Genomic DNA, 72,089 nt, shown 5'->3' with positions numbered 1-72,089 from the left:
TGGGTAGTAAAGCAGGAAGACTGCATTTTGGACTTCTTGTTAACTAGTGTGGTGAGACAGAAGTTTACTTTTGTTGCTGGTTTGGTATATTTTATGGAAGAATAATCACCAGTTTGGGGTGAATCTTCCCTATTTCTCAGCAGGCTGTCCTGAATCTGGTATTCTCAGCTGTGACCCACTGAGGCGCAGTGACACCAGCACCTAAAACTCAAGGGCTATCAGGGACCTGAATCTTGAGAGCAGGAACTAGTGTGTATATCTCTATACTGTATTATCTGTATATATCTACTGTATTATCTATGTTTCTTTAAGAAAGCAAAACGAGACCAGCCCTTCACTCTGTTTACACGTGGTAAACTAGCTGGAGAATGCCAGTGGCCCACCTACTGCCATGCTACCCATTCTGCTCCTTTATAATGCATCAGCTCAATAAAATCCCAGAGAATCAGAGAGGGAAAAGACCTAGTCAATACCTACCCATGGCCAATGTCAGACTGTTCCCCATTGTGCCTTTGCCAGGACTTTGTTCAGTCCACTTTTAAATGATGCAAAAGATGGGGACTCCACTGGAGAGACTGGGGCTAATAGCCTTCACTGCTAGGACTGTCTGAGCCAAATTTGTCTTTAATGGGGTTACATTAGAGACAAATTTGGCCCTCTCCCCTGCTGTCTAGCCTATATTTTCCTTTGCTTGGCTTCATCCCAATACTCTTAGTTATATCCCACCCATTCAAGACCACTACAAGCAATGCCCTTTCCTCACCAGTGTTTACACCCTTTGTACCCTTGTGTTCACTGCTCATACACAGCTTTCATTGTCACTTGACCACGCTCTCTCTGTCAGGCAACATATGCTCACCTCTGCTGGGTGGCAGAGACAGGAGCAAATTGCAGCAATTCAGTACCAAATGCAGTGAGGAGGCCACATGAAGAGTTAAGAGAGCTTTGGAGTACTTTGCCTAGGCCATATAGCTACCCGCATGCCTTCTGAACACCCCTAGGCTGCTCCCCCATCTTCCTACTCCTGGTCCTCACCATTATGGCATCTGAGTCACCTTGGTACTCTCTCCCTTTCCCCTTCCACTCATATCCCATACCTCTGCCAGTCCCCATACTCCAAGGGACAATGTGGTACAACAATGATTCTGCCAAAGTCACAGATCTTGCCCAAATCAGATTTCTGTGGATATTTAATGAGATAATGGGTGTCTATATCACTCAGCTCCCTCCTTAGAAGTCATTCCCTCCAGCCCCTTAAATATCTGTGCTGACCTTCCCTCTCAAACCAGTATTGTTCTGGCACAAGAGACAGCTTCAGAAGATGTTCTCATCCGAGTCCCCCGCAGATCACTGGGGGGATCCTGCGATGGAAAGTGAGGCACTTATACTTGCGCCAAAGTGCAAAAGCATCATAGAAATACAACTGATGAAACTGACCATCTTTTTTTTTTTTTTCAGTTGTAGTCTCATCCGTAGTGGGAGCAGTTCATGTGACAGGCAAAAAGTGCCAACGTTCTCATCTCAAACACACGCACCAAGACAATGACCATTCTGCACACACTCCGACATCCTCAGCAGCAGCTAGTGCTGCTGTCTAAAGCACCCTGGTTTTTCCAGTGCCGTCATTGTTTCCTACATATTCAAAAGGGAAATAATGTAAAGTGTACTTCTCCTGCCTCCCCCTCAAAACTGTTCTCTCTGCCTCCCTGGAGAATGGCAATGGACCAGTCTGTAGAACGTTTCATGGCACAATGGAGGCTGTGATATTTACCAGCTGAATGATCTGGTTAGATGGATAAAAATTCCAGGTGGACATGATTATCGTTGAGTTAGCACCCACGATATGTTTGATACTATATAGTATACAAAAATAAAAGCAGTCTTTGACTATAAGAGCGCACAGGAAATCTCCATGATACTGCAAAATGCTGCCCAGCGGTGAACCTAAAGACACCGAGGAGAAATGGGTTTAGCACTTTTCAGCAGAGTTGATGGGCTTAAATTCAACTCAAAGAGCTGAACACCACAGCAATGTGGGAACAGATCCAAACTCTCTCAGGTGGGCTGGACCCAAAGCTCTAGCTCTTTTGGAAAGTTCAGATTTGACTTTCAACTGAAACTCAAAACATCTTTGCGGCCTCCAAATAGACATGGATTTTTCAAAATGGAGTGTCGTGGCTTTGTTTTGATTTTGTGACAAAAATGGCAATGGCTGGTCATATGTTTGCATCTTCTGGGCTGAATGAGTCCTTGCATCCCTGTATGCAATCCACTGTGATTAGTCCAAATTGTTGGCTTCATTTTGAGTTTTGCCTTTGTGATCATGGGATCAAATGAACCTGAAACTCAAAACAATCCTCAAGGACTGGAATGTAAGGTGTTCTGAAATTGACAAAAGTCTGACAAGTTTTATATGGCTGTGTTTCCGACCTTGAAAATGACAGCTCTAGTGTCCTGGTTACTGGGAACAGCAGAAATCATGGCACCAAGACTCAGTAGTAAGGGACATAACTATGATCATGGCTGCTTTTCACGATATCCACAAAGGCCTTTCTAAACTCCCACAGTCCTGTCCCAGACCACCCTGGCCTTAGTGTAAATCCCTAGGACATTGCAATCACATTACTGTATCTTTGTTATAATAGTGGCTACAATAGATACTCCTGAGGATATTCTGTGCCAAAAAATTAAAAATTCTGCACACAATATTTTAAAATTCTGCAAATTTTATTTGTCAAATAAATGTGGTGGATCCAGCATGGCATTGGGGAGCATAGGCCACTGGCTGCACAGAGGTGGGAAATCACAGTGCAGCTTCCCCCAGGGACATGGACTCAGTGGTGAAGCTACACCTAACCCAGAAACACCCCAGGGCCCTGCCCCTCTATGCTAAGTGTATGAGGTGTAAGCAGGCAGGCAGGCTCAGCAAGGCAGGATGCAAGTGTGGAGAGGCTTGGTGTGGGTTGAGAAGGTTCTTTGTGGGATAATCTGGGTGTAGGTGGCTCAGTTGGGGGTTCTGGTTGCAACACTACTGGGACTCTGCAGGGGGGTACAGGAGAAAGTGGTTGGGATTCAGTGGGGGGAGGGTGTCTGGATGTGGGGGGTATAGAGCTCAGCAGGGGGGTCTGGGTGTGGGGGGCACAGTGATGGGGTCCAGATGCTGGGGGAGTGGGGCTCAGTGGGGTGGGGATCCAGGTGCAGCTGGTTGGCGCTCAGTATGGTGCAGATCTGGGTGCAGGTGGCTTGTCGGGGTGGTCCAGGGGGAGTGGGGCTCGTCAGGGGGGTTCTGGGTATGGGGGGGGAGGAGCTCGGTGGGAGGATCTGGGTATGAGGGGGTCTGGATGCATGGGGGTTGGACGGATGGGGGAGCAGCTCCCTGTACAGTGATCCCTCCCTCTGCAGCTGAGGAGCGATGGGTACAGGAAGTGTGGGGGGGCAGGGCGAAATCTGCAGAACGTCCTACAGCCGATGGAGAAATCTGGGTGTGGGTCTGACACAGCCCCAGATGCCAGGCAGGGGAAGAGGAAGTCCTGTCTTCCCCAGCCCAGACAGGATTAGCAGCTGAGCCCAGTGCAGGGTAGGAGCCACCAGCTGGGTCTTCCCCAGTCCCGCCCCCTGCCCCACAGTGATTTATCTCTCTGCTGACTGCCCTGGGCATCTGAAAAATACTGCTGGGGAGGGTCGCATGACCGCTCTTGTGGCTTCCCTTTGCTTCCCCATCAGAAAGTCATTTTTCTGCGGGGAAGCAAAGAAATCTGTGGGGAACATAAATTCTGTGCATGTGCAGTGGTGCAGAATTCCCACAGGAGTAAATAGAGCCTACCATTGGTGAAATCCTGACCTTACTGAAGTCAATGGAGCCAAGATTTCACCCTTTCACCCCAAGGCTTCTTAACACAGAATTTATTTATTTTTTGTCACTACTTGCTATAACTAGGAAGTAAATACTCTGAGCAGGAATAGAGAATATCTGTGATTGCATGCAAGGCCTGGCTCCTTTGACTGATCAATACCTTCCGTATGTTAATTTGTATCTAAACTAAATCCCTAAGCTAGTACGGTGAGAAAACATCAAAATTGCATTTTAAAAAATGCCAAGCTTATACTATAAATACAGGAGATTCAGAGCTGAAGCATCACTTAGATCTTGACTCATGTCCCTAGGGGCGAAGCAATTATTTAAAACTACATACATATAATCTCCATGTATCTACAAGGAACAGGATCCTCAGGCAATTGCTAATGGACAGAAAGACTGTTACCTCTAGGTTATCAGTACAAGGAGGTAGGTCCAGCTCCTCAAACAGACTCAGGCATCTAATTACCATTGAGGATCTGGGCCATAGTGACCAAGAGCCTCCGCCATCCGATGTCTTTTAAGTGTCTTATGTCCAATGGATTTTGGTGACTTCGCTCTGTCATTCAGTAGACAAACATCCACATCGTCATAATCGGCACTCCTGGGCCTACTTGATGCCTGGCTGAGCAGATGCCAAGTATGGCATGCATCGTTGGGGATTGAATATGCTCCTTTCCCCCACCCCTCCCAGAGGTGGGCTCTCTTCTCATTGGGGTGGAATACAGTGATGCCTGGACTGTACCTGCTCTGTAGACAAACTGAGGACATTAGGCCGGAGTCTGATCTCAGCTACACTGGTACAAACTGCAGAGTAGCTTGTTTCACCTCAGCAGGGTTACTTTGGATTTTGGCCGATGTCTCTCAGACTAGAATCAGCCCCTTCAACTACAATCCTGTCAGTCTTGCCCTGTTTACCAGCACTGATTTTATGCACACACATGAGAAAAATGTGCATTATATCCGTTCACTGATCAATTCTTTAATGTATTTATTAAACTGAAGTCAATTCAAAAGGTACTTCTGAAACCATTGAAACATCTCACTTTTGCTGCTTCTCACTCATACAAGACTGATGCCTTCCTGGAAGATCAGCTTTAGTCAAACTCAAGTGAGTGGACTCAAAACAAGAGGAACTGAATGAACCTCTATGGCCTGTGACATAGAATCATAGGACTGGAAGGGACCTCGAGAGATCATCTAGTCCCATTCCCTGCACTCATAGCGGGACTAACTATTATCTAGACCAGTGGTTCCCAAACTAGGGTCGCCACTTGTTCAGGGAAAGCCCCTGGCGGGCCGGGCCAGTTTGTTTACCTGCCGCGTCTGCAGGTTCAGCCAATCGCAGCTCCCACTGGCTGCGGTTCGCTGTGCCCGGCCAATGGGGGCTGCAGGAAGCGGCGGCCAGTACGTCCCACCCACCTTATAGTAGCTCTGTCTAGGTTGCATTTCCCTAGTTTGTTTATGAGAAGGGCATCAGAAGCTTTACTAAAGTCAAGATATACCACATCTACTGCTTCCCCCCTATCCACAAGGCTTGTTACCCTGTCAAAGAAAGTTATCAGGTTGGTTTGACATAATTTGTTCTTGACAAATCCATGCTGACTGTTACTTATCACCTTATTATCTTCTAGATGTTTGCAAATTGATTGTTTGATTATTTGCTCCATTATCTTTCCGGGTACAGAAGTTAAGCTGACATACAGTTCAGCCTAGGTGACCTAATAGTCTCTCAAGCTTGGTGAAAACAAATAAACTAGAATCCATGTCCCCCCGCACCCCCAATTACTTTTATACCAAACTTTAGCTTATATTTGTTAGTATGTATTTCTAGAAAGCTTTGACTCACAGGAGTTTATCATGAAAACAGTCATGAATATCTTATTACAGACAGTAAAGTAATGCTCCTCATTCGTGATTGCAGAAGGTCTGTAATTAACATCCAGGCCTTTGAGAAAGAGGAAAGGATGTTACGCTTGTGATAATGCAATGCTTTTTCTTTTTATGGCTCTTCATTACCAGCCTCTGTCCCCTAATATAAAAAACTGGATTCTGATTCAGCTCTAATCAGTGAATGGCATCCTCGCTGACTGCAGGGCAGGGGGAAATAGAAACAGTGCCGGTTGCCAGGTGTGTTTGTTACGGAGGAGGAAACAGCAAAGATGCTCTGTTTAAAGAAAACGTAGAGCCTGATTCCATTTTCAGTTATGCAATTTAAATCTGAGGGGACTCCACTGATTGCAATACATTTATTCCAGACTTATACCACTGACACAGAAAGCAACATCTGGTTCAGGAGCTGTATTTTTCCTTTGTTTTGCTTGCTTTGACAATGCATCCTTTAAACCTTTCAATGAGTGGATGCTGATGGCTCCCTATCGGCATCCTTGGTATGACATAGACCACTCAGAAAGCCCTCCCAACCCTGAAGATCCACAGTAGAAAATCTTTTGGGATTGGCCTCTTCTTATTATTGTGTCCTGCTTGGTGAGTGTGCTCACTAGGGCTTAGCATGAAGCAAAAACCTGTCCTTGTGGAAGAGGAATGATGTTTCATTAAGAAACACGAAGTGTCAGCTAATGAACAGTCTAGGACACTGGGATGTCACTTCCTGGGCTCCCAGACACACTTGCATGAGAACTGTATTGTAAAATAAATGAAGTGGAACACAGAAGCCAAATAAGAAACCTTAGGGAAGCATATAAGCATGGGGACAGGTTTATGAGCCTAGTCACATCCACCACTAATTAAGCCTGAAAAAAAGAGATCTCTCAGAACCAGCCCTCCATTAATTTTCATTGGTCCCTCGCTTCCTTTTTACTGCCAGACAACGTCAGCCCAGCTTTATTCGTGAGCTGCCAGCACTGTCGAGGAGCTGCTTGCTGCTGTACTTCCCCTCAGACAGCACCGTTAGCAGTGTGGGCACATGGGGCATATCCTACCCAATTCAGATTCACAAAGGAGCCAAAAAGGGATTGGCTGATATAGGTGACAATTATAACTCTGGCTATCATAACAACAAACATTTTGGAAGGGATGCTAAACCTCCTGCCCCCGTGCTTAAGTCAATGTTTCAGTGCAATCAGGATGAGACCTGATGTGAGGGGCAGATTATTCTACATCTGGCTACTGGAGGGTTATCTGGTACTAGCCCTCATTGGAGACTGGGTACTGAACTAGATGGCCTCTGATCCAGTGCAGCAGTGCTTATGTTTTCTATGTTCCTATCCACAGCATGATCTCATTTAGACCAGTATAAAATCCCAGATAATCTCACCAAATTCAGTAGTCATCTCTAGTAGAAGCGCTCTTAGAATCAGGCCCTATCATTTCTGCATGCTGCAGTCAACAGACTCAGAGTGGCCCTTTTAATATGCCAATTTCAGGTCCCTTCTTAGAGTTCATCAGCCCCACTGATCTTTTTCCAACAACTGGGAGTTTACCAGCATCAGTTCCCTTGTTCTCACGTTCAGCGACCCGTCAGTTATGCTGAGACTGGTGCCTTGAATGCCAAGAAAGACAAAGATTTTGGGAAAGTAGAGTGCAGTTAGAGCCAGGTTAAGGCAATACAAGGCCCATGGCACACTACGATCTTGAGTCCCCTGTAGTTCTGCACAAGGAATAATACTTTGCATGTATTTGATTAAATTCTGCCCTCATCTACATCAGTGCAGCTGCACGAAAGTCAACTAGCTTGAACTAACGTAACAGAGAGGCAGCATTTGGCCCAGAGAGTCCCTTTCGTCTGAAACTCCCAAAGCACTTTACAAAAAGGAAATATTATTAATACCATTTTACAGATGGTGAAAACTAAGGTGCAGAGAAGTTAAGTAACTTATCAAAGAACAGGGGGAAAATTAATAGCAAATCTGGAGTAGCCTCCAGGTTCACCTGACTCCTGTTTGCCTAATATAGCGTAGTATCCGTAATACAGCAGAGTTCACTGATGTGGTAATGTTTCTATCTCTCCTAGCCTTATGGGCATGAGCCCAGACTCAAACTGGAATTTATATGACAGATAAATCCATCTAAATATGAGCCTTTCTTATATTTTCAGCTCGTCAACAACTCAACATGTGAACCATTGATTGCACTCATAGGCATCAAGAAGATACTTACAAATTGGTGAAAACTATGCCATTGGCTAGGTAACAGGTAGTTATTAGATAGTCAAAGGTGTCTGGATTTCCTATGGGGCAGAATGTACCTACTTCATGCACGCAACAGCAGTTTCTGACACATTGTCAGTTACACATTTGCAACATCTTTGCCAACGGACCTCACTTTTCCAAGCCACTCACTGGGGGAATCTGCCATCTCTGGATACGTAAGAGCCTGGTGTTTGTGAAGTGAAAACTATATATGAGAGAACAATTTGCTTTATGCAGAACAGAGTGCAAGGAGAAGAACCGACTCCCAAAGTCAGGAGGGCAAGGAGATTAAAACAGCAAGAGGTCACTGGAGGATCAGTCATGCTCTTCAGACTGCCTGAGCAGAACTTGTCTGTCCCTGCAGACCCTCTACACCAGGCACTGTCTTGCCCTTGCTACTCTCTCACGTCTCTCCTTTTCCCCATAAATGTATTCTTAGGAGAAATGTTTATTCTTATTAGCAAGGCAGAAGCTAGTTAACGACACCCTAGCATTAGTGTGATGGGAGTTGTCATACAGAATTGTTACAATTGCCAACAGATGACACCATTTTGTTGATGTTACCATTATTTGAAGAGAATGTTGAGAATTAGAAAAAGGAAGCTGCTAAGGGCAGGATTAGCTTCTGTGTAGCTTGGCTTTATGAAACATGGGAAAAGAATCAGGACTAGCTTCAAACCCTCTGATCCAATCCCCAGCTCACCATCCTATTTCAGGTCTTCCTTGAAGCATTTCATACTGACGACTGCTGGAGGCTGAATACCAGATCAATGGATCATTAGTTGGGTCCGATATGGCAAGCCCTCCATATGACAACTCAGTTCTCCAGGAGTAGAGTTACCACACCAGTGGAATGATGCACCATGCTTCTATGAGTCTTGGAGCACCTTGCAAGTTATTTCCTTCCACAGGAAGCTTGCCTTACAAAGACACATGGAGAAGTCCGCTGGTAAAGAGATGGACAGCCTGCCACTTTACCTGTTGTGCCTGGGCACCAAGGGGTGGTGAGGGGGAAACTATATTAGAGGTGGGATTAGAAAATTAGGAGAACTGCTTACTGCTCAGCTCAAGAGTCTGGTAGTGGTTTCACATTGGACACTGCAGCCAGAGTGCAAATGAATCTGACTACACTAGCGATTGATCCATTAGCTGAACCCCCTTTAAATACAATTCCCACATGCAGGATCTAAACCTGGCTATTCTGAGTAACGTAGCTCAGGCCTGACCATTTACTGAACAGCTTTCCAACCTAGGATCCAAATCCGTAAAGTAATTAGGTGCCTAAATTGAAATCAATAGTAGTTAGACATCTAAATACTTCTGAAGATCTGGGGCTAGGTCTCTACCCATGGGAACCAGAGTCATCAGCCTTTAGGCCACATTAGCATGAGCTGTGTTTAAATAATGGTTTACAGTGTTTTAGCAAGCAGTTTTACCCTTGTATAGACAAGGCATTTGTGACCAGACTTCACTAGAAGGACATATCTACCAACAGGGCACCTATCACCTTGATAACTTACTTAATTTGTCCATCCCGTGCTTTGCTGCACATTGGGCTACCCACATTTGCCATCCTTGCCTGTCAACTTCCCTTCTCTCCAAAGCTTCCCATTTAATGTTGACATGCTTGATGTCATTCAGTTGGCTATCACCCTGATAGCCAAACAGGATTTCATACATACACAGGCCTGGTCTACACTGGCAATTTTGCAGAAGTTTCCTGACATCACTCTAGTGCAGTTCTATTACAGGTACCCAAAATGGGATGTTACTGGAAGATGCATGAGCTGGAAAGAACCCAGCTGCAGTTCCAAAGCTCAGTATGAGTTTGTGGCAGTGAAAGTTAGAAAAACAACAACACATCTCTTTACTTGTAAACTAAGCAAATTCAATACGGGAGTTACCAAGAAACCAGAGCACCTCACAATGCCACCTCATTAAAGGGTGGCAGCATTGTTGAAGGCATGCAACTCAGCTGGAGCCCCTGTGGAAAATCTGGGGTGGAGTTTTGTATGGATTGTTTGAACTTCAGCTGTTCTTAAACCCTGATCAGAGACACGGATGGGATGCGGGGGAAAGAGAATCCGTATGACTGGAAGGGGGTGAGATTCCACCACTGATAGGAGACTCTCAGAAGCTGCTGCAGCAATTTTATGACACCAGAAATCCCAGAACCTGAAGACAGTCGCTCAAAGAAGAAGCACTGGGCTTCCTTCCAGAAAGCTTCTCAAGCCCTTCATGTTATTTTTCACTGTGCTGAGATATAATTAGTTACAGTTCTTTAGTAACTGTCATTCACCAGCATGCTGGTTTTTCTTTCCTTAGGAATATGACTAACTCAGGAGGCTTTGGTGGGAGGAGGAGGGGGAGGGGCATTCAGATGAAAACTTCAGGACCCACCTTTTATTTCACAGAAGAGTAAAACTTTGACAGTGTTTAAGAACCAGTTTGTGATTGGTGACGCATGCCTGGCAACCTCTGGCCACAGGAACAATTGCTGCACAATCTACAACAGGGGTTCTCGACCTTTTTCCTGCTGAGCCTCCCCTCAACATGCTATAAAAACTCCAAGGCCCAGCGGGGGGAGGGACACCTCAGGGCTCCTGGCCTGGCGGGGGTGTGACATTGCACTCCATATGCTTTATGAATATATGCTTATGAATGTAAATATGATGTAACTGGAATATGCTTTATGCAAAAGGTCTCTTGTAAGGTATCATTACAAAGCTTATAATCTACCAAGTGTGTTCATCCTATTTGTTTGCATGTATTATTTCTATGTCTGGAGTTAGGCGAATAAGATATAAACTTGTATTACTGATGTAAACATATTAAGTGGAAGCCATTAAGGGTGCTCCAGAAACAATCAGTTGTAAATGGCCCTAGTTACTTGAAAGCCTTCCAGTGTACGTGGGGGCCAGCCCATGGAGAATGGAGTCTAGAGGTCTTACAGTGACATGTGACCATGCCATCTGATAATGAAATCCATCTTAAATCTGGTACTTTTCCATTTAGAAGGAGCAGTGGGGACCCAGAGAGACAAAGATTTGTGCCTTGTGCCAAATCTATAAAAGGGGGTGGAGCAGGACAAAAGGGGCCAGTCATGAGAAAACCCCTGCTGACCACCTGAGATGTCTGCTGGAACTAACAAGGACTGTACCAGGGGAAAGGATGGGGCCCAGACTAGGAAGGAGTCTAGTCTATGAAGGAAGTTTATTGGAATATCTCTGAGAGTGAGATATTACCTGTAATCAGTTTCTTAATGTATTAGGCTTAGACTTGCGTATTTTGCTTTGTGACTTACTTTGTTCTGTCTGTTATTACTTGAAATCACTTAAATCCTACTTTTTACACTTAATAAAATCACTTTTGTTTATTGATAAACCTAGAGTAAGTGATTAATACTTGGGGAGCAAACAGCTGTGCATCTCTATCATTGTTATAGAGGGCAGACAATTTATGAGTTTACCCGGTATAAGCTTTATACAGATTTATTTGGGGTTTGGATCCCATTGGGAACTGGGTGTCTGGGTGCTGGAGAGGTAACCTGCTGAGCTGTTTTTGGTTAAAGTCTGCAGCTTTGGGGCCATGGCCCAGACCGGAGTCTGTGTTGCAGCAGGCTAGCGTGTCTGGCTCCACAAGGCAGGGTTCTGAAGTCCAAAGCTGGCAGGGAAAACAGGTTCAGAGGTAATTTCAGCACATCAGGTGACAGTCCCAAGGGGATCCCTCTGACCGAGCCCGTCATAGGGGGCCCTGGGGAATAGGCATAGTTTTACTTCTATTTGGTGTGGGGGCAAGGGCTGGTGGGGCTCGAGCCAGCTTCGCACAGTGGGGTCCAGAGAGGGAGTGCCACCTCCACCCCCGACTCACTCAGGAGCCACCCAGCCTGTCTGGGCTGTGGCGGGGGAGGGGTGCAACTAAAAAATATAACTCAAATGGGGGACTCAGTTCAAAAAGTTTTAAAAACTGCTCAGGGTGCAGGGAGGGGGTAGCCAGAGGTTGTGTGAAGTAAGGAGATAGCTAGGAGCTCTCTGCAGGCAGGGGAGTAGCTCAGGGTGCAGGCAGGGGATAGCTAGGGGCTGTGTGAGAAGGAGGTAGCTCAGGGTACAGGCGGGGGGTAGCTAGGGACTATGTATGGGCTGGGGAAGCTCCCAGTGTGGCTCCCAGCTTCAACAGGTGGGAGGGGGCGCTAGGGCTCCCGGCTTCAGCCCCACACTGCTCCTGGCTTGGGGGCGAGGGGGGGATGTTTGTCGGCTTCAGCCCCATGCTGCTTCCAGCTTCGGGGGGTGGGAGGACAGCTTTAGCCCTGCGCTGCTTCTGACTTTCGGGGGGCAGCTTCAGCCCCACGCCGCTCCCAGCTTTGGGGGGAGGAAAGGCACCGGCTTCAGGCCCGTGCCACTCCAAGCTTTAGGGCTGGGGCTCGGAGCACTGGCTTTCAGCCACAGGGCCCTGCAGCCTCCCTGAAAGGGCTCACAGACCCCCCCAGGGAGCTGTGGATCCCCGGTTGAGAACCGCTGATCTACAACACTGTCCAAATGTAGTTGCTTTGCTCTGGATACACAGATCCAAGGCAATGTAACTGGTCCTCCAAAAGAGCGGGGAGACTCTCATTCATGCATGAGCGCTCTTACCATCCAATCCCAACTCACTGTGTCAGTATCAAAAAAAGGTTCTGGCTCTCCTTCTGGCAAGCGACAAGGATAGGAAGGGCTCTATCCCCAGGAGCCTGCTTTAAGGCACCCCTGAAGTTCGGTGGCACTTTCCCTATATCAGCCAAAGAGCCAGATACTATGGTAATGAGCACAGTGCAAATGTTAGGAAGACAGAGAGATGAATGGTGTTTTGAGCCATAAAAGGATTAAACAACAAATGAATGTACTTGGTACCAAGTTCTGCTCTCTGTTACTTGGGAAGGCATATTTGGAGGGGTGGGGGGGAAGAGTCCTATGGTTCTAGCTCACACTTAAATTACTTTCCAGCTCTACACAGCTGATCTCTAAATGTTCAACCTGAGAGGAGTTACAGCTGCTTGGCCCCTTTCAGGATCAGGTCCTTAAGCCAAGAAGATACTGATCTCCTAGGAGATCAGAGCCAGAGGAATCTCAAGAAGGAAGCAGGACTATGACTGCCTGTAAAAGCAGCACATTGTCCCCAGGGTCTGAGGTACAACCTCTCTGAGTTTGTGTAATGAATCTCTCCAATTTTCTTCACAAGCCAGTCTCCTCTGGGGAACAGGACCTAGCTAGGGAATCACTTCAAAAAACCTGGTGTAATGGCAAGGAAAGGGGGCAGAAATAAGACACAGAGCCCCTTGAAAAGGGATGTGTTCAGAGCTTATAGATAAAGTTCAGGAGCGTGGATGGAAGAGGATGGAAAGGAGAGGAGGAAAATCTTCCGAAGATCTAGGGATCTTGGGGGGACAAGCCCGCACAGGGAGGAGCTTGGGGATACAGGCCCGTACAGTCCTAAGTGACTAAGCACAGTGCCTTGCATGGTACCCAAAACATGTTACCCATGGGTACCAGATTGGGAGCACGGGGTTTTTGCAAATTCTCCCAGTCTCATTTCAATGCATTTAGACATGCAGATAGTTTGTTACCTAACACAACTGCTTTTTAAACAGTTCCACAGACCTCTTAAGGGCCAGTCAGTTCAGTTTGAAGCTAAACCAGCCAGTTCTCTCTGCATGTTATTTCATGAACTCAAGGTCAAACATTGCATAATTAGTCCCAAAGCATTCCTCCCCCATTGTTCCAAAAGCCACCAAACTCCTAATAGCTGTTGACATCAGAAGACTGCAGCACTGAAAATTCACAGGCAAGCTGCAGACAACAAAAGAAAACCAAATAGAAAATACCCATTAAAGAGGATGCAGCAAAGCGGTCACCAAAATATTCAGAATGTTTGATGTCAGTTCGCTGCTTTTAAAAAATATGTGGAAAATAAACAGCTGGACACCCCTGCATGATCACTAGAGTGACAGCAAACCACTCATTCTAGATTCCAGCTGTTGCAAAGAAGCTCCTCTAGACGGACCCACTTGGGAAAGCTCAGAAAGGAGCAGACGTGGAAATCAACTGCTCTGGCACAGACCTTATTTGCTGAGCATTGCAAACAGCTGACAAGGGGTGCTCTCATCCCCTCAAATTGTAAGGGCTGTGTCCATAGTGCTATCCTCCTACTAGCAGTGCTTTCATTCCCATTCACATGGATTCTTTTAATTACATAAAAGCACTGACATTTCAAACCTTGCTCCACTCTTGGTGAGGTTTCAATGGGAAGTTTCCATAGACACCTTCTTGTCAATCTGTTTGAAGCACTCCCCGTCCCCCTCTTCTATTTGGCACTTTCACTCCTTCATACAAATGCTCAGAGCAGTGCCCCTAAGGGAGCCTGAAATGCTTCTTCCAGCAGAGTCCTTTTAATGCAGCAGGTTTCTTTTGGCTTGTCTCATTGCCAGCACTTCCTGTGAGTAGGGACACATCTCACGAGACACAGGAACAGCAGCTTTCTAATTACTGCCCTTTTAACTGCAACTCTCAATCCACAGAACAGCAGCCAAGAATTGAACTGTGGACTCCAGAGAACACTGAACTAGATCCCTAGATTTCAGAGTGATTTTTGAAGGGTTTTTGTTTTGCTTTAAAATCTCTTACTTTTTTTAAAAAAAACTAAAATACCATGGTCTTCAAATCACAGGCTGCAGCTCCTGCTGATCTTATTGGCTTTTTGTTTTCTAAGACTGTGGAGGATTGGAGATGTAGTAGGTGGCACTAGAGATACCATATAAGGGAAACCTGATTGACTGAGAAGGAAAGTGATGTTTATTCAGCCTGCTTGAAACACCTACTCAACTTGAACAGGAGAAACGCTTGGGAGAAAAGTTGTCTTTGTTAAAGATCCAACAACCGAAGTCTCTTCGGCTGAGGACTGAGACAGCTCCCAATCTCTGCAGTTTTCAGCAAAAACAAAATGTGACACTCCAGATATTTCTAAGGCAACCCCCCCCCCCAAAAGAAAAACAAAAGCACACAAGCAGGAAGATAAACCCTTTCAAATATATTTTTATATCAGACTTCTCCCCACCCCTCTCATGATACAGCAGAGAAATAAGGGCAAAAGCTCAGTTTATCCCCTTGCTTAAACCCACTTTAGGGTCACCTTAGTGTATCTAAATTTTGTTTTCTCTGGATATTTCACACTTTGTGAATCCTCTGCTACCTCCCCATTCTGTCTCTAAAGCCCTCTTCCTTGTGACTCTCTGAAGTCCTTTTCCCTTCCTGCTTTTCTCTAACTTTCCTTGCCCTTGGCTAAGGATGTATTATCAATCTAGCTGAAGCTGGCCATCCATCATCCACTCTGTATTTTCACTCTCACTTAATATCTCATTGTCTTATCTGAATCTCATAAGAAGAGAGATAGCACTTAAATCCTTCCACCCACTTCTCTGTGGTAAAACAGTCATGTCTGATCACAGGACAATAAGAGACCACACAAGAAATACAGAAGTTGGGCCAATAAAAGATATTACCTCATCCACCTTGTCTCTATAATGTAACTTCCTGTCATTTCCCCTCCAACCTATTGTCTTAGATTGTTCACACAGGACCAGATCCCAAGAGGTGCTGAGCATCTGCCATTGTACATTGCTATAACTAAGAACATTACATGGCAGGTGGTTTCCCACTTATTAGTACTTGATTCTCAGTTTTAGGTCTTATACATGAGTTATAACATACGGGGTCCCGCAGGGATCAGTTCTGGATTCGGTTCCGTTCAATATCTTCATCAATTATTTAGATAATGGCATAGAGAGTACACTTATAAAGTTTGTGGACAAAATCAAGCTGGGAGGGGTTGCAAGTGCTTTGGAGGATAGGATTATAATTCAAAATGATCTGGACAAACTGGAGAAATGGTCTGAAGTAAATAGGATGAAATTCAATATGAACAAATGCAAAGTACTCCATTTAGGAAGGAGCAATCAGTTGCACACATACAAAATGGGAAACGACTGCCTAGGAAGGAGTGCTCTGGAAAGGGATCTGGGGGTCATAGTGGACCATAAGCTATATATGAGTCAACAGTGTAACACTGTTGCTAAAAAAAAAAAAAAAAAAAGCGAACATAATTCTGGGATGTATTAGCAGGAGTGTTGTAAGCAAGACACAAGAAGTAATTCTTATGCTCTACTCCACTCTGACTAGGCCTCAACTGGAGTATTGTGTCCAGTTCTGGGCACCACATTTCAGAAAGGATGTGGACAAATTGGAGAGAGTCCAGAGAGGAGTGACAAAAATTATTAAAGGTCTAGAAAACATGACCTATGAGGGAAGATGGAAAAAATTGGGTTTGTTTAGTCTGGAAAAGAGAAGACAGAGGTGACATGGTAACAGTTTTCAAGTATGTAAAAGGTTGTTACAAAGAGGAGGGAGAACATTTGTTTTTCTTAACCTCTGAGGATAGGACAAGAGGCAATGGGCTTAAATCGCAGCAAGGGAGGACTAGGTTGGACATTAAGAAAAACTTCCTAACTGTCCGGGTGCTTAAACACTGGAATAAATTGCCTAGGGAGGTTGTGGAATCTCCATCACTGGAGATTTTTAAGAGCAGGTAGGACAAACACCTATCAGGGATGGTCTAGATAATACTTAGTCCTGCCATGAGTGCAGGGGATTGGATTAGATGACCTCTTGAGGTCCCTTCCAGTCCTATGATTCTATACCAGCTCTTCACTTCCTCCAATCATGACAAAAATTAACCCTCTAGCACCCATTACTACTTTTGGCAGCTTATTCCATTGCCTGTTTTTGTTGTCACCAACTTCGTATATATCTAATCCAAATTGCCCCTGTAGCAATTTACTTCAGTGGACTTCATGCTTCAAGAATAAATTGGTCCCCATACTTTGAATAACCTTTTCAATACATAGGCAGTTCCTTAGAAACCTCATCTTTTCTTGCATAGAAAAGACAGAAAGGGCATTCAACAACATAGCAGTCAAACGCCCATGGCAGAGGCGCAAATGTTTCATTCTCTTATCACGTATCGTTAAGATGATGAGCAACATTCAGTAAAGACTGCCAGAATTTTTAAATCTATATGTCGAATCGCAGCTGAAGTGGCTCAGCTTTTTCATTTTTGCTCTGGACTGAAGTGATTCCAAACAAATTTTAAGAAATGATCTGGATTTTTTTCAAGCTGATGCCCTTTTGCTTTGAAAAATATTGTGACTCAAACTCAAAATGAACAGTTTAAAAAAAAATCATGTATTTGGAAACTGTTGCCAAGAATACTACTCAGTTCTCCCTCTCCCACCCCGTCCTATCTCCTGCAATTTGTTAAACCACTATTGTACGGAAAATGAGGGGCTCTTGGGTGAGAATGGAGGGAAAAATACTGAAAAAGCTTCATGCTTAAGCAATGTTTGAGCACTGTTGTATTTTAACTAAACTTGAATGGATATGGACAAAATTGTAATGCGCCTTTCAATTCTAAGCAGACAATTTAACCTTATCCCAGGTTCTCTCTACAAACAAACATTCAAGCACAGAAATTTTGCTAGCATGAATACATGACAGAAACCATTTTAGCCAACAAACCAGGGATTGACCTGCACACATCCCAAGCTAAAAGCAAAAGCTGAGTTAAAGAGCCAAGACACTAACTGGGGCTGTAACAGACCCTCATCCTCTGCAGATTGGGCAGAGGAGGACCTATGGGGGGAAGCCCAAAAGACACACACATCCCACAGGATTACAAATAATCATGAAAAACAAAATTATAAGCTTGACTGGTCAAAGATGTACCCAAAGTGAAGTTCAAATTATATGTGACTCAGGTGGGCCCACAGATCATCAGGGACCCTTACCAACACTCGTGTGGTGTTTACTGCTTAAACCCAAAGTTATGCATGACAATATTTTCCAGCATGGTTTTGCTACGACAGCTGTAGCAGTTTCTGGACAAGGATTTGGTAGCTAACTCTTTCCCTAACTTCATTAACAAAGAATGATTCAGGTGCCCAGTGGAAATTGCTGGCAGCTACTTAGTTATTTTATCTTATATTAAAAAGTTAAAAATGATTTAGAACCACCAAAATATGCACATAACGAGCAGCTTGTATAACCATATGTTACTGTTGTCTTCCCACCTCCGTTTCCCCCCTCCTTGTTTTAGGATAAGATCTCTGGGATGAGGACCACTTTCTCCTATATTTTTGTACAATGCCTAGCATAACAGGGCCTCCACCTTGATTATGACCTCTTGATACTACCATAAGGCATAGAGATTACTGCACCAAACTAGTTTTATTCTAGGGTTTCTGAACCAGTTCACAACTGTGTTAAATTGTCAGTGTTTGAAAGCATCAAACATTGCCACATGCTCTCTGTTCAGTGTTTGTACAACACCAGAACAGTGGGGCTCTGCTCCATGACTAGGGCTCCTAGGCATTACTGCAACAGAAATAGGTTATAGTATGGAGAGGGTACTAGGGTGCTTCCCTTCAAAGCATATATCAATGCCAAGAGCAGTTAGCTAAAGTAAACGGCTCAGAGTAAAGAACAAACAGTATTCATTTAAAGATCAAGTCACTTCCCTTTGCAAAATATTCAGTCTCTAAAGGAATAAGGAGAAAAATGTGTGAATCTTCGTGTTCTTAACCCAAGCTATTGTCCGGTACACAACTGCAATTACTCCACTAATACCATATATACCAGGGTGGGCAAACTTTTTGGCCTGAGGGCCACATCTGGGTGGGGAAATTGCATGGCCATGAATGTAGGGCTGGGGCAGGGAATTGGGGTGCAGGAGGGAGTGCGGAGTGTGGGAGGGGGTGCAGCATGCAGGAAGGGGCTCAGGGCAAGGGGTTGGGGCAGAGGAGGGGTGCGAAGTGTTCAAGGGGGCTCAGGGAAGGGGGTTGGGGTGCAGGAGTCGGTGCGGGCGGGGGCTCAGGGCAAGGGTGCAGGGTGCAAGAGGGGTGCGGCAGGGAGCTCAGGGCAGGGGGTTGGGGTGTAGGGTGCAGGAGGGGTTCGGGGTGCAGGCTCCGGCCCGGCGCTGCTTACCTGGAGCAGCTCCACGGTGGCAATGGAACACAGTGGGGCTAAGACAGGCTCCCTGCCTGCCCTGGCCCTGCGCCGCACCGCTCACGGAAGCGGCCGGCACCGTAGATTCATGGACACTAAAGTCAGAAGGGACCATTACGATCATCTAGTCTAGTCTGACCTCCCGCACAATGCAGGCCACAGAATTTCACCCACCCATTCCTGCGAAAAACCTCTCACCTATGTCTGAGCTATTGAAGTCCTCAAATCACATCCCTGCGGCACCTGGGGGAGGGGGTGCAGAGGGCTCCGAGCGCTGCCCTCACCTGCAGGTACCTCCCCCAAAGCTCCCATTGGCCGTGATTCCCCACTCCCAGCCAATGGGAGCTGCAGGAGGTGGTGCCTTGAGGCAAGGCAGTGCACGGAGCCCTTTGGCTTCCCTCCCCCAGGGTCCACAGGGATGTGGTGCCAGCCGCTTCCAGCAGCAGCATGGGGCCCGCGGTGCCACAAGGGTGGCAATCCTGCAGGCCAGATCCAAAGCCCTGAGGGGCCGGATCAGGCCCGCGGGCCGTACTTTGCCCACCCCGATATATACTGTAAACCATAACTATTCAACTCCATTGCAGAGAAAAATCTAATCCCGTTTTACCACTGCACATATGAACCAAGCTCAAAACAAAGCCAACTGACTGTGTAGGTGGAAGCAAATTGCACAGAAAAAGGGAGGAAGCCTCCAGAAGTTAATAGTGCACAATAGCAAATGCTAGCAGGAATTCATATTTAGAGAATTAATTACATTTCAGGGGGTTGTTCCTTTCCCTGAATACCGAGGACTGGAGAAGGAAGGTTTTACTTGTCTCACGGACCTTTATTATTCTATTTGCCTCCTTGTACCAGTCAAATCGGATCTGTTTTAAAGGCCTTCTAAACTGAGCTGGCATGGTCACTTCAAACTCTAGGGATGCTAACTAGAATGTTCCAAGTACAAATACTAATTCACAAACAACGTTTCTCTTGCGTAAATTCTGTGGGGCAGGTACTCGTGTGTATGAACACATTGTGGGATTTACTGGAATATCAACATAATAGTATGGTGTGGGGGTTCCTATCTGTCACAGTTTGCAGAGATAAATGGGCTACAGGACCAGAATCTGCCACTTTCTCACTGAGCACTAGTTTTTTTCCTGGAGGGAGAGGTCTCATTGAAGCGAACTGGATTACTTGAGGAGTAAACCACTATTGAGCATGAGTAAAAATGGCAGACTCTGACTCAGAGTTATTTCAGCCAAAGCATATACTATAAAATCAAATCATGAACCTTTCAGACCTGAGCTATATTTTGAGGTAATCAGATATTCATTTCTCATATTTGTTTCAGACTACAATGGACCAAATTCATCTTGGATGCAAACAGGTAAAATACCTATTGAAATCAGTGGACATTACCCCCACTTGTTCTAAAGTAAAATATGATTCCATTGCTTATTGCCAATATGTGACCTACTAAGATAAGGAAGGGAATTTATTCTGATTTTAAATTCTTTTTTTTTTTTTTAAAAAAAGAACCTCTCATACTTATATAATTTACTTATATAGGTCCATATACTTTGATCTGTAAACTCTTACTTATGTGAGTAGTCCTTACTCACCAAGTTTTCCCTTTGAGTGAAGTGGGTCAACTCAGGTAGATGGCAAACTCTTCTGGGTAGGGACTTCATCTTTGGCCGTTAAGCTCAAAGCCCATGTATGGCACCAGATAGATTTTTAATCTTTTCACTTGGGTTAACACCAGATTAGTAAAATGAAGTATTGAGCAGCTATGTCCTGCAAAGTCTACCTTAGACAAAGGATTCCTTTCATAGCCCTTCCATTTCCACAGTCATCCCTTCCAGTCTATGTGAATGAAGTCTAACAATTAAAGGACTGGGCGAAGCTGGAGATTCGTGGGTACTAGTTACCAACAAATATTCTCAGAAAATTAACATGGAGAGAAGAAAAAGCAAAAGGGGCCCTGTTCAGTCTTGTCAAAACTAACCAATTACTTTTATTTTTCGCCTTCGAGTGATATTCACACCAATCAAGGAAAAACATTTGGGCCATGTGCATGTGAACATACATGACCTTTATTGGAGACAGGTGGGGTCATTAATTATACAGAAGTAATATCACACCATTCTCTTCCAATTTAATCCCATTTAGTTTCCTTATAAATCTGTAGCAAAAGTGCACTTTTAACAGTTCTTTTAATCTATAGTATATATTCTTTCAATATTCTCTCTCTCAAATCAGGTATTTTATTTGTAAAAATGTATCACCAGATATACAAAATACATGTATAGTGTTCTACATCACTTTTTTGTGTTGACTGTTTAGATTTGTTTTTTAAACTCAGTGCGCTCTCCTTTTTGCAAGAGTTACTGATGACAGATTTCTGTTAGTGTCACTATCCAGGGGCTCTGGGCTTTTCTGCGAACAAGGGGAGAGGACTGCTGACCAAGAGCAATTTTCACACAAGTAGGAACAACAAGATGACAAAAAAATTTTACGGTTACTGATTAAATCTCTGAAAATGAGAGTATTTTGCATAATAAAAATCAGGAATTGACTGTCCATACATTTTCTTCTGGAGAAGGAGAGGTGGGAGGGGATGGAACTTGTACCCAATTGGAATATGCTAATATTTACTAACTTCCATTTTAAAAAGAAAGGAATTAATTGCTAACAGGAGGTTTCCAGTTGTGAAAGGGAACAACAGATAATGAGTACAGCCACCATAAAGGACTGCATGTATATGATGGGTTGTCTTCACGAGGACAATATTTTGGTAAAAATATTCTATTTATCCCATACAAATCACAGAATTGCATAAATTAAATGTCCTCATAGATAACAATCACCAGTGCGTACTACGAAGTGCTGTACTAAGACCAACAAGGTAGAAGACAGCTTTGGTGTTATTTAACAAGAAGAAGAAAGGAAAATATCAATTTCCACTCATGGTTTAGAGCCAGCTATGACAAGCTTTGGCACTGTAACAGGACTTTTCAAAAAGAAAATTACATAAAGGGTTTCAGAGATTTCTTATAAATTCCCTTTAATCTTTTCTTTCTAATTATCCTTGAGATTATACTATATACATTTGTAATGGACAGTTTCTTAAATTCAGTCTTCATAAGACAAAACATACCTTTCCCCTGTTAAGCAAGGCCTACAGTGGCATATCAAACCAGAGAGCATTTTCAGGGGCAATGATTCACATGACAAAACTAATGTAACCAACAAGATGAAGAGGAACTCTTTGCAAGGTAGTGTGTGTTAACCTTTGTTTTTTGTTTTTCTTCCTTAATGGAAATTTCAAAGACTAGGAACAACTGGATTAGTTATGTAAATAATGCTTCCCTTGGTTAACTCTTCACAATTAGTGCTGCTTCTGTGTATTATCATAGGCAGATACGATCCTGCATCTGTTTACTATATACTGAATGAAATGCTGAACAGATCCTGTTTCAGAAGAGGGCACTTTTGGCGTATGCAATAGCTCCAAGAAATACTGTAACTTTAAACTTTCTATAACAACTTGTTGCAAGACATGCACTTTTAAAAGCTCAACTGCTTCTTTGCTTGAATTTGCAGCATTGTGGCTTTGAGAGTCAAACTTTTGCTTAAAAAATTAAAAAGTACAACAGATTAGGTTAAATGTGGGAAAAAAAATTACATCTTCTGGAGGGGGAATAGGATAGTAAAAGTTAAAAATATACAAAAAAGAGTGCTATTAGTGTTATCTAAAACCAAGATGATACATACTGAGGGATTTATAATGCTGCAGAAATAGCTTTGTGTCTACCTTTTTAAAAATTACAGACTTGACGTTTCCAGTGTTTTAGCACTGTACTGTTTCGCATGTCTGAGTCACCAAAAATATCCAGCAACTGGCTGCTGCTCATATCTCAAAATATGTGTTCAGCTGGCACTGAATATTGAAATCATTCTGCTAAAATACAGAAAAACGACGATGACAGACTCCAAGGTATAGCCTCAGGCTGACACTGAATGGTAAAGAATTCCACAATGCTACTTTTAAAACCTTTCTTCAGTTCTTGAACAAATAAGCAGCCAGGTTTCAAGTAGAGGTAACCCAGATTTTGGAAGCTAGCAATGTAAAAAAAAAAAGCCCAGAAAGAAAATCAGAGCAAAAGCTCTTCTTCTTACAGAAGACAGCACTCATCCTCCAAGAAATGGCAGAGGTAAACCTTTCTTCTCCCTGCTGGATCTCTCATGGTCCTACAGCAATGATGAGGAATTGTTTCTGCTGTCACTGATGTCCTACTTGGGACATAACCTTGATCCCTTTTTTCTTTTATTTGTACACATTTATCATGTCAGTTTTAGTCTCTTGACTGGTAGAAGAGGATATATCCGGATTCTGAGTTTTTGGAAATGTCTGATGTTAACCCATAGAATTCTTCAATGGCCTGGGCATCAATTTTCTGCAATTCAACAAGACATTCAGATTAGACCCACTCAAAATAACCAACACTGAGCACACACCTCCCTCCCCCAATGAAATACTATTTTCAGTTTAGTATATGGAAGAAGTTGACTGAAAGCTACCCAATATTAATACACCAAACATTTCTTCAATAGATTAAACTGCTTAATTTGGAGAAGATTAAATCAGGATAAATTGATAAGACTATCAGATCAAAAAAATAGTGCACTGTGAAGCTACAGTGCACACACAAAGGCTCTATGAAGGCCTGCTCTAAAAATTCAAGCTGACGTTCACCCTCAGCTCTTTCTACCAACTGGAGTCTCCAACTTCCCTTACCCAAAGCCATGCAGCCTGCATGCAGATGAAAAATAGTCTGCTATTAACATAGGAAAATATCTCCACCAGATAATAAGGAGTACACCCAAAATTTTTAGTAAATTCAACAGGCAGTCTAAATGAACTGCTACCTCGCAAGAGGTTACTGGGGTTTCAAAAATGAAGAGAACTCCTGCACTATTGGTTACTAATCTGGATCACCTATCAATAATGTAACACACAATCACTATTTTCACATTAACTCTGTAAGAGTATACCACAAATGGAGCTTGCTCTCCCTGGGATCTAGTACAATGCTGACCAGTGTGATGTTGAGAACCTCATGAGTATTTAGACAGGGAAATAGCTTCTTTTCAATTCAGGCAGGAATACATTTCTTGTCTACACAATTTAAAATTGAGAGAAAATTACTGCAGGAAAGCACAGCCAGAAAAATTAGTTTGCATTTTGCTCTCAAAGCGGCGAGGCCTATGGTCATTATCTCTAGTGGGTGTGAGCTCCGCGGTTGTGGTCCGTCTTCTGAGAATGAGTCATTTCTCATTATTAGTCAATAATTTCATTGTTCCAGGGGAATGCAGCAGTCCTGAGAGGCCAGTGTCAGGAAAAGAAGTCTCAGGCAGCAAGAGCTAATCCCATGTAAGACTGAATTTGATTTGGCAGTCAATGGGGAGCCAGTACAGAGACTGAAACACTGGAATGAATGCTCATGACCTCTGTTGCTAAGCAGACAATGGTTCCTTTAGTATTTTAAAATGCCTTTAGGTCACACGATCCACCAGGATAAGAGAATGGCCTGAGGTGGGGAGCCAAGAGGAAATCAGTCTAGAGCGACTGAAGCTGTAATCTCCTCTACTATCCCCAAAATAGAAGATTTGGGAACCAGAGAGAAACTAAGAATAGGAAAGAATCGGTGGGTGACCTTTAATACTATCCCACACAGCAGCAAAGATGGCCTTGGGATACCACAGAACCAAGATTCTAGGTCCAAAGAAGAAACTTTGGGTGGAGGAAACAGGGAACATTCTCTGTTCCACACAGAGGAAGGCCCCAAGCTACAACTTGTGTAAGGAACCTCATTAACACCAAAATGGCTATTAGTACAGAATAGGCAGGAGGTACAATCCTTGGTATGAAGGAGCCTCTCAGAATAGGTAACATCTTGGTTCTGAGCTCACAGATCCATATGGAGTCAAATATTCAGGACAAAAACAGTGGCCTTTTCTTTTTTTCCTTTCTCTACACTTCAGTTCTGAGGGAGAGAGCAATGGCACTGAGGCATCACGGTACTTGGGCCAAAGGGAGTATTTCCCTCATCAGATCAGGGGTCTCTTGGGATTCAGACTTCCACATGGCATTAAGCAAGGAATAAAGGCTCAATGCCAACTCAAACATCATACTGAGCTGCTTTAAGGGTGTATCCAGAGCTGAGATTCCTGGTCCTTTTGAGCCCTCAGGGTTAAGGTAGCACAAAAGGCATTTTTCACTATGTGCACCTCAGTGGGACACAGGCAGCATTACATATGCAGGGCTGTTCAGCACATTTTCACATTACAATGGGCATCATTTGAAGCTGGTTACCTTGCCAGCTATCCTATGAAAATAAAAGGTGCCCAGTACAGAGAAACAATTCACATACAAATTAACTGCAACGATGTAACTACACTATTCTAGCTATAATTAAAAGCAGGAGAGTTTGGTAACAACCTAAAACACAGCAAACAGAAAGGCAGCTGGAGAAATCTAAAGGGACTCCAATTAGACATCCATCAGGAACTAGAGTATAGCACTGTAGCTCCATATATAATGTTCAGACTGAATGATCAGTACCACAAGGGAACTTGCCTGCAGCTCCAACCACCAAAGCTTTCTAGAAGTTTCCAGTTAAGAAAATGCAAAGTGCACAGGCTGAACCAAGCATGTGAATTTATACAGTTGATACCCAAAGAACCACCAAGTTGTTCCTTAGTATGTTTATGTGCATGAAGAACAAATTGGTTCTCTGAATATTGCCTGCACAGATCCAGCAACTTCAGCAACTGGTCTGGTGGTCTACTGCGAAAACACTAGTCATAAAAATGAAAGCTGCCTGTTAGGTGCACTCAATTTTGAAGAGAATGTACATTACCTACTTGTTTAGGCCAGTACTTTTCTTTTTCCCCACCCACCTTATGAGCCTGGGGCAACACACACTTGGTAAGTTGCCAGAAAGATGCAACGAACACAAAATGGAATTACAAAGGATATGATTTGAAACAAGACATGCATTATGTCGTGTGAAAATCCAAATTCCTCAAATGCATGCGTTTCAAAATGCTCTGAAGTTCTGGGGAGAAGTATATGGGACAAATAAGCGTATATTTTTCCAAAGTTCTTTTCCCAGAAAGCCTTGTATATGAATATTCAGGAAAGAAAGATCAGTCATTCTAACAGAAAAAATACTCACAAAAGCATATTCACCAACAGACTTAATATAATTATCTGGCAGCTCTGCAAACATTAACTGCTGTTTAATTTAACTTAAATACCAACTAGTTTACCATGAAATCAAGTCTATTTCCACTATCTAGCATTTTGAATATAACCTGGAAATATTCTTATAGATTCACTTATCCCACAGATATTTTTAAATTCTTTGATAGCATAGCTATATATCCTAACTCATTTCCACATTCACAGATTAACAAATTAGAAACAGAAAATAACTATTTGATTACCTTGTCTCCTCCCCCTTCCATAGCAGGATTGTTTTCCACCAATATACTCAAGAGTTTTGTCCAGCCTAGTTTTAAAGTAACAATCAGTTGATGTTTCCACCAATTCTCTTTGGGAGACTGTTCTACATCTTAACTAACCTGATATTAAGGGTTTTTTTGTTATTTTTTTTGCTTTGCTATTGAACCTAAGTTTTCTTTTGATCATTTTCTGGTCCACCCAAAACAATACCTTTCCCTCCACAGCATTTACAACTCTCAAATAATAGTAAGAGTTATTGCTCTCCTGAGTAACTATTAGCTATGCTACAAATTCGTTCTTTTCATCTTTCCTCATAATTTGGGGGAACCAATGTGGATAGACACTCTCCCCTCTATTCCATATAGACATTTACACTGTGCTGCATCACTTTTGGTTGCTACAATGTGACAGCTTGCCAAGCTAATAGCATAGAAAAGTGCATTTACCCATATTGCTTTCAAGTAATTTGGCTTTGTATATTATTCTATTTGAAGTCATTTGCCTTTGGTATTTGACATGTGACAGGTTTTCACATATACTGTAATAATACACTTTTACCTAAATAACTTTCATTTACCTGATATTTTACTTGAAACTTGAACCTTCATCCAAGCAAAAATAAAACACGACTCTTTCACTTTTATTGCATTTAGCAAATCTTCAGACTAGTAAAAGAAGAGTAAGCTGCTTCCAATTTACATTTCAGATCCAAAAAATCATAGCATTTATAACAAAAAGCTGACAAAGCTTTCTGAAGTCTTACATTATGAAACCAATAGAGACAAAAAGATTTATCCTCTGCTCTTTTACAACTTGGCAAAGCATGCACAGAGGCTTTGGAGTTATCTGTTAGCAGACTCAGGAAGACAACTTTCTTCACTTTATATGTGTTTCGTACTTAGCAGGTTAAATCTCCAGGGCTTGAAAAGACTACTTGCCCACTTGTCCCTGGTGTGCAGAGACTTCCCCTGGCAAATAATAAGGTCTATGCCTGCTACTTCTGCAGAATCTAAGCTTTATTTTTATAAATTACTTTTTCATGCCTCATGATTGTGAACATATCTTTCTGAATTTGACCTGATGAAGTATTGAGTTTCCTGCAGTTTCTCTGTGATGCTAAGCAGCAGCAACATGACAGGAAACCAAAATGGTCAGTTTCAGAGCTACAAATCAAAATCTTGTGGGGAGCAATGAAACTGACAATCATTTCAATTTCACTCTGTAGTTTCTTGGACAAGCTAGAGCAGCAGCAGCAGGGAGCAAAGCTTTTTACGGGAACAGAGGACTCACAAAAAGAAACGGGATGGGCAGAGCTGCAGACAGACCCTGTTCCTGCTGCAGCGTAGGTCACCCCATCTCACTAATCATTACAGTAGTCAGGATGATTCCCAAAAACACATTATTCGGAGCAGGGTTGCTGAATCTGGGGTTGGAGGGCATAGGTGGGGAATGGACAGGAGAGACATTGCTTTTCTGACAGAGGAGGGTGGGAGGGGAGTTTCAAGTTTAGCAGGCACCTATCAGTTAGAAGCAGATATGAAAGACAGTCATGGAGTGGAGTTTCTTGGTAGGAATATTCTACACTCTTCCCAGTGGGACTGGACTTCAACAGGACTTTCATGCCTGGACTTCACTTATGCCAAACATTTCCATCCCTAATTTTTCAACTGTGACTTTCAGAACATATGGGATAGAAACTTGTTTTAAATGAAAACTCTCATCCTGCAGAAACTGATGACAAAATCCCCTGCCCTGCAGCCGCCACTCCCCTCCCCCTAATATGGGAAGGCTTCCCACTTGCCAGGGGATTTTTCAACTGCTGAATCTCCAGCTTTACAAGAGCTACATTCTGTATTCCCAATCCTGAGGAGCACAGTGAAGATTCAAGAGAGAAACAACTCACACAGACTATACTATTTTCAGATCAGTGAGATTATGAGGTAAACAATAAAATTTCAGGTTACTTTAAAGCATGACTCAGGTAAGAAAAGTGAATGAAAATTGGCATCTTTGGAGGAGACAAATCTACTCTGTGTGTTTTCTAGACCAAGCCAGCACTGTATTCTGTTCTTACTCATGGTTCAGTACAATTGCCATCAGTGTTTTCAGACAGAGAAATTTTGCTTTGGCCCATAAAATGAGCAAATCTGACATGGAAGACGTTGACTAAGAATATATAGCAACATGGCTATTTTATGGCCTCTTTAAAAACCATACATGTTTTTAAAGGGATTACCTCGGTGCTATTACTAATCAGAGTTTGGACTTATTTTAAGGAGTGATCTAAAAAAGGCCAAGAGATAAACCTTCATGTTTTTACAATACAGCTCAATGGGATATGCAACAAAACGCTACCACATGTGTGTATACATTTTAGATACATATGCAAAACATTTATAGGCAAAATATTTTGTGGAGTACAAAATAAGTTTATTTTAGCTAAAGTATATCTAAATACTCTGCTAAAGATCAAAAATCCTATGGATATCTTCAGTATCTAACTACCCATGTGCTCACAAGTCTCTGATTTTCTAACTCTTTCCACAGTTCTTGCTACCTGTCTGCGGCAAAAATCAAGAATCCTTCCTTTCACATACTCTTAACCTACAAAAGAAGATGAATGGGTGTTGAATTTAGTGTTGAGCTACAGCGATCAGAAATATTTAGGATCAAGCCGTTGACTCTAGAGAGCAAACTGGTCTCAAGAGAGAGCCTGAGATATGGGAAAAAATACCCTGGTGTTTTACATTCTTAACAGGACAGTTGTGGTTGTACCAAATAGATGTCATCCTCAGTCTTCTGCCAAGTGACTAATGCAGCCCCTCAGTTGAGCACAGTTCTACAAGTCAATTATACATACACAAATCTGCTCAGAACTTGATGAGGATGCCCCATACACAGATTTTGTTACAAATCTTTCATGGATGCAAAATGAATTCCTAGATACTGAAATAAGATCCCTGCACTTAGCTGGAAAATGGTACTATCAATATTGTTTTCACCACATAAAAGCAATCTGTACACCTACCTCTACAATGTCGTCGTCAAACAGCAACCAAAAGCCATGGCTCTTCACTATGGTGATATAATGTCCACGGTTTGGACCGCTGTCAGGAAAAACGTCAAAGATTTATTACACTGATGCCTACATATGAAAAACGAAACATTTGTAAATAACTCAAGCTATTATAGGTGGAGCTGATAGTGTCACCTATAGTTAAGGTTCACCAATACTTTCCAGTGTAAGACCTTATTTTCAATTGCCTATAACTTTGCCCAACCTTAACAGTTTGCCAAAACCTTAACATGCTGGGTATCTACCTCAGATTTACTTAAAAATAAAGAAAATAAAATTTCACCAAAAATGGTTCCATACAATGGTTTGGGTGAGAAGCTTTAGGGTCTCTGCTCTGGAGCAAGGATTTGATATTTAGAAACAGGAATGTGCCATTTGCGAGTCTCATGAAAAAATGCCCACATCAGCCAAGTTACAAACCTTTGGGGGAAAAAAAAATCTTAGTTTGTGCTTGTTAGAGACATGTTAGAGTCTGACAGCTACGTTCTCTGAAGATTCCATCCGTACTGAGCATGCTTCAGACCAGAGCTGCAGGCACTCAGCTAGACTTTCTGTGCCATTGCTGTTTCCTGTTGTTGTGGCACTATCACCAGAACCGAGTGCAGAGAGACCCTCTCGTGTGTGCTCTCAGTACTCTCCGGTTGGAAGTGTGGTGGAGGAAGCTGCCAGATCCGAATGCAGCGGGGACAAGAGCCAGATCAGATGGGTAAGGGTTGCAAAGGAAGTAGATTGGGACAAGGAATTTTTGGAGTGTAATAATATACATTAGCACTAGGTAAGCCACCAACTGCTGACCTCAGACAGTGAGGGAGCAAGTTAAGGATAAAACAAGAAACTAAATTCTCACTTTTTCTGGCTTTATTTTGTGTTTAATTTAGGATCTGAATAACACAAACATAAAATAACATAGCTTTTTTAAAGGACTTTACTGTGTATGGGGAAAGTGATTCTGTAGCCCCATTCAGTGTTATGAACTTACTGGATTAACAATTTCTGCTTTAGAATGAATGTGTAAATTAAAGTGAAGTTATCAAAGCAAAATATTTTAAACAGATGTTTTAAAAGATCTAAAATATATAGAAAATAAATTTGTACCTGGTCTATCCTGATATGTTAAGTTCCAGCCTGATACAAGTTTACAATAGAGCTGTGGAACTCCTAAAAAAGCCACTGTTTACAAAACAACAGCTCTAGAGCACAACTGGTGACCCCTTCAATAAGGCAAAGTCACACTAACTGCCATTTCTATATATCATTACTGAAAGCTGTATTTATGCTTATTGGAATGTGTGTCACAGATAGCAAACCTAGGAACCAGCCTTGCAGACTCACAAGAGAAAGTTTGCAGGATAGGATCCTTTTTTTTTTACATCATCAGTATGTTGTATGAAAATGTATTTCAGAACTATATCACAATCTCTGAACCATGTACAGCATAGACAGCATAAATAAATTCAACAGATACCGGCATGTGTTGGTTTTGCTGGCTCTCTAATTTCGACACTGATCCTTTGGAAATATTCTATAGACCTTATGCTAGATTTCCAACTAGTTAAGATTTACCCCCCACTCCAAGAAAACAAAGAACACATAATCCCCGACCATCCCATTCTAAAGCCTGGTCTAATCTGAAGCATATCATCAGCATAGCTTCAGGGTTGTAAAAAACCATACCTCAACCGACATATCTATACTGACATAACCCCCAGCATACACACAGTTATGTTGACCCAAACAGTCTTCTTTTGACGTAGCTAGCTTTGTTCGCAGAGGTGTCCCTACACCAACAGAAAAACCTCTTCTGTTGGTGTAGGCTGTGTCTACTCTACAGGGCTATCCCGGCCTAGCTATGCTAGTACAGTCTCAACATAGTGTAAACATATCCCATTTTTGACTTCTGTGAGTAACATTTTATCTTTTCTTACATAATGCAGTGTTTGCAATGGCTTTTCTATTTGCATCAAGTTTTTTATAAAAAAATATTTGTTTTTCAATTATTTTAATTCGGTTTTAATCATGCTGGATCAAACCTGTGCAGCTGATTTAAAAAGCAGTATGCAATCTAACCACTTGGTGGCACCAGCATTTTTAAAAAAAACTTAATGATCTAACAAGTCGCAACATACAAACTGATTCTATTTTGAGAACTTTGTTATTCCAAGAATTGCTTTATTTCATTTAGCTTTCCTGGAAGCTTTAGCATGTTTTAAAGCTATATAAAAAGAGCAAGGCTGAGCCTGTGCACACTGAATAGAAAAATAGGCTGAAAATATTTTCAAAAAAATGTTTAAATGTAAAAACCTTTTTATTCCTTCAGTTAATTAGCTTAGATGTTGCTGAGATTGTTCTACATTGTCAGCTGCTGCAGTGGTATTCAAATGTACATGAATGACCAGGTGAGTTAATTTTCATGGATCAGGTTTCAGAGTAGCAGCCCTGTTAGTCTGTATTCGCAAAAAGAAAAGGAGTACTTGTGGCACCTTAGAGACTAACCAATTTATTTGAGCATAAGCTTTCGTGAGCTACAGCTCACTTCATCGGATGCATTTTCATGGAAACTCATGTAAAACTCAGAAAGCATTGGAGACATACCTGCCACAGTGAACTACTACAGCCACAAGGTCATACATTCTGTCAGGGTTTGTAGCATCTCCTGAAGTATTAAAGAGCCGAAGCTCCAAGGGAAAGACTACACGGTAGGAGAGTTTGGTGTATCGATGCAGCTGGTCCATGTATTTGAACCTTTTTAAGTGCAGAGCTAGAATCATGGGCAACTTCTTCACTCTCATTCTGGACCATAAAATATATTAAACAGAGAACATCACATTAGAAACATTAGAAAATACCCCTTACATTCGATAAACCTTTTAAAAGAAAATAATTAGAATTTGTGTTTAAACAATTAAAAAAAGTTTAATCGGAAATTCAGTTTTAATGAAGATGATTTGTGAAGAGCTGCTTTTTATACAAGCATTTTGGTACAAGTGGGAAAGATTTATAGCACAACTGACATCCACATGCAAGACAGCTGCTTGCCTATGCTGAACAAATCAGCTTTCATCATATCAGGGAAAGTGAAAAATGGAATAAACCTCTGTCCTTCAGGCCTGGCTTCTATTAACTACGAAATGAAAAAAATAGATTTTCTACAACATCTGTGGCTGAAGGGGAAAATGTTCTGGAGGCGTCAAACTGATTACAACTAACAGGGAAAAAGGAGTGATGTCTGGTAGTTCTTTAGGGGACGAATGCGAAACTGACCGTTTGGGATCTCCTCTGATTGTAGGAGCTGCTCCGAATTTATATTTTCCCTGACATTTCCCCACCTAGAATGTCAGTTATTCTGTTGTTTCAAAGAATTGCCATTGGATTAATATTGTAAATTTACTGGGGCTGTCAAGCAATCAAAAAAATTAAACACGATTAATCACACGATTTAAAAAAACTGCAATTGCGTGATTAATTGCGCTGCTAAACAATAATAGAATACCATTTATTTAAATATTTTTGGATGTTTTCTACATTTTAAAATATATTGGTTTCAATTACAACACAGAGTACAAAGTGTACAGTGCTCACTTTATATTTATTTTTGATTACAAATATTTGCACTGTAAAAAAACAAAAGAAACAGTATTTTTGAATTCACCTTATGCAAGTAGTATAGTGCAATCTTTTTATCATGAAAGTTGAGCTTAGAAATGTAGAATTATGTACAAAAAAATAACTGCATTCAAAAATAAAACAATGCAAAAACTTTAGAGAGGGGTGGGAAACTTTTTGGCCCGAGGGCCATATCTGGGTACAGAAATTGTATGGTGGGCCATGATTGCTCACGAAATTGGGACTTGGGGTGCAGGAGGGGGTGAGGGCTCTGGCTGGGGGTGTGGGCTCTGGGGTGTGTCCAGAAATGAGGAGTTCAGGGTGCGGGAGGGGTCTCTAGGCTGGGGTTGGGATGGGGGGGGGGGTGAGGGCTCTGGGGTGGGCTTGAGGATGAGGGTTTGGGGGAGCAGGAGGGAGCTCCGGGCTGGGACCGAGGGGTTGGGAGGGCAGGAGGGGAATCAGGGGTGGGGCATCGGGTTGGGGCATGGGAGGGGGTCAGGGGTGCAGGCTCTAGGGTGTGTTTACCTCAAGAAACTCCCAGAAGCAGCAGCATGTTCCCACTCTGGCTCCTACATGGAGGCACAATTCTGCATGCTGTCCCGTCTGCAGGCACCACCCCTGCAGCTCCCATTGGCCCACTGACCCATGTGGTTCCCGGCCAATGGGAGTTGAGGGGGTGGCACTTGGGGCAGGGGCAGCGTGCGGAACCCCCTGGCTGCCCCTATGCGTAGGAGCCGGAGTGGGGACATGCTGCTGCTTCTGGGAGCCGCGTGGAGCGAGGCAAGCCCCCAACCCCGCTCCCCTGCTGGAGCAGGGCAAGCTCCAGACCCTGCTCCTCAACAGGAGCTCGAGGGCAGGAATAAAATGTCTGGAGGGCCAGATGCGGCCCCCAGGCCGTAGTTTGCCCACCCCTGCTTTAGCGCCTACAAGTCCACTCAGTCCTACTTCAGCCAATCACTCAAACAAGTTTGGTGACAATTTGCAGGAGATAATGCTGTCCGCTTCTTGTTTACGTCACTTGAAAGTGAGAACAGGCATTCGCATGGCACTGTTGTAGCCAGCATCACAAGATATTTACATGCCAGATGCGCTAAAGATTCTTATGTCCCTTCATGTTTCAACCACCATTCCAGAGGACATGTGTCCATGCTAATGACAGGTTCTGCTCGATACCTCGATTCAAAGCAGAGCGGACTGATGCATTTTCGTTTTCATCATCTGAGTCAGATGCCACCAGTAGAAGGTTGATTTTCTTTTTTGGAGGTTTGGGTTCTGTAGTTTCCACATCAGAGTGTTGCTCTTTTAAGACTTCTGAAAGCATGCTCCGCACCTCGTCTCTCTCATATTTTGGATGGCATTCAGATTCTTAAACCTTGGGTCAAGTGCTGTAGCTATTTTTAGAAATAACACGTTGGTACCTTCTTTGTGTTTTGTCAAATCTGCTGTGAAAGTGTTCTTAAGACGAACATGTGCTGGGTCATCATCCGAGACTGCTATAACATGAAATATACGGCAGAATGTGGGTAAAACAGAACAGGAGACATACAATTCTCCCTCAAGGAGTTCAGATTTTTGATTCAATTTGATTCAATTCAAATTTAATGAATGTATTTTTTTAATGAGCGTCCTCAGCATGGAAGCATGTCCTCTGGAATGGTGGCCGAAGCATGAAGGGGCATACAAATGTTTAGAATATCTGGCACGTAAATACCTTGCAACCACCTGCTACAAAAGTGCAATGCCATGCAAAAATTTGCCTGTTCTCACCTTCAGGTAAATAAGAAGCAGGCAGCAGTATCTCCCATAAATGTAAACAAATTTGGTTTTTTTAGCGATTAGCTGAAAAAGAAGTAGGACTGAGTGGATTTGTAGGCTCTAAAGTTTTACACTGTTTTGTTTTTGAGTGTAGTTATATAACAAAAAAAATCTACTTTTGTAAGTTACACTTTCACGATAAAGAGATTGCACTTCAGTACTTGTATGAGGTGAACTGAAAAATAAGATTTCTTTTGTATATCATTTTTACAGTGCAAATATTTGTAATCAAAATAATATAAAGTGAGCACTGTTCACTTTGTATGCTGTGTTGTAATAGAAATTAATATATTTAAAAATGAGAAAAACATCCAAAAATATTTAATAAATTTCAATTGGTATTCTATTGTTTAACAGTACGATTGTGATTAATTTTTTAAATCGCAATTCTTTTTTTGAGTTAATCACATGAGTTAACTGTGATTAATCAACAGCTCTAAAATTTACACTAACATATGTCCCCACCAAGAGAGAACATTAACATTTTCCAGCATATCCTAACCTTACCTCTTCTGTGCTTCCTGTTTACTGCGACACTGTTCACAGTAATATTTATATTCACTGCATAAAGTCTCAGTATTACTGAACCCCCTGTGGAAGTTGAGAGCAAAAAAAAAAAAAAGAATTACGAACACGTGGGAACCTTAGTCAAAACCTCTACTTAACACTTTACTATCCTGCTGCTATCACAGAAAAGAAATATATGAAGATTTCTCTCTTAAACAAGTTTCAGAGTAACAGCCGTGTTAGTCTGTATTCGCAAAAAGAAAAGGAGTACTTGTGGCACCTTAGAGACTAACCAATTTATTTGAGCATAAATAAACTTGAGCATAAACTTGTCCCAGTCTCATGTTGTGGGATCTAAGATTCCAGCCGAGGAAATTTGGATATGGCTCCCTTCAGAACATGAACTGACCAGTATCTGATCATCAGTCAGACCAAGGGGTAGAGTACACAGCAGTATAGGCTGTCATGGGTTTTGGTTGTACAATTATCTAGTTCACACCTATTGTGTGATATTTGGGGACATGTACAAACATTAAAACTCATTAACACTGGCCATAATTTGCCCACAAAAGCACATAAGCACCCCCCAACTCACTCATCATTAGTGCCATTATCAGCTATTAAAAAGCTGGGTCCAAAAGCTTGGGCTTTGACAGGCTATCAGAGCGTGAATTCTAAAGGAGAGAGCTGTTCAACAAGAATGGCCTGTTGCCTGCCCTCAGAAGCTCAAGCATTCTTTGGCAAAGAGCAGGAGCATTTCAGCAAAATGCAGCAGCAGGATGACAAAGTAAAAATGTTTTGAAAACAAACAGGAATACTTAGTTTTGAGAAACTCTGAACACATGATGTAGCATTAACAGCCTTAGAAGACACAATTAAATGGATAATTCTTATAGTTTTGGTAGACTTTCTGTATAACAGGATCTTGAGCAGAATTTATTAGTTTACGGTCAGCTTGGGTCCTAAACTGCTGCACAACTGAATACCTAAGTAGCCACTCCATTCAGAATGTGTGCAGATGTGTTTCTTTCAACCAGATTCCTTTTCATTTACCTTAGGCAGTGTGTAATTGATGTATTTTGTTCCACATCAACCGATAGGTCCAGGAAGTCCTCATCTTTGCTACTAACCTTAAAAAAAATAAATACTTCATTGCAGCTTGGAATCTGGCAGGTTTAGAATTGCTTCAAGTCCCTGAAATGGTACAGATGTGATTGCAAGTAGGAAGCTTCAGAATTTGACGAATGTATAAATGCAGTAAGAGGCCCTTTCCTGCACTACTCAAGAAATACTGTAACAATCTGAAGTGTAGTTACAGTCCAAAAAGAGACTATGTAAAAAAAGAACCTCCTTGTACAACAACTTCCCCGTGTGTCTGCAAGTCATATCTGCCTATTTTACTGAAAAACCAAGTTTTTGCCACTGACGGCACTCAGACGGCTAGACAGGCTTTAAATGGATTCTATTCTACTTTGTACAGCAATACAATTATCTGCCATATTTCACTCTTCAGGATATGAGAGACAGAAAGAGCTGGATTTTCAGATGCTGGGGTGAGTGATAAGGCCTGGCCATTAGGAAAACAATCTTTTGACTTGTGAGCCAATCACATTTAGTCTCAAAATCCCTCAGAAAGAGCCCCATTTGGTGCCATTTTTTAGAAGTCCCTTTTTAGAGCATAACAATAATTTAGATTTAAAATGCTGACTAGTATTTGGAGCTATTTGAAAAAATGTTGCTATCCAATATTATACTAATTTTTCTTTTCCTCCCAATGGGGCTTTCATTTGTTTGAAATACTGTTAAACCAATGATTACATAACTAAGTACAAATTCCTAGCCCAAAAGTGGTTCTTTCAGTTTCAGTCTTTCTGCTCCCTCCTTCATTCTCAACACAGTAATTATGGATTAACAACAAGAAATGTAATCTTTTGACTTGAAAACACGTGGTTAAAACACAAATTCCTGAGTACCTTTCCTAGACTTGAAGAAGAGGTTTGTGTAGCTCAAAAGCTTCTCTCTTTCACCAACAGAAGTTGGTCCAATAAAAGATATTACCACACCTACCTAGCCTCTAACATCCTGACACCAACACGGCTACAACACCACTGCAAATTTAACTATTGTAAGTAAATGGTGAGTAACTCTTGTGGAAACACAACATACACTATGACCGTCACAAGAAATTACAACAGGACAAAAAGGCGGCTCATATCAGCCAGGTGCAAACTGCTTTGGTGGAAATGGGGAGAGGGAAGCAAAGGACCCTGCATTTTTACTAAGAAACATACCTTCATGAGCATTAGTTTGAATGGACAGCTGATACAGTCATAAAATAGGTTAGGTTCAATTTTTAATCAGAAAATGTTCAATTTCATCTACCCTAATAAATGAAAAAATTTGTTTAGAACTAGGGAAAATGGCCCAGTGCCTTTTAAAATCAAATAAAGAGATGTTTTGTTTTTCAACATACAGCTTCACAGTTAAGACATCTGGTTTCGTTGGTTAGTGTTCCCTGGAAGATTTCATGGACCCATGTCAGATCAGTCTTGTCTCCTTCCTCACTCTCAATACTGCCATTCTGGAGTTTGCCATTCTGTTTCTCCTGTTTTTTCTCTTCTTGTAGTAAGTCAGCAATAGTGTTTAGTAGGTAGTTTAGGAATTCATGTGCATCTTGCTGCATATAATTATCAAATAACTCTGGAAAGGAAACGGAAAAGATTGGGAAGAATGAAAGAGCATAACAACAACGCTATTGTTAAAGCACAAACTTTATAAGGCCACTCTGCTCTTGTGAAGCACTGCATGTTCTTTTCTATACTTTTTACATTCTTTTAGCCACTGCTATTAGTTAACAGTATTTAACTCTCTAAATCATTTCAGTATACACTATGTTAAAGATGCTATACAGAACAGAGCTGTAATTATGTAGTTTTATGTAGTTCTAGCAACAGATGTTTTGGACTTCACGTTACTCTCTCTTTTAGAAGGCAGCCTTCTAAAAATTAATTAAGCTCCTTAAGTTAAGGGCGGCTGGCCTGGCAAACATGTAAAATTGGCTTCGTAGATTGTTTTGAGGAGTGAGGGTAAGATGAGTAAGTTCAGATGTGCTGCAAGGGACCACTGGTACATGAAGTCCAATATCTTACCTCACAAGGAAAATGAAAAAAATCCTATAACAGTAAATCAATGATATCTTTTCAAGCCAAATCAGAGATTGTAAATTAACATGCACAAAGGCTCTTCACAACTAGTCCTGGGAAATAACCACTGGATTCCCAATACAAAGAGAGAAACTGATTACCCATTACTTTTTTCTTGCCCTGAATACAGCAGAGAAAGAGAGGGCGAGAGTGACTTTAAGCCACCTCTGAGCTTCCCTAATCTGGCCCTCTCTATGTGTGTACCCAGTTCATGGTATAACTTAAAGCATTGCCAGTGATGCTCTAAGTTGTAATGGCTTGTTACAGACCTCTATACTGGCATTATACTAGCACAGAATAGCCAGGGCATCAAAAGCTCCCTACCCGCTGTGTGATTGGCCGACATCAGGATGGAATCACTAAACCAGATGGAAAACCCACCTAAAATAAAGATACTTTACAGGGACCATCTACACACTCTTTATACTACACAAGTGGTGAAAATTCATACCACATAAATTGGGGCATGAACCTTTTAAAATCCAGTTAGTAAAACTTGCTAAATGTCAGTCCCTAGATACACTTGAAAAGAGCTCAGGTTACTTAAAAATGAGCAGCCTAATATCCTAATATTGAAATTTGATCAGGTACTTCAGTTATTAATTTACCATTTTCTTTCCTCAACCGGGAAATAAATTTCTTGGGTGGGATGACCCCCACCTTCTTCTTTTGTGTGGCAATGCTGTTGAAGAGATCAGAGAGGCACGTAAGGAGGCTTTCCTTCTTCCGGGGCTGGACCTTGTATGCCAAAACTTTTTCCCGAAACGGACGACAAAAATAAAGTGCCTGTAGGACTGAGTTGCAGTAGCAGGTATTGCCAAACTGGTTAAAACAGAACAAGAAATATTTCCATTATTACATCTGTTAAAAAGAAACTAACAAAGAGAGACTGGGGAAGCTAAGGACAAACAACAGAGGGGTACAAAAACTAATATGTAGAGAAATATTTTTATGATATTAAAAAACTTCATGACTACTTTTCTAACTGAGACATTCCATCTGAAATGCTGGAAACCTAAATCACAGCAGCACGAGAACCAAAACGTGAACGACAGATCACGACAATTTCTTTGTCTGAACATAGCAAACTGCAACACAAAGTGTGAAAAACGAGATTTTTAAAATTTTGTCTATAGTTATATAATTAAGGAAGGTTTTCTGCATAAGATTTTTAGCATGATAGACCCATCCAAATTTTGGTGTTCTGAGCAATCACTTATTGCAAAGGTATTGATAACTCACATTTGTAATTCTGGCAAAGAAACAGACTAAAGACCTTTCTAATTAAATATCCACATGTTAACTAGAGAGGAAGCCTATTTTTATGGAAGATGTTACCATGGGCCTTTTAAAAAACTTTTTACTGTTATGAGCAGGTATCCTCAATAGTTATAGTGAGGAATATTCATAGTACTAGGAACATCTTACTAATAGAAAAAAGTAAAAGGAAACACTGAAAGGATACTTACTGAATTTGCATTCTTTACAACCGCAGGAGAGTTTTAAATGAAAACTATACAAAGGTTCATCAGTCAAGATATTTTTAAAAGTGACTTTTGGGACAGAACTTGATAAACCTTGAAGGGGCTTCATTTTCAGAAGCCCTTCCAAAGTGGCTCAATTTAGACATGCAAAAGCTAAGGCAACAGAGTCACTAGTCATTGTTTCAAATCTTGGCCATAATTCCCATCGGATGGAAGTAATTGAAAGTAAACATTAGATCGAACTGGTTTCAATCTTGGAAGCCCAGATAGTGTGTAAGTAAATGTTCTCAAACAAAGTTTCAATTACCACAATGCTTTATCAAAGACCCTCTCTAAAATAGACCAGAATTACAGTATCTGGGTAAATTAGGCCAAGCATCTTACACCTTTTAGAAAACAATGATCAAGAATGGTACATATTAATGAATAATGAGTATGTGCTGTGGATCAAATGGGAAATTTTAGCATTGATTATATGACCTAAAGATCAAAAGATTACCCTATATTTCAGGGGATTGAACTAATACTAGCAGAGTTTCATGTGGATCTTAACACACACCAATTTAAAGGTGGCATGATTGACAAGAGCAGCAGCTGGGTGGAACAGATTCTCCATTATGGGTGCTGAAGCAGTATTGCTTTCTCTCATTTCTTATGTAACTATGTTAATATAATACCTTTATCAAACTTACCAAGGATCTGGATCAAAGCAGTTGTTATCTTATCTGCAAGTTTTTTTCTGGTGGTAATTTAGTTAGTATTAAAATTCTATTTTATTTCACAAGCAACCACCATAGTTAATTTTATTCAGGGGAGGGCTATGTGTATGGGGGATAATCCAATGAATGTCTGCTAAGAGAAGGCTATTCCAGGGTTTGCCACAGACAGGTAAAACTAGCGAGTGACAGCATGGTTATTAGTCCTGCACAGGCCTGAAGCTGCAGTCACTGATGTGAAGAGGTGCCACTGAGAGACCTAAGCCCATAATGTGGACATAAGGAGCAAAATGACAGGATGGTAACTGGTAGCATCACTGTATCCCTTGTGATCAGTTCTATTGCAGTATTGTAACAAGGTCACAATAGGTGGATTCAGATTTTATGTTTGCCTGTGTTAGATACCAAAATGCCTTTTGAGACAAAAAGTAACACATTAAGTATTTCCTGTTTACAACGAAATATTGGCAAAAACACATGATGCAGAGATATCTAAGAGCAGCTGTTTTACATCTGCCATATCTGAAGGCTGTGTCATTAGAGGATAGGGCTGATGGTATGTAATGTCTAGAGGCGATGTGTCCCAGATTGCTTAACAAGGAGAAACACTTAAAACAGTGAAAAGTTAGATGCTTTTATACAATGACATGAAATAGTTCATTTTGGGTGGTTTGGTTCCTTCTGTTTATAGTAATCTATGCAATTTATTTTATAATGACTGGATTATATAACATTGTTTGTTTGGCTTTTTTGAGTAACAATGATTTCAGGTCTGCCTGTCCCGAGGATATTCTTGTAAATGAGCTCTGCATCTCAAGAGCATTCTGGGTGAAATATTTTAAACAAACATAATTAACATACAAAAAAACCAATTGTAGAATACTGATAATCACATTAAGTGGTTCTCTGGGAATATGGCTACAGTGTACACCAGAATTTTGTATAATTACTGTAGCAGAACAACTGCAAGTTAATAGTCAATTTTCTGGCTGAGAGAAATTTAAAATTTAATCCATGCAGCTCAAAAGGTTACAGCCTTATCATCCTTACAGTTGCATTCACTTCACTTTACATGGTACATGAAATGAGAAACAATGGTTCAAAATGGTTAGTTACATGATCAAAATAAATACACAAGCTGAACAAACATTTAATTTATGTTTATTCTTAGCCCATCTCTTTATTAATAACCTATAAGACTGAATAATCAGCACATTCATGAAATCTGTAGATGATACAAAATTGGCAAGTTTTGGCAACACCAACGATGACAGAGAAATAATGCAAGGGTACCTGGAAAGATTAGAAACGCTAGCAGAAAAGAAAAATGAAAATCTTTTGGAAGAATATTAGCTCATATATTTGGGGGGAAAATTCCCAAAACATATTTAATGGCAGGCAGGATCCTAGAAATTAGCTATACTGAAAGAACAGGATGTTAGTAGTGGACTTGCTGTCCATTACTAACCTCCAGTTCTTTCAGCATTGCTAATTTCTGGGTTAGAGTGTTTATACTGTGATATGGCAGCAAAAAGGTCAATGTGATTTTTGACAGTACACACAGAAGAATCAGGTCACAACATGTGGAATTAATAGGTCCTGCGTATACAACTCTGGTGCGATTAACTGTGTTGCATCCAAAAGTGTGTTAGGTACTTTACAAACACAAAAAAGCACATACCTCAAAGAGCTTGTATTAAAATCTCAAGGCCAAAAGTAATAAAAACACCAACAGTGAAGTCCTGGCCTCATTAAAATCCATAGCAAAACTTCTACTGACTTCAAGATGGCCAAGATATCACCTCAAGCGTACAGAAGAACCCAGCTACTGACCTTGCCCTCATTTGTATTACAGAGACCACTTTCCGAAATAAACATTACAATTATAACATTTATACTATACAATTTTAAATAAAATATCCTTTTCAGTTTGTTCATGTTCTGTAACAGCTCTTTATAAAGAAGCAACAGTGAAACTGACTAGACAGTCAATTTCCCCTATATGAGCCCACACAGCAACAGGAAAGTTGTTTGTGTTTTTTGAACAGGAAAATGTCATTGTATATCCACAAAAAATGACTAGAGGATTCAGGCCAGTAAATAACATGAAATTACTTTTAAGTAATTTTTTAAAAAAAATCAAAACACATGATTCATTCGGTTTAACAAATCTTGCTTAAAACAAAATATTTAGCTCAAACGCTATCTAATTAATTTAAAATAATTTTAAATTACCCATTTACAGAGAATTCCCAACAGATGGCACTTTGAGGATAGTAGCCTCTTAAAATTGAAAATGTTACAGTTTCACAATAGATTAAAATCTGCAGAGGTCAAAACCTGTTCTGCAAACCCTTTTAGGTGCTCCAGCTGCTTTCACACTTTACCAAGAGGGTTGAGAACAAGCAGAGGAAAAAACATGAGGTACTGGGGAAGGAATTTTTGATAGAGAAGTAAAAATCCAAAAAAATTATCGAAGGAAACAACTACAGATATTAGACATATTTTGTCCTTTTGAATATTGCATGTGGCCGGTAAAAGGATTTTTCTCTATTTTTAGAAGACGATTTTTTCTTCTTCAAACTATTTATCAATTTGGTATATATGCTACAACAGAACATGCCTTCCATATTTTCCCATTATGATACAAATCTCAAAACCATTGGAATGGCCATTAACACAACACTTAATGAAGATAATTCAGTGCGTTTAGATCAGGGGTGGGCAAACTATTTGGCCCGAGGGCCACATCAGGGTGCGAAACTGTATGGAGGGCCGGGTAGGGAAGGCTGTGCCTCCCCAAACAGCCTAGCCCCCGCCCCCTATCCACCTCCTCCCACTTCCAGCCCCCTGACTGCCCCCCTCAGAACCCTCCCCCTCTCCTTGTCCCCTGACCACCCCGTCCCAGAACCCCCGCCCCTAACAGCCCATCGGGCCTCCACCCCCAATCTGAACCCTCCCCCCGCTCCCCGTCCCCTGACTGCCCCCCCCCAGAATCTCTGCCCTATCCAACTGCCCCCCGTTCCCCGTCCCCCGACCGCCATCCCCCGAACCTCCACCCCATCCAACCGCCCCCTGTCTGCCCCCCGGAACTCCCTGACCCTTATCCAACCCCCGATTCAGGCCCCCTTACCATGCCGCTCAGAGCAGCATGTCTGGGAGCTGTGTCGCCTGGCTGGAGCCTGCCGCACTGCCCTGCATGAGCGCGCAGCCCTGCCGCCCAGAGTGCTGGCAGAGCGCTGAGGCTGCGGGGAGAGGGGGAACAGCAGGGCAGGAGCTAGCCTCCTGGGCCCGGAGCTCAGGGTCCGGGCAGGACGGTCCCATGGGCGGGATGTGGCCCGCGGGCCTTAGTTTGCCCACCTCTGGTTTAGATTGTTGAGTGTCTGAGAACATGATCTGCTACGGACAAAGCAAAGATCAATTAAATCAAATGAGCTCACAATGTACAGCTGGAGGCAAGCAATACTTTAAGTAACTATATTAGCACTATTCAGTACATTAGGTTGTTTCAGTTCTGACGTGAAATAAGTGTCTAAATGATCCACTAAGGGAAGAAGAGGGAAGTTTAATTTACTGTGAATGAAGTTAACCAGAGCCATATTTTTCACATGAAAAATGAACTATGTCCTGTGACAATTGTAAACATTTGACTTTTTTACATCATATTATTAATAAAAGGATGTGACAGATTGAATGTTACATTTACCTTCCTTATCCAGAAGCATTAATCTGACATCCTAAACATAAGTGATGGAATAATGTTGCATTCTTTTCACAATCCTTAATTTAGTTCTATCATTGCAAATTAGGCAATTTTTATGGCCTTACTGGCCTTAATCACACTGTAAACATGAAAACCGACTGAAGTGATGGCAAACAGTTGTTTTAAACAGGAGCTCTCATGCTGATGCAAGCCTGAAAAAAAGTACATTTCTACACAAAGGGAATTGACTTAGCTGGTATTTTTCTGTATTCTCTGATCTTTCCTCAACAGGACTGTCCCCTCTAAGCCCATACGAAAAACATGAGATTTGAAAAGCAAACAGATTTTTTTGGTTTGAGTCTTTGGGACTAAGACCCACCAAAGTAACAGTTTAATATCTGATACTTCTTCTCTGTTGGAGGACCATACCCTGCTTTTATCTACCCTATGATCTTATGGGCTTTTCCAGCTTTAATTACTTTGATCCTATATTTAAAAGTGTGCCCAAGTATGAATGTCCCACGGAATTTTGTAATTATTAACATTTTCTATTTAACTACAGTTAACTTTTAAGATTAATCTTTTAGTTAAAAACAAAATTTAGCATGCATGTTACAGGATGTAGTGCTTAAATAGATTTCTACTTTGTGCCAGAACTACCCATGGATAAAGGTCTAAAAGAGAATCCTGTCCATTTCAGAAGAGGAGGACTGAAATAGAAAACAGCATTTTAAAAATAGTAAAGAAAATTCACTCACATTGACCAAGCCAAAATAATGTTCATTCACAGGAAACTGTTCAGGACCAATCTCTTTCTCCAAAGCAGAGGCATTGGCGCCCTAGGGAAAACAAAAAACCCCACATATGACTACTAGGAAAAAACTCTCTCTCTAAAAAAAAAAATCTGTAATATTCATGCCATTTCTGGTAAAACAAAGAGAGTGAGAATGGAACTGTTAATTAAAACATTTTATATTATACATAAGGGTGATGTGAATGTAGATGTGAAGTAATACTTTAAAATAATGCCCATCAGCCTGTAGCTTAGATTTCAGGGTTCAATTAATACAATTTTTTAAAATCTCTGTCCAGGATTCTTAAGAAGTTGTGGGATAAGACAGCTGGACCAGAGCTAGCTGTTAATGTAATAGGTCCCCTTTTATCAAAAATTAATTCAACATTAGACTATTTGTGCATTTCAGATTTTAAAGAAGGATGGTAAAGCAAGTTAATATGTACCTTAATGAAAGACAGATATTGAACTTTGCTATACAATCTTTTAGTGAGTCTAAAATTAAATTTCAACAATTTACAATTTTACAGAGAATTTATTGGACTCCTGCATACTAAGTCAAATGTTATCTATTCTACAAGACAGTGATGTGTGCTTGCAAGGCTGGAATCAACATGGTAATGAGATACATTTTTGTTCAAATGTTCTATTCTATATTATTTCTAGAAACTAACTACAAACTATAACACAACCTTAACAATGCTGGTGCAACTAACTCTAGCGTAGTAAGCTTCCAGCAGAGGTGCTGGGGAGCATGGTGGTGAAGAACAAAAACAGTTTATTAATGCTGGACAATGGAAAAGCAACATCTTTTTTGGTTTATGTAATTCTTGTAGCATTAATTTTAAAAATCAAAGAAACTTTAAAATTTAAACCAGAAATGTTGCTCATTTTCAATATTTCCAAAGATATTACAAATAGAAAAAAAGTATGTGAAAATTATTGAGTACTGGTCTTTTTTTAAAATCAAACAGTTGCAGTTGCCATATTTTCATAACAAATTTTAAATTATTTTGAAAAAATTATTTTATAACATTTGAGAGTTTCAAGAGTGTACAAATATAATTTATCCCTCCCTCTCCACCCCAATCCCTCAATGTACCTGCATGGACCTGCTTGTAGGAATAGGACCTAAAACGTTATTTGCAGTTAGCTGTACAACTCCTAAAAGAGCAACACAGTATGGACACTTCATTTAAATTCATTTCATATTATCAAGATATCATGCTTTCATCTTAAAAACTCCACTTTATAATACCCCACTATGGGTTTATATTTAAAAGAAGATACTGTCTTATCTTGAGGTGAACATCAAAACTACAAACTACTGATCAAACTGAGAGCTTTTTGCACTTGAATCTATACAAAAATTTGCTAGAGAAAAAGAGAGTTTTTCCACATTCACTAAGGAGATCTCAGATTAGTCAGTCACCCAGGAAGGTCATTTAAATTTAGTGGAGCATGTGCTGTAAAAATAAACAAGGAACTCAAAATAAATTCGCTGTGTAGATGGATTAAAGAAAACAGACTGAAGGGCAGGAAGAATGGTAGGCAAGATGGGTGCCATGAGAGAAAATAGATCTTTAAGTGGAGGAGTGTGCTACAGGAAAGGAACAACATGTCTCCCTGAATCATCCATTGAAGAAGTCAAACTACTCAAGAAATTGGATTACCAGAAGACACTACCTATGAAAATGTATTTGAAGACTGCTGAATAATCTAGAACTGTGCCTATCAGTTGCCAGGTTCCAATTTCAAGTCTTCTGTTAGCATCCTATTTATAGCTCAAACAGCATTTTAAGGCATCTGAATCACTAAAGAAGAGTGCTTTTCCATAGCTATTTTTTTAATCTAAATATGCTTAGACATGCTCTGAGTACTTTTAATAATCTCATAAAATCTTTTCAGTGCTGTTCCAGCTTTTTAAAATAAATGTAACTGAAAGTGCAACTTAAAATATTAAGTAAAAAAAACAATGTTAATGAAATTTGACATTTGCATAGTGGAAAATCATAAAAAATTAGCAAATGCAAAAGGTGATGTTCCAGCAGAAATATTCATTTGGCTATTTTGCACATCCTTTAAGCTTTTGATATGTGATGAACAGTGATAAACTAAAAGTGGCCTGCAGAGGAGAAAAAAATTAGGATTGTACCTTTTTTGCATCTTTATGATGTATAAAAGAGCACAGAAAGGATTCTCACCCTATAGCTTCCAAGGTTTTAGTTTCTGCTCATATTTTACATTAGAAATTCAATCTTTTCTGCTCTGTTGTTCTCGTAAAGCATTATTGAGAGCTGGAGAACAGGTAGGATTAAGACATTAGAAATCCTACAGCTCTGGTGAACAGTCTTTACACGGTGGGTATGTCTACATCGCAGAGACTAGACAAACATATCTTCGCTATGGGAAATAGACCAGTATAGCTATGGCACTGTAACTATGCTGGCATAATCTGCTAGCAAAGATGCCGGCTATGCTGATGTAAGGGATTTTTCTGTCAAGGTAGAACACCACCTCCCTGAGCAATGGTAGGTAAGTTGACAGAAGCACTCTTCCATCAACCTATTTGCACCTACACTGGGAGTTAGGTCAGCATAGCTGCATTGCTCATGGGTGTGGATGTTTCACACCTCTGACTGACAAAGCTATGTCAACCAAAATTTTAAGTATAGACCAGGCCTAAATCACTGAAACCCTGAAGAAGAATTAAACAAAACAAAAAGTTTAAGTATACTATAGCTCAGCCTTGAAAAGTACTATTCACCCATTTCCCCACAGTTAGTAATGTTTTTAATGAACAAGTAAATACTATAAGCATTTTTATTATCAATCACTAGGACAAATGATGGTAACTTTGTAAAGCTGATATGACTAGTTATAAAAGGTAGAAAACTTACTATAAAAAAAATCTAGTTTAACTAGAGGTAGCGAAACGCTGCAGTCAGATTTCTTATTTCAAATCTATAGGGAATGACCTAGATTGAAGAAATAGAAAGGAATCACAAAACATAAGAAGCAACATGATTTGTGATAAAATTTGGCTAATACATGGTTAAGAAACTTAGACTTTGACAGATTTACAAATGATCCTCTTCATACACATGCCTGATAGATCTCTAAGGTCTTTATTGCAGGACAGAGATCCCGTCACTGAGAAACACACAGAGAAAATTAACTAGGTTACTGCTGAGGTGTCACAGCCCAAAATTTAATTCCAAAAACTCATCAGCAACAGTCCTAGGTAAAACCATGCCTATGGGACACCAAAATGTTTACACTAAAATCTTCAAAATGTTAGAGTGCAGAGCTACAATAGACAGACAAAGAAGGCTGAAGATTGTACAATAACCTGGGTCATGATGTTATTAAAATATGATGCTTCTGAAAAGCTGAAATGACAGAAACAGTCTGTCCCTTTAATGCTCGGATTTCAGAGCAGAGATCATGTTGCCACTACTTCTAATAGTTTGCAAATTAATTCTACTGTTAGATGACAAATTGGACTGCTTAAAAGTAGCCAAATTTCTACTGCACACATTGTTTGTGGCATAATTGACCCGAATTAGCATAGCAATTTGCTACACATTTTTCAAAGAAATGCTCTTTAACATTATCAGATAAATTCAAATGCTACAAGTTTCAAACATCATAAAATTGTGCTAATCAGCTTTAAAAATGTAATCTGATGGAGCAAGCACATAGTCATGCTCACAATGGCAAACTGGGGAAGGGGGATGGAAGAGATCTCCCTGGCACTCTTCCCCCCTGCCCAACAAAAGAAAAACAACCTAGGTTGTGCAAAAGTTTAGAACTGTACTTTGAAAGAATAAGTAAAGAGGCAAGACTTCTGTTTTATTTTAACTAGAGAGCTGCCTTAGGACAGACAAATATAATCTGTTAATGAAGAACAGTACCTGGTTTCCAAACGTAAGTGCTGGAATTAGGAAGCTCTTTACAATTCAAAATTGAACTAAAGGGTTAAAAGTGCAAAAATTATTACTAACTCTTACCATAAATTGTCATTTGAGAAGTCATAACTGTTTGTGCTTGCAGTAAATCTACATAGTGGAAAGTGTTATATATTCCATATATAGATAGCAATACAATAGTTTTGAATTCTACGGTGATAAATACAGGATGAGAATTTACATTTGACCGGATGGCAAGCTGTTTGCTGGAAAACCAACAGTGACTGTGTCACCTATAATGCAGACATACAAGATTTTGGTTTACTTTACATGATTCAAGCTGTGTATGGGGGATTAGGTTTGAATAAGCTATTACCAGCAGGAGAGTAGGTGGGGGGAGAGAAAACCTTTTGTAGTGATAAACACCCATTTCTTCATGATTTATGTGTATAAAAACAAACATCTTCTGTATTTTCCACAGTATGCATCCGATGAAGTGAGCTGTAGCTCACGAAATCTTATGCTCAAATAAATTGGTTAGTCTCTAAGGTGCCACTAGTACTCCTTTTCTTTTTGCGAATACAGACTAACATGGCTGTAACTCTGAAACCTGTCATTATAAACAGAGATTTACTGATTGTTTGCAAACTAGTCTGCATCCCAGGCTACTGATACAATTCTGATTAAGAATGACTGAATCACCTTAAAAAGAAAAGGAGTACTAGTGGCACCTTAGAGACTAACCAATTTATTTGAGCATAAGCTTTCGTGAGCTACAGCTCACTTCATCGGATGCATTCCGTGGAAAATACAGTGAGGAGATTTATATACACACAGAACATGAAAAAATGGCATGATTTTTTCATGTTCTGTGTTTATATAAATCTCCTCACTGTATTTTCCACGGAATGCATCCGATGAAGTGAGCTGTAGCTCACGAAAGCTTATGCTCAAATAAATTGGTTAGTCTCTAAGGTGCCACAAGTACTCCTTTTCTTTTTGCAAATACAGACTAACACGGCTGCTACTCTGAATCACCTTAGTACTCAAAAGCCTACGGTTAAGTCTAGTTAAATCAGATTCAGGATCTTAACATTGGCAATTCACATGTATCATGTTACCTTTTAGAATAACATTTAATGAAAGCAAATACTTTTATTTAAATCTGGTTCTCCTTGCTTTTTGCACAGGAACTCTGTCTCCCACCTCTGTACCTCTCTCACTTCTCAGCAGGCTTGTATTTCAAAGTAACTCCTTTGTAGTATAAATAAAGCTGTTAGGTGTACAAGATTAGAACTGATTCATTATCTACCACCCCAGGGACAAATAATTCCGTCTATAAAGCTTCCAAAAGGTACATCCATGAGACTTAGAGTATGTCCATGGAAACTTGTAATATAAATACCTTATCCGTAAGAAACTGTTCTGACACAGTGGTTCAGAGAGGAAGTACTGTGTAACTTTCTATAGGTAGCTATTTGAGCAGAAACTAAACATCAATTATAAATTCACCCAGTCAGCATAAATCTTCCATCTGAAAGGCTGCCTGATTCTAAGAACACATCCTCATGGTTTTGACTAAAGTGGTGATACTATTTACACCACTTGACAATCAGAAACAATCCACACTCACTTGTGCCCAGCAATTTCTAGCATATTGCAAATCCTACGGAGCTCTAAGGAATGGTGACAATCTGTCCTGATTGAGACCTCCCCCATTCCATTCTATTCTGTTATAAGAGCACAAATATTGTCTTATGGTTGGATACAAAGCCCGCTGAAGTTAATGGAAATCTTTCAACTGACAGATTGGCTTTGGATCCAAAAATGGACATATAAAATATGTGATGATAAAATTAATATGCTGCTCTGAATTTAAAAATTATTTTAACTTTGTTACCTTAGCAGAATGACACATGGTCATATATCCACTGTGTGTGTGGAATTATCCATGGAATCACTATTTTAAATTAACCAATTGAGCTTCCGTCTATTAAGAGTAATCTAGGGAGGAATAATTAAAGCCTTTGAATATATTATAAATAGGGCTGAAGTAGTGAAATTTTTGAAAATTATATATTTTTAAAACCTATGTACGTGTGTATGTGTATATATATATATACACACACACACACGCACACACCTAAACAAACTGGAGTGGGCTTTTTTTTTGTAGCTCTGAGAACATTGGGGTATTAGGCTGGAGAGGTTTCTGGGGGTGGATCTGACCTAGCCCTGGCCGCTCCTTGCGGGGGCAGAGGAAGTCCCTTCCTGCCCAGCTGGGACTAGCAGCTGGGTAGCAGCCACTGGCTGGGGCGTCTCCAGTCCTCCCCCGCAGTGATTTACCTCTCTGCTGGCTGCTCCTGACACCTGAAACCATGCACCCGCACTGCTGGGGAGCGGCACATGATTGCTCTTGCGGCTTCCCTTTGCTTCCTCATGAGAAAGTCATTTTTCTGCAGGGAAGCAAAGAAATCTATGGGGGACGTGAATTCTGCATGCACACAATGGCGCAGAATTCCCCCAGGAGTAATACCAATCGTGGTGTTATAGACCTCTGTCATATCCTCCCATAGTCGTCTCTTTTTTCAAGCTGAACAGTTCCAGTCTTTTTAATCTCTCCTTGTATGGAAGCTGTTCCATACCCCTAATGAGTTTTTGTTGCCTTTCTCCATCCTTTTCCAATTCTAATATATAATTTTTGAGATGGGGTGACCAGAATTGCATGCAGTATTCAACATGTGGACATACCATGGATTTATATAGTGGGTTTAAAATATTTTCTGTCTTATTATGTCTCTTTCCTGCTGCACATTGAGCAGATATTTTCAGAGAACTAACCACAATGATGCAAAGATCTCTTTGAGTGTAACAGCTATTTTAGAACCCATCATTTTATATTTATAGTTGAGATTTTTTCCAGTGTACATTACTTTGCATTTATCAACATTGAATTTCATCTGCTTTTTTGTTGCCCATTAACCTGGTTTTGTGAGATCCCTTTGTAACAGTTTGCAGTAAGCTTTGGCCTTATCTATTTTAAGTAATTTAGTATCATCTGCAAACTTTGCCACCTCACAGTTTACACCTCTTTCCAGATCATTTATGAGTATGTTCAACTGCACAGGTCTCAGTACAGATCTTTGCAGACACTGCTATTTTCCTCTCTCCAGATACTCCATGATGGATTTCCAGATGTCAGTGCTCCTAAATCAGTTTTAATGACTTCATGACTTCACAGGAACTGTTCCTTATTTACTGATGTACAACATGCAGTAATTTGGAATGGATCTGCCAGTAATTCACACACATTGGTGATATTCTGCAATTTACTCCTGGGGAGATTTTGCGCCACTGCGCATGTGCAGAATTCATGTTCCCCACAGATTTCTTTGCTTCCCCACAGAAAAGTGTCTTTCTGATAGAGAAGCAAAGGGAAGCTGGAAGAGCGGTCATGCACTCCTCCCTCGCATTGCAGGTACATCGTTTCAGGCACCAGGAGCAGACAGCGGAGAGGTAAATCACCACAGGGTTGGGGACACCTGAGCCGGTGGCTCTTACCCTGTGCCGGGATCAGCTGCTAGTCTTGTCTGAGCTGGAGGCAGGAGAGGATGGGGCTTCCTCTTCCCCTGCAAGAAGTGGCTAATGCTGTGTCAGATACCCTCCAGAAACCTCCCCTGACTACAGGAAGCTCAGCATCCTCCCCTGCTTCCTGCCCCATCACTCCTCAGATGCGGGGGGAGGGGTCAGTGTACGAGGAGCTGCTCCCCCATCCTCAAAACCCCCGTGCATCATAACCTCCCATACCTGGAACCCACCCCCTGCCAAACTTCACCCTGTACATTCAGATCCTCCCCAGCCCTCAGACCTGAACCCCACCCCACTGAACCTCAACCCCTGTATCTGGAGCCCCCCTGCAACCAGACCCCCTGTCTCAAGACACCCACTTCTGCACCCAGACACCCCTCACTGAGCCCCCTACAGTCAAACCCCTACATCACCCTGAGCCCCCACATCCAGACCCCCACCCCACTGACCCCCAACTAGCTGCACCCAGACCCCCCACTCCCTCAGCATCCAGACCACCCACTAAGACCTCCACACCCAGACCCCCCGCTGAGCCCCAACCACCTTCACCTGGAAGCCCCTGCAGAGTTCCATTCCCCTTATACCTGGAACACCACCCTCCCCCAAGCCTCTGTGCATCCAGATCCCCCCACACCTAGACTCCTTCACTGAGCTGCCTGCACAGCCTGCCAGACTGTCCCACACAGAACCCTCTCACCCCACACCTGGATCCCTCCACACTGAGCCCCTTCACACTTGGATCCTGCCTGCCCCACACCTGGTGCACCTAGTGCACAGGAGCAGGGGCCCAGAGTATTCCTGGGGCAGGCCCAGCCCCTGTGCTGTGTCAGAGTCGGGTGCAGCCTCACCACTAAATTCGGGAAGGGAGGAGCTGCATGGTGATCTCCCATCTTCATGTAGCCAGTGGCCTGTGCTCCCCACTGCCATGCTTGAACCTCTGTCTTTATTTATTGACAAATAAAACTTGCAGAATTTTAAAATATTGTGCAAAGAATTTTTAATTTTTCAGCACAGAATTCTCTCAGGAGTAGCAATTGTATGCAGTCCTAGAATAAGGTTGTAGTCCTAAAGAGCCCACCTAAGGAGGAGATATGAAAGAGATTGATCGATAAAATGGTAGGAAATATAGAACCCTCTGTTCAGACTCAAACTTTCACAAATTTCAGGAAACCTTTGCTCATTTAAAATACGGCATTGTAAACTGATGGCCTGATCAGCCAGCCAGGGAAAGTAAACTCATGTCCCAAACAATGGCACAGTTCATGGGTGCAAGGAGGAGAGGACATATATACCTTTACACTATGTTTCCTACATCGTGATTACTCTAACTTCCATACTTGTAAGCAGAACAGGCAAGGAAGAGGCAGTAATACACAACACCACTTGAATCACCTCAGGTACATTTTGCTATTTTAATGGCTCTCCCTAATTACAACCCACTGTTTAAGCTGTCAGCATCTCATAGCACAATGTCAAAAAGGTTCTAATACACAAGTCAGTGAATGTTTCGAACAACAGATTTATATGCTACCCCAGTGTGAGTTTACCTATGTTTCCCATGGTTCCCTTGGGTGAGGGTAATAGTGCTCCACTCCATGGAACAACCAAGGGGTTTGGATCCTTAAACCAGTGGATAGCTTGAGAATAATGGGTATATCAAGATTCCACATGTTCCAGAAGCATCCCTGTGGAGACCGAGGGATACAGTATAGCTTCCAAGGCTCCCTCAGGATACACATTGCCAATCCTTGTTGACAAGTGCTTCAAAACCCCACCACCTGAAAGGGATGGTCCAACAGCACTATCTACTATTAGAAATATCCCGCTCCCCCTCAGGCAAGCATGCTAGAGAGAACAGCTACTCAACTCCATTGTTTTTCTCTGTCCCTATGTTGAGCTCTATAGCTCCCTGGGACTTCTGTGGTGTCTGGAGCCAAGAGAGAGAAAGTAACAGCTGCTGCTCTCCCTCCCATTTGAGTTCAACCACAGTTGCTAGCTTCTGTGCTTCACAGCAAAGGGAGCATGATGAACACAAAATCAGAGTATGTGTCTCTATCTCAACTTATTTAGTTTGACATTGGCCAAGAAGATATGCATATTTTTATTTTTTCATATACCCAGAAAATCTTATGGCTTCACTTTATAAATCCAAATGGAACAAATGATGCTTTTATGTGAAAGCATGGAAAGCATGTTAACATTTAACATAATGATCCAATTACAGAGATTCAGCTGACCTTGAATAATTTACCAGATATCTACTAGCCACAGACCAATTCAAATGACTGGTGATGGACCACCAGAATCGTCCAGGGGCCTGTTGAGAAGCTCAGCCCAATCCCTGCTAATGGAAATAGGAAAAGAATTAGCATTGGTGCAAGGTGATGTCTCTTGACCTTCTATGGGATTTCAACCTTCTTTCATGCCAGCCTCTTGTAATATCAGAGGACTCCACCATGCCGACTTAGGCAACTGAAGGGAGTTTCTGTTCTTGCCCAGCACCAGTGGATCCATGAATCACATCACATTCACTGGCCTCACTAGCAAATCTCCACTTCACAGAAGCATGCAGGGAGGAATGCACAATGTAGAGAGCGCATGCATGTCCCTTACACAGGCTCCCCAAATTTCACCCACTGTAATAGACCTATGTGTTGCCAAGAGGCAATTACTAGATAAATCATATGCATCCCTTTGGAGCTGGGACTAAAACCCCAGCTCCAAAACTGCAAACTTCTACCCACTTGAGTTAAAGAAGTTCTCCCCAATTGGTGGCAATAGTTGGTTCCTTATCCATCTTTTTGGGCTAGCCACTACAGGGAGAGACATCAAATGTTTAGAGCCAAACTAGACAGCACCACCAACTGCAAAGTAAAACTACACTCCCAGACTACAGAGGAGAAGCCTGGAGTCTTCCCTAAGAAAGGTGTGTACTAAAAGACGTCAATCATCTTGTTAAACCACTTTGTGTTTTGGGTTTTTTTTACACCTCGGAATGGGAACTTCCACAAAGAAAAGGCTATTGCCAAGCCTGGCTTCAAATTCAAGTACTAATGGCAGTAGCACAAATCTTCCAGAAAGGACATACTATATGATTTGCCAAGAGTTACATACAGTTACAATTTTTTCTAAAAAGAGTAATATTTGTTAGTGTTAACTATCTAATCTCTGATCTTAGAGTGGGGAGTAACTTTTTGTTTCCTTTAACTGAATTTTAAGTAAGACAGGTCACCCAATTGGAAACAAAAGTCTGAGTTAAAAGTTGAACTATTTCCCCTCATTATTTACTATTTTATCCATAGATGTTATCTTCCCCATAAAGTTACCAGTACAAGAAAGTTTTAAAAATATGTCAGTGAAAATGCAACAAGACAATTCAAAAGGTTCACTGATGTGGATCATGTGTGTGGCTCATATGGCAACTGACATGTTTATTTGCAAGTGAACTGCACAAAATGAATAGTAAAAACACTAATTTCATTTCTTGAAGTTGTTTTCTATGCTCAGTATTCAGTCTTCTCTCGCACCAGTAATAAAGATAATAATTAGGCCCCATGCTGTACTGATCTGGGAGACAAAAATAGGACTACCATTAATGTGTATGCTGAATTTGTGTTCTCCAGGTGTGCCTTGCTAGCTTTGCAGAGCAATTAGATGAGGCTCTAGTGGGAAGTGGCCTTAATTAGCATACTGTGATACACCAACATTACTGTTAAGTCCTTGTTAAGACACATCACAGGAATCTGAAATAGGAAAAGTTCAGATCCCTGCTTCATCACTCACTGCTATACAAGTGTTCTGCTGCAGTTCTGTCAATGCAAAAGCTACAGATAAAGCAATAAAACAAGCTGATTTCCGATTCAAAGGTTTCTGTGTTAAGGCTCAGTTTTATGACTAGCAGAGGGAGGAAGCTTTTCAGACTGGCTGTACTGCCAGGGCTAATGAATGTCCTATAATATCTTGTTTCTTTCCTTGAAGGCTGTAGCACATTGATTTAATATAATTTTAGAGTTAGGTGCAGAGACAACTGGGACCATACCTGCTCAGGTATGAGATTTTAAACAACTTCAGCACAAGATCCATGTGTTTGTCCAAGGGGCATAAGGGGATGTAAGGAAATGTCACCAATATCCTCTCCAATACATTCTCCTAATAAGTATCACAGCCATTTACACAAAAATTAACCTCATGGAAAATGTGACAAAGACATCTGTTGGTAGGAAGGGAGTTAAAGTCAAGCAGGCCCAGCACAGATTTTGGCTATGGCCTATGGGTAAGGTTGCCGGTCTGTCACGGAGGTCACGGATTCCGCGACTTTCCATGACCTCTGTGACTTCTGCAGCGGTTGGTATGGCTGGCTTAGGGGCTGCCCAAATCGGCCAGCTCCTGGGCAAGCAGCAGTTTGGGTGTGTGGCAGGGGGCTCAGGGCTGGGGCAGGGGGTTGGGGTGCGAAGCAGCGCTTACCTGGGGGGGAGGCACAATCAAAGGCTGTTACAATACAGGATATATTTTCCTTACATCCATTTCTAATGTTTGCAATTACTGTAGTTGGCACAGGATGTTCTAAATTGTGAATGGGAAGGAGGGTGATCACACAAAGGAAGGAGGGTGTCCATGAGACACTTGAGATATGATCCACACTACAGAAAGTTTGTGATCCCTTTAAGGAGGGTGGTTTGGTTAGGATTGAAACTCAACAGTACAAAGACAGAATTTAAATGATCAATTTTAATCTTCTATTTGTTTATTTTAAAGAGGTTGTATTGTCCATTGGAATGAGACTGGGAGTCAGCAGCTCCGATCTGGGAGCTATACATCCTGGCTCTACCACAGACCCATTTGAGTGATATTGAGCAAGTCATAACTTCCTCATGCTTTAGTGTCCCAGTCTATAAAACATAGATAACACCACAGAAGTGTTGTGAGGATTGCCTATAGAGTACTTTGAAGATGTAAAACATGCGTCACATCATTAGACTGCTAAAGAAAAGTTAATTCCCAAACATACCTTGTTTAAGTAATTAAATAGTTTATTCAGAGTCATTTTCACATTATGGTAGGAGAGATTATAATATTTTGGATTTACTAGACATTAACTTAATCATCAAAGGTGTAAACTTCAGTATATTGGTTTGAGTTAAATAAAACCACTGCAACCAGCATACTGTACTAATGTTTCTGTATTAGTTGAAAATAAAACTATAGGTGAACTTGACAATAAACTCAGCCAAGGCAAATCAAATAACTTTACATTTTTGTATCAATGTTTACCATGAAAAATGCCATAACACTTTATGCTGTGCATAAATTAGGGATCTTTAAGCAAGCAGTCCTCTCTGGGGTGAAGCAAAGCAGTCTGCACCAATAGCACCGCACAACAGTTTTTGTAGAAGTGAAAAATAACTTCTCCGTCTGAAACAAAAATGAGCATTCAAATAGGCAGAATCTACCTCCCTAAAGTTGGAATTTGCTGAGGACACAAAGGGTTAATTACCTACTCTTACAGAAAGTTGTACCTCAAGATGAACACTGATAATAACATGGGCATCTGCGAGTCACTCATCTACTACACCAACCAAAAGCAAAACCAGGACAGGAGTAGAACCAATCCAAAAATGCATGCTTGTGGCCATAGTTACCAAGAACAAACCACTGAATATTGGAAGCATGACCTGAAGTTGGCTGCATGATCACAGGATCACTCAGCCTTACGTTTGCCCTCCTAATCCTCTTACTCTGATGCGCAGCCTGTTGAGCTGGGGAATTTGTCTAGAGCACTAGCTGGGGCTGAGTCAATCACATGCAAGGTGGGCAGGGAATTCTTCATCAAACCCTGCATCAAAGCAACTGTCCAACCACTTCCCATGACCGTATTTTCACTTGTGTTTACGGTGGGGAAACATAAGTGCATGCATGAAAATGTGTACTTTTCTATGGACTTGTGAGGAGTTTTCAAAACCTGTAGTTGGGAGGTTTGTTCTAGAAAACCTAGTAGCAGAGATTACTCCATTATATTTATACTTTTAATTAAATCCCGCTCTTAGCACTATAAACCGGCAATCATACCACACAGTATGATCCAGGCAGATCTCAAGTTAAGGAAAATTGGGTAGTCAGTACTTCAGGAGACCACCTCAAAACGCTGCAGGAAGCAGAACTGGCTAGTTGCTAGGAAAAAAGAGTGGTGCCAAGTCAATAGTGAATTGACATCCCAGGATCACAATGCTGCTAAACTTACTGTCATTTGGATGCAATGGAAAATTGAGGTTCTGACCACTTCCTGGTTATTAAGATCCCATGGAACTATAAGAAGAACAAGATCATTGAGCTTGAACACCCTGATCAAATTCCAGTTCATATAATTATATCCTGCCAACCTCAATTCCAGCAACAATTTCCATTGGATAAAAGATTTTTCTGCACGAACAAGAGTTCTTAAATGTTGCAGAGTTATCGTGTGCTATTGTGTTACAGGTGCAACGTTTTGCAGCAGAGGCAACTGTGTTTAGTGGTAAATTAACTGGTGCACGATTCATGTATTTGTTTTAGTTTATTAAAGGTGCTGCATAAATGTAAAATCCTTAATTACTGTACAGTCTGATGAATCCTATAGTAATAATACATACGAAACTCATGCTACTCTTATTCAACACATTAACCTGAATGAAGGTTTACAAATTTATTTAGAACGATTATACTAGCTTATGGGAGCTTCCCTCTTGGGACTAATGATTGCAAATGCAAGTGTGAAGTTTGACATTCTCCAGTTCTCTTAGTCCATCCCTCCTCACTTTTAAACACTTTAAAAGGTTCATGTGGGATCAGGGTCTAAGCAACTACTCAAAGAACTGACAAACTGGTTGTTTAAAGGAGGCATGTTTCTTGAATTGTGGAACAAACTACTATTCAGATTTGGCCCCATTCCTACACTGAGAACCACCACCATGTGCTGCACCAAGTCTTGCGGACTTCAGTGGTCTCTACATGGGAGCAGGTCTGTACTGGTGTGATTCTGGGCCTATGTTTGGGGAAATCTCTTTGGGCACGAAAAGGGAGGCCTGTACAGCCTTTCCTGTCCTAAGTATTTTTCATCAGAGTCATCATGCAGTGCCAGAGAAGCTTTCCTTCTACATAGTTTTCCTATTACACACCCCTTGTTTCATAAGGGTGTGTTTATAAACATGTCATCCCTGTATTTTGCATTATAAAAACTTTTTTAAAAAATGCACACTGTTGAAGGCAGGGACTGCACCTCCTAGTGTGGTTACAAAGCACCTTGCACACAGTGGGTGCACTCACAACCTAAATAAATAATAGTAACTATACAACGCTCTGTACAGTGTTGGGGGGTGAGGGAGGAAGGGGATTATTCTAATAAAATGTTTTAATTCTTGATATCTACTCTGATAGAAATGGGTATCAGCTGGCTCCTGCGATGAGAGAAATTTTCCTAATACCAGGGAGAATGCATGTGTGTGTGGGTGTCCTGATCCCTGCAAAGGATGATATCCCTTGGGGGTCGGGGAAAGGACAGGGTGCGCTCTCCAGGAGTGAGCACTGAGGAAAGGGCGCGGGAGCGGAGGGGGAGAGGGTCTCTTGGCTCCCAGGGAGCTGGAGGCTCCAGGGTAAGGGGAGCCCTGGGGGAAGGGCAGCCCTTTGGGAGAGGGGAAGGGGAAATCTCCTGGACGCCAGAGACGTGAAGGCTCCAGGAGGAAGGGCCCCCATTAGCCGGTCGGGAGCCCTGGGGGAGAAGGGAAGGGATCTCATGGCCCCCAGGGAGGCGGCGGCGGGGACCCTGGGGGAAGGGCAGCCCTTTGGGAAGTGGAGGCTGCAGAAGAAAGGGCCCCTATTACGCCAGACGGGGGTCCTGCAGAAGGGGAGCCCTGTGGGGGAGGGGAAGGGATCTCTTAGCCCCCCGGGAGGTGGCGGCTAAGGGAGGAAGGACCCCACCGCACCAGGCCGGGGGCCCTGGCGGACATGAGTCTCCTGCCACCTGGGGAGAGAAGCCCTGGAGCGGTGCCTCTGGGGGCCCCCAGCCGCCGCCCCGGCCCCGCACTCACCATGGTACAGCTGGAGGCGAGTCTCCGGACTGTCATCAGTATTTCCATCCGCCCGACCCGGCCCCGGACCCCGCAGCCGCCCCCGCGGCCGCCGACGCCATGTTGGGACCCAGCCACCCAACTGACAGCGGCAGCCAGAGCCGCAGGTGGCGCACCAGCCAAAGGGGTCCGGGCGCTGCCGGTGCGGCAGCGAAACGGCGCCGGGTACCCGCGCTGCCCTGCCCGGAAGGCCCGCCTTCCCCCGCCCGGAGGTCACTCCTTCGCCTGGCGCGTGGGGCCAGCCCTCCGCCGCTCCTGTCCCTGCGGTCCCGCCTGGCGGGGGCAGCCGAGCCAGCAGCGGGAGCGGCCTGGAGCCGAGGCACAGGGCTGGAAGTCAGGAGACCCCGGCTTTGCTCCTGGCCCTGCTGCTGAGGCCGGGGCTGCACCCAGCAGTTACTGCGCCTTCCTTCCACATGGGAAGCGCCCGTACTCCAGCGCTTTAGTGGTCTGGGGCGAGTCACTTAGCCCTGCTGTGCCTCAGTTTCCCCAGCTGTAAAAAATACCTACCTCACAGCTACCTACTGTGTAAGAAGGTGCTGTGAGTCCACTGAATGCATCCGATGAAGTGAGCTGTAGCTCATGAAAGCTTATGCTCAAATAAATTTGTTAGTTTCTAAGGTGCCACAAGTCCTCCTTTTCTTTTTGTGAATACAGACTAACACGGCTACTACTCTGAAACCTGAGATATTATTAATCTCTGTGAAGCACTTTGAGATCCATGAGCAGAAGGTACTCAGGAAGAGTGAAGTGTTGTTAATATTTATTAATTGTTCTGGTGTAGTGCCCCGGGGCCCCCTTCAGGATCAACCTATTGAACTGTGCCTTGAACAAATGTAGAGAGAGACTCTGCGAGTTTACAGCTATGCATAATTATAAGGAGAGGCATACATGTTCATGCCTCATGGGGTGGATATTTTTCGTTATGAAACTAAGAAGGGACATGACGGACCTTATGGAAATTTCTTTATTAGGATTTTTTTTCTGTATGCTGCACAAGAGACCAGACCACTAACAAATTGGATTTTAGAGATAGATTTGATTCGATAAAGAAGTTTGACAGTGATTTTGCATTAAGTAATTCTGTGCCCTTCTGCAGCATGTTTGTCTATCTCAGCAGAACTACAAAATGGATTCTTTTAGTGCACAGTTCTGCGAGTGATCACAATGGTCAATGTACATCAATGGGAAAAATCCGTAAATGCTATTGCAGCTTTGTCTGATGGCACATTGTATACCAGGGACATTGCCTGAGTTTATCTGGACAGTTAAGTTTTATGTAGAATTCTTTATCAAACATAGAAATAATCTGATAACTTTTTATTAGCTACATGTGTAGTTCAGTTGAAAGGTACTGATTAATAATACTAAAGACTAGGAGTACTTCTGGCACCTTAGAGACTAACAAATTTATTTGAGTATAAGCTTTTGTGAGCTACAGCTCACTTCATCGGATGCTGTAGCTCACGAAAGCTTATGCTCAAATAAATTGGTTAGTCTCTAAGGTGCCACAAGTACTCCTTTTCTTTTTGCAAATACAGACTAACACGGCTGCTACTCTGAAACCTGTCAATCTTTTTAATGAGGCCCACAGGCTTCAGCTCTGGGTTGTTTGCCTGCAGCTATTTTCCCTCGTACATGTTGCATTTTCCATGTCATTTAATACTTGCTCTCACGGGAGAACATTCAGTTATTTCAAAAAATAATACAGACATAAAGAAGGCTAAGTACTATTTTAAACATTCCCATAGAGAGTGAAGCAACTAAACTAGAAACAGGAAATTGACAAATAATGAGATTAGCAGAAACTTTAACTAGTTTTTTTAATTGGTTCCCTCTCTCCTACACCAAAATATAACAAAATCCTTACAAATATTTATTTTTAGTATGGTAGCATCTGGAGACATCCATCAGAATCAGAACTCCCACGTGCTAGGTAAAACATGGAATAAAAAGAACAGTCCTCTGAAATAGCATTTCCAGATGTAGCTAGGTCATACACCCTACTTTTACCCCTCCCTCCAAATCAAAAACAAAAAATATATTTCCCACGAGTCAAAGTGAATGGCTGACCAGACAATGTAAGGGTTGTTTCATACATAAACAGTATTTGATACTGTTCTATTGTTACATTTTCTTATATAATGCAAGAATATTTTTGTACATTTCACAATTATGCTAATTTTAAGCTACAGTGAGCAGAAAGATCACAAAAATGCCACTTTTGTTTAGTGCAGAAGCTCTGTATGGTTTGAGAACTAGCCTTTGGGCTGCAGGGCTGTTACAAAGCACAAAGAAAGTCAAACAAAGCTATAAAGAGCAATCTATTGTTGTTTAAAATGTATTCAGAGTCAGAGGAGTTATACACAAATTGCCAGCAGCGAGTCTTGTCACAGCATAAGCTAAAGCCTACTACAAGTATATTTTCTCTTTTATTTAGCTTCTTTTCCCAGAAATGGCTCATCTGAATGTACCAGTCCAGAGACCGTTTGCTACAACTGAGGATGTACAGTATATAAATTAACCGTTGTTATCAATACATTTTCAGGGAAGGCAGAATAGTCTTGTAGTTGAAACACAAGAATAGGAGACAGGTCTGACTCTAAGCCTGGTCACTGACTTGTGTTACCTTGAGCAGATCGCTTCACCTCTCTGTTCATCTGTCTCTCCCACCGTAAAATCTGCAAGGGTTAGTTAAAGTTTTAAAAGCACTTTGTCATCCTCATATAGAAGATATGCTAGAAATGCAAAATATTTTTTTTAGGATGCCCCCTCCCTGAATGTGTGTGAGTGCCAAATAAAAGAAGTAAAAACACATATTTAAAGCTATAGCCAAAAGCAACATAGACTAGTAAATAAATATGTATGAAAGTTGGATCAGAAATAAATAACACAATCTCCCCACAACTTGCACACACATAGAACTTGGGATGGGACCACCCTAAGGGTGTTTTGTGAAACATCTAGAACTTTTGAAAAAAGTTTTGGATTTTACTATACTTAGAGTTTTGCAAACATTTCCCCCCTTAATTTAAGCCATTGTTTTTCCAAGGAAAGTTTAATTAAAAACATGTTATCCTAGTCAAATGTAAACCCATTGTACACCAACATAATAAAGATCCTCTTGAAAAATAATTCTTACTCTGAGTTATACAATCCTAAATAGTGTGATATGGTTTCACTCAGTGAAATGCTATTTTGACAATCTATAAAATTGGATAAAGAGAAGATTAGGAAGCCTCAGGCTTTTACTACATAGTTTAAAAGAACTGTTTCAAGAATTTGATTCTAAAATTTAAGATTTTTATAAAAATGAGTTGGGGAAGGTTGTTGGGTTTTCAAAACGTATTGAGAATAAAAATGTTTCATGATATATTTTTTAAAATTTCAACAAATATGTTCTGGAGAGGGAGTTCTGTATGGTTTTGGAAACTATAATGGTTAGAAACTCAAGAGCATTGTGATAGTGCATAAGAATCTGAAAGCAAAACTGATTAGAAACAGAAATTGATTGGTCTAGTTTGAGGATCCAACCTGAGTGAAATGATGTATTAATGGTGAAAAATAACCACAGGCCAGATTCTCGATTGTTTCACCAATTTTCCTCTACAGAGGATCTGTCTCTTACAGTTCTGTGTTTCTGAGCTGAATAGTTTAAGGTATAGTAACACAGGTGACAGATTTATTTCTAAGTATATAAATATATCTTGACAGTTTTGCTGTATATTGATCTTAAACAACCTTCCATGAAATTTGCCTAAGTGAGAGAGCAGGATAAATGGAGAAAGGGAACAAGGAACACTTTTGTCAGAGTAGCTGGCATTTCTATCACAAGACTATCACAATGTTTCGGCTATTATGTACTGAAATCAGTTGTTGTGCCTTCCTTTAGGACTTCTAAATAGGTATATGTTCTTCTATCAGCATTTTTGCTTATACACAACATCGCTTGTGACATTGCTAACTTATTTGGCCTTTTCCCTGTGGTGACATTCTTTTGGCCTCCCAGTGATTTGGCATATATTGCCTTATTTGTATATTACTCATCTACATATGCTTTCAATAGCTAATGACAACAAAGGCGCCTTCATCCTTTAATTAGTATCTTCCAGTGGAAGACAGGCACAAGAAGACAGCTTTACCAGTTGATCACAAGAGTTCCTCAAATCAAGTTTTTTTAATATATTCAGACTTTTGCTTAGTAACACATTTAGAACTGAATTATTACTTGATCAATATATTCAATCAGAATTCCACCGCCCCTCCCCAATAAATGTGGCCTGTTCCCACAAAACTTCTGTGAAATTGGAGCAATTTTGAAATTAACTTTCTTGTGCCATATTTTTCATCATTTGATGTTTGAGAACTTGCTTTCAGATTGTTACTCTTAGAAATTTGGAAACTGTGGCAAGAGGACCCATGCCCAAAAAGCTACATGGTCTGGTGCTTATTCATAGGACTGGGAATCAGCTATTCCTCCTGGGTTCTATTCCCACCTCTGGAAGTGACTATAATAGTTTACAAAGCAATAATACTTGGCCCTCACATAGCAATTCAATACAAGTGTTATTTAGTGAGTAATTATTAGCAGCCTCATTTTACAAATGGAGAAACCAAAGCTTCCTAAGTCACTTGACTCCTGTGCCTATTTTCCTAGACCACTGTGAACCAAGGCCAGATTTCAAGAGCATAGCATCCAATATGCACTCAGCATGCTGAGCTCTTTTGAAAATGGGAAACGGAGCTCTTTTGACAACTTGGCTGTAGTGCACTGAGAATAGGATTGACAGTCTGGAGACCCCAGGCCTGATTTTCCATTCTGCTCCATTAGTTTTCTGTCACCATCATACTCTTGATCTTAAAACCTACTCTAGGGGGAACTCAGAGCCATGCTGTGACTGAAAGATGCTGCAACACCCTGAATTCCCTGGGTATAAGGAGCAGACCCAGAATAGCCAGCTCTGTACCCTTTTCTCTTACAGGAGGCTCCAGTGCAAAAGGTGTGGTAGGCACAGGAGAGGGTAGTGGCTGCTGTATTCCCAAATCCGGCTGGCTCATCACCCACACACAGATCTTTGTAACAATGGAACACGTTAAGGCTGCCCTAATGTATACTGGAGCCTGTGGTGCACCATCACTCCCTGGGCTGGGCACAGCAACACAGTAGGGATGTGTGTAGGCCTTTTTTGACTCTAGGGTTGACAGTCCATCACCAGCACTAAATTCACTTTAAAATGTCCAAAAGGACAGTTGTGACCTAGCACAATGCTGACACACATACCCACACAGTCTAAGTACAGACTCATTGCATTGTTACACTGTTGACCAATGACCTATTTAAAAAAAATAAAGCAACTATCAACAAATGATTCTCCCCTTGAACAATAAGAATGAAAAGTATTGACATTATTTGTGTCATCTAATAACTTACAAATACCCAAAGGTATTGCTTTCTGAGAGGCTGCAAAATACAATCTAAAACTGCTTAAATCCTCATTATAATGCAGAGGAATGTCCATCAGCTCAAGCTCTCTTAAGGGATCCAAGTGTGTCACCTGTACACAACAGATCAGAATGGAAGGCAGAGAAAACTGGGTCCAATTGAAAGTAAAAAGGGAATTCAGATAGGCAGAACAGAATTATTCAAACTACAATTTCACCAGGACAGTTCAGGGTGGCCATATCTTGCTGAAACAACCATCATGACGATTAAAAAAATTGAAGGATGTGTTTTCAGCTCAGAGCCAAGGTACAGCACGTAGAACAGGCAGCGAGAAAAGATAAAGCAACAGACTGATCATGGTTCATAGGAGGCACACACTTTATGCCTTCTCTAGTGGAATGTCACGTTTTGACTTCTGATTGGCCGAGGAATGCAGGAGTCAGTTTTCACTGGAGTTGAACAGAAAGTTTCCCTCCGCTTTGCAAAGTCGCTGTCTGAGCAGAATCGTCGGAAAGAAGAGGCCAGCTGCTCTGATACTTCCCTAAAAAGCTACTTAAATGAAATGAGAGGACTTATCCATCCAAGGATTTACAGCCTAGAAAAGAAGCAAAGAAGTTTTTTTTTCCTTTTCTCCCCCTACTCCCAGTAGAGCTGATCAGATCTCAGTTCTGGCATGCGACTCATCTCTCAGAATACTATGTCACAGTATTCTACTAACTTTCTCTTGCTTCCCATACCCGAGTATCCTGTCTTAGACTGTGTGCCCAACAAAATCATCAAGCTTGTTGTACTTGGTGGCAGTAACGTTGGCAAGACAGGTAAGTCCACAGGGCTTTGATTGTATTTACAATGTAACTGTATTTACATTTTATGGTCAGATTGACCGGAGTCTGTATATACTCCAGACTGTAATTGTTGTATAGGTTTAATTACCACTTTAAAAAATGCTCAGAATTTTCAATGAGATGGATCAGATCATTCAATATATGTAGTTCAAAAGTGAGGTGGCATGGTCAAGTAGGTAGGACATTGAGTAGATGTCCAGAATCCTGCATTAAATTCTCAGCTTTACCACTCACCTACTGTATGATCTTGTACAAGTCACTTCACTGTGTCTCAGTTTCCCCATCTGAAAAATGGGACTAATGATACTTGCCTTCGTGGTATGTACCACTTTGAAATCTATGGATGAAAAAAGTATTATTTTCCACATATTTTTCTATGATTTGGGGTGGGGACAAGGAAGAGAGAGAAATTGAGTTTAGTTTAGAAATTTAGTTTTTGTATGTGTGGATTGTGATTTCACAAATAAGCAAATTTTAGTAGGAACAGACTTTGTTTTACTATATCTGAGGTCCCGCTTCCACTTAGTAAAATTTAAGCAGCCCCCTTGTATAGAAATTTAAAGTAGCTCATTGAAGATAGTGGCATAGCTGCATAGTTAAACAGCTGACTAGACGGAGCTGCATGTCAGTGGTGGGTGTAATAATCTTTAAAAATGGAGTCTGTGGGAATGCTGCGTGCAGATAGGGCTTGCAGAATCAGACCCTTCATTGTTTGTCAGTTGATTAATTTTGCCAACTATTTGGGATGAAAGGCACTATAGAAATAAGATGCTGTTACTGTAAAAAAAAATACCACAGTTCTTCTCAGAAAGAGATCAAGAGACAGCAAAATGTTTTCCAAGCTTTCTAGCCCTAGGATCTTTGAAACCATCAGAAATTAAGATGAGCAAGAAGTTCCCACTTGCTACAGATTGATCACTTGCACAGCACATGCAGTTTGTCCATTGGATAAAATGAATAGATTCACAGATTTGAGGCCAGAAGGGACCACTAGATCATCCATTCTGATCTCTGATATCCATAGACCAGGTCTTAAACTTGGTACTGTGAACCATCGTAGTACTGTAAGAATTTGCTTTGTTTTAGTTCATCAAATTATTTTAAGCTCAAAGGGTAGCTTGTGATAGCTTCATTGACATTCACATTACTCTATGAGTAGCCTGATTAAAATCAGTGGGACAACTCATGAGACAGGGTGCTGGCAACCCAGAGTGATGGTATCATACTCTGGCCCCAAATAATTTCCTATGTGGGCAAAAATGGACCCATATGTCCAGAGTAATATATGAACAAAGTTTATCTTGGTGCTACACTAAGTCAGCTAGTAAGACATTACATGCATTCTGCAAAGGCTGATATTGACTCAGATTAAAGGCCCATGTTTTTTCCTTGTTTTACAGCCCTGGTTGTGCGCTTTCTCACTAAAAGATTTATTGGAGACTATGAGGCCAATACTGGTGAGTCTACTTCCTTGTGCGGCATTACAGATAGATTCCTTTTCCAATCACTGTGTATTACAAGAAAGTGAAGCAGTTAGATGCCCATAAGGTGCATATTTCCAGATAATTGCCTCAGGCTATGAAAACAATAAATCAAAGGCTCGTTATTTACGATCCTTTTAGTCAGTATTATTTCCACTCTGATGGAAAAGGTTCAGAGGGAAAGATTGGCTTGGGGACATACCTACATTAAAGGCAGAATCAAGGAATGTTTCATATATCAACTGAACAATAGAGGCCAAATGCTACCCTGCCTGTGCAACCCCAGTGAAGTAAATGGGATTTCACTAGAGTGTAAGAGTCATCCCAGAATTTTGTCCTATGTGTTTGCTTTTTTCAGGGACTTTAGTGTTGATGTAGAATGCCTAGATTGAAGTCCTCTGTACCCAGGACAGGTACAGTGGTAATGGAAGCTTTCCCCACTTTGCCTTGCTATTTTTTCCAATCCTGACCCACAGGGATCATCTCAGAGCAGGAGTGGCCAACCTGTGGCTCTGAAGTCACATGCGGCTCTCCAGAAGTTTAATATGCGGCTCCTTGTGTAGGCCCCAACTCTGGGGCTGGAGCTACAGGCGCCAACTTTCCAATGTGCCGGGGGGTGCTCACTGCTCAACCCCTGGCTCTGCCACAGGCCCTGTTCCCACTCCACCCCTTCCTGACCCCTCCCCTGAACCTGCCGTGCCCTCGCTCCTCCGCCCCCCACCCCCGAGCCTCCTGCATGCCATGAAATAGCCGATCGGGAGAGAAGGGGAGGTGCTGATCAGTGGGGTTGGGGGGGGTGGGAGACTCTGGAAGTGGAGGGGGGGTGCGGGTGGGGGGCTGCTGACATATTACTGAGCTCTTTGGAAATGTACATTGATAAATTCTGGCTCCTTCTTGGGCTCAGGCTGGCCACCCTTGTCTCAGAGGGTATGATGCTGTGACCCATTTACTCCACACCCTCTCTGCCCACCAGGACACCCATTGTATTAGCAGGGTCTGTAAAGTGGATACCTGTGCACTAGGAACTGTACTGAGACCAGTTAACTCATCTCACATGTAGGCCACCTAACAGCTATGGGTGAACTATCAAGCTGGGCTGGATTCAAACCAGTGATTTTGTAATTGTTTTGCTTTGGGAGATACATGTTGAGTTGAGAAGGAAGAGTCAGAAATAGGGATGGTGGAGAACCAGAAGCCTTTGATCTACTCGCCTGTCTGGTGAGTGATGGTCTGGAAGCTTTTACTGACTGCCTCCTTCCATTGACCCTAAATAAACCTTGACAGTTCAGTCTTTGTACTGCTTCTCTTTCTTTTCCTCCACCTTTCCTGCAAGACACTGTCAATCAAGCTAGATTTCTAAGTTTCACAATGGATTGCTACCAGACACATTGCTAAGAACTGCATGTTTTTCTTCCATTAAGCTACCAGCCCTACAGCCATACTGGAGCAGAAACAAATATGCTAAAGATAAGAAACAGGTGTTAGTAAATCTGTAATCACATGACTATGCTTCTCCTGCGGCTGGATATAAGGCAGAACACTGTCAGCATCTGGAAGTACCTGTACTTTTCCCTGTGATATATTACAGAGTAGGAATAGCATATTGGCTGGTCTTGGTTCAGGGGTTAGGTATCTCCCCATAAAACAGCACAATCTTTTCCAGCTTAACATCTGACACATTTTCATAGCGCTCACAGAAAAGTTATTCATGCAGTGCAGTCAGGTTTAAAATGTACTATTTTAATGCTGGATTCAAATGCAGTGAACTTTGCCATAGTGAATGTCCTCATATTCTAAACGTTTCTATGAGCTCAGATATTTTTCCATTGGAGCAAATATACCTGCTTCTGTGAACCAAATTTTAGAGACATTTCTCACAGGGATGATATATCGTTTTAAACTAAGGTTCACATGCACCACAGTTGGCGCTTATTGGCTTGTTCATAAGTAATCTGAATTGAGGCCAAGGACTCAATAGGCCATGAAGAGTCAACTCCCTGCTTTCCCCTGGAGGGGATTCCTCCAGGTCAGAGTTGAAACATATTGCCTAGGCAGTAGCAGTGAAGCTTGTACTGGGACAGTATGAACACTGAACAGTGCCGCGCTGACAGCTGTTGAGACTGTAGTTCTCTGTTTAGCCGTGTTTAACAGGGGCTCTCACCTCTCGAGTGCCTCCTGCTGCTGTGTGCGGTACCGCAGTCCTTTTCCCGCTCCTGGTGTCCCATGGGTTGTTGGCCTCACTTGGCATGTTGTCAGTGGCTTGGCCCTCCAGCCAAGTCACAAAGTCCAAATGAATTCCTTCTGGGGTAGTAAAGAGTCCAATAAATGAAACAGTCTCTTTGCGCTCGCTAGCGTCTTCAGTCCAGCTCTGGGCCCTTTAACTTCAGCCCTTCACTCGGGCTTCCCAATGAGACTTGTCCTCTACTCAGGGTTTACATCACTTGGCCTGGGAACCCAGCCCCACCCACTACTCCAGGTTCCGATCCTGGGACCCTATGCACAGCAGCCATGTACTACTCACTTCAATTCGTTGCTGCTATTTCATTGAACCTCTTCCCACCTGGCCCCCTTATCTTCATCCCTGACCGCAGGGTTAAAGTTCTCAGGTCCTCTCTCTCTCCCAGCTTAAGCAAATGCAGCCAGAACCACACTCTGGTTGTTTCTTGAGCTCCTGTGGCCAGAGAAGAGTCCCCTGCCTTGCTCCTCTGGTCCCAGCCAGGAACTGCTCTGCTAAGGCCTGGCACCTCCTGATTAGCTGCTTCTGTGCAGCCTCGGTAGGCAGGCCTGGAGGACCCACCTTTGTTGCTCCTTTACTGGCTCTTAGTGTAGTAGAACCAGAACTTAGTGTAGTAGGGCCTTTAGCATGGGGCCACAAAGGGCCTGTCCCACCATGTCACTTGTGTTACGTTTTATAGCTAAACAAAGAGGACATCAGTTTCCAAGCTGTCATTATGTCAACCATGGATACTTCATAAACCCCAAACCTAAGCTTTCTTTATGTTGTTGGACCTGCAATACAAAAACAAATATAGTTCAAACCCAACATCTCCATTGTCTTGATCAAAGTTGGGCCAAGCCTAGAAACTTTTATCCAGCCCTCATGCTCTGAACCTTAGTGATTTGGATAAAATGGGACCTGGATACATGCTATCCCTACTTTGGGGGTTTCAGAACCATAGTCTGACTGATGAGATTCTGCAGACCCATAATAA

The 72,089-nt window shown here is 41.7% G+C and overlaps 2 protein-coding genes across 6 annotated transcripts in view; one reads left to right on the top strand and one right to left on the bottom strand.

Annotated features, from left to right (window-relative positions):
* Window positions 1-21,066: 21,066 nt before the first annotated feature.
* On the bottom strand, window positions 21,067-61,358 carry LOC102948350 (ubiquitin carboxyl-terminal hydrolase 12). 5 transcript variants are annotated; one of them, XM_037908602.2, is made up of 10 exons: window positions 61,073-61,358; window positions 59,251-59,315; window positions 45,479-45,559; window positions 39,426-39,639; window positions 38,088-38,314; window positions 36,668-36,744; window positions 35,615-35,698; window positions 32,282-32,479; window positions 29,642-29,720; window positions 21,067-23,539 (listed from the first exon to the last, which is right to left on the bottom strand). In XM_037908602.2, exons 2-10 carry the CDS (start codon window positions 59,254-59,256, stop codon window positions 23,438-23,440), a joined length of 1,068 nt encoding a protein of 355 aa, XP_037764530.1. In that variant the 5' UTR covers window positions 59,257-59,315; window positions 61,073-61,358; the 3' UTR covers window positions 21,067-23,437. The 5 variants fall into 5 exon arrangements, with proteins under 5 accessions (XP_037764530.1, XP_027678387.1, XP_043378236.1 ...); XM_027822586.3 differs by lacking the exon at window positions 59,251-59,315 and adding an exon at window positions 26,595-26,659 and having other exon boundaries at window positions 61,073-61,254; XM_043522301.1 differs by lacking the exon at window positions 59,251-59,315 and adding an exon at window positions 55,250-55,356 and having other exon boundaries at window positions 61,073-61,160.
* Window positions 61,359-67,002: 5,644 nt separating this feature from the next.
* LOC102929463 (ras-like protein family member 11A-like) overlaps window positions 67,003-72,089 on the top strand; it is a 12,554-nt gene continuing 7,467 nt past the window's right edge. The window contains exons 1-2 of the mRNA XM_007060172.4: window positions 67,003-67,369; window positions 68,797-68,853. Coding sequence (XP_007060234.1) covers window positions 67,225-67,369; window positions 68,797-68,853 — 202 coding nt within the window. The 5' untranslated portion in view covers window positions 67,003-67,224. The remainder of the gene's footprint in view (window positions 67,370-68,796; window positions 68,854-72,089) is intronic.

The sequence above is a fragment of the Chelonia mydas genome, chromosome 9 (assembly GCF_015237465.2).
Source record: "Chelonia mydas isolate rCheMyd1 chromosome 9, rCheMyd1.pri.v2, whole genome shotgun sequence".
Classification (NCBI taxonomy): Eukaryota; Metazoa; Chordata; order Testudines; family Cheloniidae; genus Chelonia; species Chelonia mydas.
Note: the sequence above shows the minus strand (reverse complement) of the source record. Positions and strands in the feature narration are given on the sequence as shown.

What these genes read in the sequence shown, in the direction of transcription:
- LOC102948350 (XM_007060171.4), bottom strand. Translation starts at nt 61,120, where the DNA reads ATGGAAATACTGATGACAGTCCGGAGACTCGCCTCCAGCTGTACCATG. An exon ending in AAACAGGAAGCACAGAAGAG is followed by an intron (nt 32,480 to 35,614) that starts GTAAGGTTAGGA and finishes TTTATGGTCCAG; the next exon opens with AATGAGAGTGAAGAAGTTGC. An exon ending in TTGACGACGACATTGTAGAG is followed by an intron (nt 23,540 to 29,641) that starts GTAGGTGTACAG and finishes GTTGAATTGCAG; the next exon opens with AAAATTGATGCCCAGGCCAT.